The 66,447-nt window shown below is 46.6% G+C and overlaps 3 protein-coding genes across 5 annotated transcripts; all 3 read left to right on the top strand.

Moving 5' to 3' along the window:
- Positions 1–6,051: 6,051 nt before the first annotated feature.
- Positions 6,052–9,558, top strand: RPL14 (ribosomal protein L14). Its single transcript, XM_054595752.1, has 6 exons — positions 6,052–6,134; positions 6,645–6,746; positions 7,374–7,468; positions 8,757–8,856; positions 8,944–8,997; positions 9,218–9,558. Exons 1-6 carry the CDS (start codon positions 6,132–6,134, stop codon positions 9,500–9,502), a joined length of 639 nt encoding a protein of 212 aa, XP_054451727.1. The 5' UTR covers positions 6,052–6,131; the 3' UTR covers positions 9,503–9,558.
- Positions 9,559–11,548: 1,990 nt separating this feature from the next.
- On the top strand, positions 11,549–19,852 carry ZNF619 (zinc finger protein 619). The gene is made up of 6 exons (XM_054595880.1): positions 11,549–11,666; positions 13,011–13,108; positions 13,650–13,734; positions 15,394–15,570; positions 16,158–16,271; positions 18,416–19,852. Exons 1-6 carry the CDS (start codon positions 11,549–11,551, stop codon positions 19,846–19,848), a joined length of 2,025 nt encoding a protein of 674 aa, XP_054451855.1. The 3' UTR covers positions 19,849–19,852.
- Positions 19,853–29,804: 9,952 nt separating this feature from the next.
- On the top strand, positions 29,805–39,126 carry LOC129088434 (zinc finger protein 621-like). 3 transcript variants are annotated; one of them, XM_054595835.1, is made up of 6 exons: positions 29,805–30,083; positions 30,453–30,538; positions 32,331–32,557; positions 35,212–35,338; positions 35,887–35,994; positions 37,559–39,126. In XM_054595835.1, exons 3-6 carry the CDS (start codon positions 32,480–32,482, stop codon positions 38,596–38,598), a joined length of 1,353 nt encoding a protein of 450 aa, XP_054451810.1. In that variant the 5' UTR covers positions 29,805–30,083; positions 30,453–30,538; positions 32,331–32,479; the 3' UTR covers positions 38,599–39,126. The 3 variants fall into 3 exon arrangements, with proteins under 3 accessions (XP_054451810.1, XP_054451811.1, XP_054451809.1); XM_054595836.1 differs by having other exon boundaries at positions 29,805–30,169; positions 32,331–32,400; XM_054595834.1 differs by having other exon boundaries at positions 29,805–30,169.
- Positions 39,127–66,447: the final 27,321 nt, after the last annotated feature.

The following is a 66,447-nucleotide window of genomic DNA, read 5'->3' as shown; positions in this document are numbered from 1 at the left end:
CTGTGAGGTAATAAACCGAAGTGTCTGTAGGCCACCAGGTTTGTAGCAATTTGAAAGTTAATAGAAAGTTAATGCAACTGCAGAACCCCAAGCCCCAAGGCTCCAGCCAGAGCCAGGGCTTACGTTTGAAATACTTGGTGAAGGTAAAAGTGATTAGGTATCACAAACTGTGCCCGTGATTGGCAATATCCGTACAAGAAAGGCATGGACTCAGAGGTAAAATAAAACTCCAGCACCACCCAGCTAGTAAGCAGTTTTGGAGATAGAGATTGTGAGTTCAGATCCTGACCTGCTTGAGTCTAAAGCCCTTCCCATTTATCGTATATCCTGTTGCAGAGAAAGGCAGTATTGTGGCAGTTAGGAGTTCGGCCTTAGAATTTTCTAGTCCAAAATACCCAGTCATATATAGTCACTTGATTTATGACAGAGGTGTCACATCAGAGCAGTGAGAAAAAAGGGGGGCAACTGGATTTCCATAAGGGAACAAAAAAAGGAAATTCAATCCCTCCTATCACTTTCAAAACTATTTCCAGGTAGGTTAAAGACTTAAGTATGAATGATAAATCAGTAAAGGTTTGGAAATAAAATGTAGAGGAAACATTTTAAGATCTTGAGTAAGGAAAGCATTTCTTAAATACTGCAAACACAAAAGCCTTACCCTTAAGAGAGTAATTGATATGCTTGATTACATTAAAATTAACTTCAGTTCATCAAAAACCACCATTATAAGAGTGATAAGACAAGCTACAGAGTGGAAGAAGGTATGTACAACGTAAATGACCAACAAAGAACTAGTTTCTAAATTTTATGGAGAATTCCTAAAAATCATGAGGAAAAGGCAGGTGATCCATTTTTTTTCTAAATGGGCAAAAGACTTGAAAAGGCACTGAACAAAAGGAGGAACCTAAATGTTCAATAAATATGAAAATGTGCTCAATCTTATAAAATATGTCAGTGTAATGCATACTAAAACTGCAATGAGATAACAATGTAAATTAAAGCAGCCACTCTGGGAAACTGTGGTATGGTCTAAAAACTTGAGATATGCTTACCTAATGATCCGGAAATTCTGGTCCAACAAATATACCTTAGAGAATAAGTGTTCTAAGGTATACATGCATATATACACCAGGATACACACCTAAGAATATTCTACTAGCAACCAACATGCCAATCCCATAAAATGAAGGAATAAATAATGATACATCTGTACTAGAAAATACCACACAACATGAAAATAAAAGAACTACAAATGTCTGTTCAATATGGATGGCTCTTACAAACACAGGATAGTAAGTCATTATATATCTGTAATTCCATTTATATAAAGGTCAAAAACAGGCAAAACTAAATGCAGAAGATAAACTCTAAAGAAAAGCAAGAAAATTATTACTCTTAAATTTGGGGGGAAATAGAGGTTGTGTTTGGAAAGGGATAAACAGATGTCTTAGTCTGCTCAGGCTGCCATAACAAAATACCAGAGACCAGATAGCTTAAACAACAGAAATCTAATTTCTCATAGTTCTGGAAGCTGGGAAGTCCTAGATCAAGGTGCCAGCCGATTCAGCTCCTGGTGAGAGCTCTCTTTCTGGCTCGCAGACAGCTGCTTTCTCACTGAGTCCTCACATGGTCCTGCCTCTGTGCTTGTGCAGAGAGAGTGCACTCTCTGGCGTCCTTTTTATAAGGGTACTATTCCCATCGTGATTAGTGGGCACCACCTCATGAGCCCAGGTACCCCTAATTACCTCCAGAAAGCCCCGTATCCAAATACCATCACATTGGGGGTTAGGATTTTTAACAAATGAATACTGAAGGCATGCAAACATTCAGTTCATAGTAACAGGACTTCTGGGGTGATAGAGATATTTTATAACTAGTTAGTACTAGTTACAGGTGTTCCTTTTTTTTCAACCATTTATGCACTTCCTGTACAGCCTTTGAGACCTTTAAAAAATAAAATTATAGATCTGAGTTAACTCAAGAGTTTTCTGTTTGCTACCTCTGTGATCTCATGAAGCCTTTCAATCTCTTTGAGTCTTTATTTCTTCATGCATGCAATGGGAATACTATCTTATCTCATGGGATAGTGGAGAAAAGAGAAATTTAGTACTTAGCCAATTTCTGACATGGAGTATAGTCAATGAATAAAAGTTTTAAAAAGTATTCATTTCATCCATTTACTTATTCATTCATTCACTTATCAAACATTTGCCAAAAAGTGTATTGTTTGCTAAATAAGTGCTTGGCTGAGTTCAGACTGTGGTTGGAAAGGAGACAAGTATCTTTCTTCTTGAAACACATAAGACAAGAAGGCTCTCTGCTGGAACCACGGAGAAAATCTTTCCCAGGTTGGGTCCTTTTTTTTCTTCTTCTTCTTTCTTTTCTCCCTAATTAAAGATGATGGGGAAAAAAAATCATTAGTTCAAACATATTTTTAATATTATCAAATAATGAGTCAATTGGAAATCTCAACATTTGATGATATAAAGGATTGCTGTTCTTGTTTATGTGAGATAATGGTCTTACACTTTTTTTTTTTTTCAAGAATCCTTACCATTTAGATGCCAAACTATTTCCAGATGAAATGGTGCATCTGATATAGCAGTCAGGGTTTAACCAGAGAAATAGAACCAGTAGGAGATACACATAAAGATTTTTTTTTTTTTTTTTTTTGCCAGAAATCCCTTATGTGATTGTCGGGGCTGGGCAGGAAAGTCTGAAATCACTGGGCAGGCTGTCTGGAAGGGCAGGCTGGAACCCCAGGCTTGAGCTATAGCTACTGTCCACAGGTGGAACTTCTTTCTTGGGGAAGACTTGGTTGGCTCCACTCTGAAGATCTTTCAACTGATTTATTCAGGCTCACTAAGATTACCCAGGATAATTTCCCTTAAAAACAACCAGTTATGGGCTTTAATCATATCTACAAAATACCTTAACAACACCTAGATTAATGAATAATGGAATGTTGTAGTCTAGTTGTATTGACATATAATGTTGACCATCACATCTGTGAATTGATTCGAAATAACACAGAAAGGGAGATATGGATAGGATAACACTACCAGTCCTCCCGGTGGTTGGATCAGCAGTCTGGGTGTCCTGGAAGAGGCCTTACCCAAGCTCCGCATGTGCTTGGTCGGGGGTTTAGTTTTTGATGTCAGTAGCTGCTAATAATTAGCTTGCTCATTTCTGCATGTCTGTGACCTCTCAAGATGGACAAGGCTTACCTAGACAGTTACCTTGCCATTATCACAGAGCTTCAAAGAAATCTGAAAACAGCCTGGGGCTGCTTGGGAAGGAATCTCAAAATGCTTCTTCAAGGACCCATTCTCCATGGAGAATGAGGAGCACATCCTAAGAAGGGGGCGGCCAACTGCATGGAGTGATAGCAGGATATGGCTGAGGGTGAGGCGAGGTGGTTGAGCAGGGTCTTGAGTGCTAGGCTACGGAGTTTGGATTTTATTCTGTAGAAGAGGGGATTAAAATGACCACTTGGAGGACTTTAAATAGGGGTGACTCAATCAGACAATGAACTTCAGAAAAATAATTCGGTAACTGTGGAGAATCCAGAAGCATTTGCCAAAGTGTGTTCAGTGAACCACTGGGGAGCTTGTTTTTAAATGCAGATTCTTGCCCTTCCTCAGACCTGCAAATCAGGTTCTCTTGTAGAGTCAGGACACTCCATTTTGAAAGTTTACTTATTTTTTTTAAAGATTTATTTATTTTTAGAGAGGGGAAGGGAGGAAGAAAAGGAGAGGAACATGAGTGTGTGGTTGCCTCTCACGTGCCCCCTACTGGGGACCTGGCCTGCAAGTCAGACACGTACCCTAGACTGGGAATCAAATCCACGACCCTTTAGTTTGCAGGCTGGCACTCAATCCACTGAGCCACACCAGCCAGGGCTATTTATTTAATTTTTTTAAAGCTAACATATATTTGGGGGGAAGAAATGTACCAATCATAAAGGTAGAGCTTTGGATTTTCACAAGCTGAACACATGCATGTAACCCACACCCAGGTAAAATGGAACACCAGCAGCTCAGAAGCCTCTCTTCACCTAGTCATTGCTACCTCCACCAAGGGTACACATGTTCATTACTTTTAATACTCACAGATTAGTTTGCTTGTTTTGAACTTTATACAAGTGAAATCATACAGTATATACTTTGTGTCTGACTTATTTCACTGCTATGTGCGAATGTATCCATGTTCATGTAGATGCTGTTGACTCCATTGTAAAAACTTCAATTTATCCATTCTCTGGCTGGTGTGACTTCGGGTAGTTCCCAGTTCGGGGCTCTTAATCACAAACATACTGTTATGAATGTTCTTATTCATGTCTTTTGCTTCATAAATTATAAAGCAGGATACCATGGCCTAAAGACTAATTCATTCACTATCCACTAATTGAACCCCTTACGAGGCATTGTACTAAGAGAAGAGGATGGTCAAGGTGCTGCCCTCATAGAACTTATTCCAGTTGTTATGAAGTTACAATCTAAGTGGACAGAAAAATGAGTCGAACAATTGTGAGAACAGTTCTGAGGGGAGAAAGAAAAGCTGATCTAGTAAAGGGACACGGGGACTGATCTACACTTTTTATGTGGCAATCACACAATGAGTAAGTACAGAGGGAAGAGCATTCTTGGCAGGAGAGAAAACAGGCAAAAGTCATAGAACAGGAGAGAGCTCGTCCTGTTCAAGACCAGTGTGGCTGAAGCACAATGAAGAAAGGGGTAAGAGATGGCATAAGCTTTGCTTGGATATATAGGGGCATATGATGCAGGGCCTTGCAGGCCAGAGTAAGCACTTGCGATTTTATTCTAAATACTGTAGAAAGCCATTGAAATGTTAAACAGAAAGATGTGATGTGATTTTTTTTTTTTTAAAAGATCCCTTTGACTGATGAGCAGAGAATAGATTACATGATCAATGGAAAAAGCAGGTCACTTAGGATGTTGCTTAGAACAGTTCTGCAATATATGCTGGCATAGAACTAGAGGTAAAGATATAGATTCGGGAATCGTCAGCAAAATAGTCACCATCTGCATCAAGTTATGAAAGGTAACGCTGCTGTATTGGGACAAGCAGATATCTTGCGTGTGTCCTGATAGGATGTATCATGGGCACAGCATTTCTACCAAAAATGCATAATCTGAATGTAATCACGGGGAAAACGACAATATATCTATATTTAGAGGCATTCTACAAAACTAGCCTGCATTTTAAAGTGTCAGTATTATGAACTACAAGGCAAAGTTTAAGAACTGTTATGGCTTTAAAACAAAAAACAAACAAACAAAACTAGACCTAACTAAATGCAACTGGTAATCCTCCTTTAGACTGTGGGCCAGGAAAAAAAAAATGTATTTTTACTCTAAAAACTGTGAGACAATTGATAGCATTTAAATAAGAACTACAAGTTATACAGACTACTAGTATTTATTTCCTGATTTTGATCATCGTACTGAATATGTATGTTTTTGTTTTTAGGAAATAACACATTTAACAGTGTAGCTATAAAGAAACATGTCTGCAATTTCCTCCCAAATGGTTCAGAAAAAAATGACAGAATGATAGTGCAAACATAAAATGTTAACATTTGGGGAATCTAATAGAAACGTTTATGGGATTTGTATTAGTTCTGCAACTTTTCTGTAAGTCTGAATTACTTTAAAATTAAACGTTAATAGAATTACTGCGGTTACATAGGGAGAGAAAAAAAATCTAGTACTAAGCCATGACTAACATTTAGTCAAATATCAGGAAAGCGGGGAGTGGTGGAAGAGGGACACATGTTAAAAAAGAAGTCAAATAGAATGTGGACAGAGTTACACTGCAGTCATAACTTCTGTGCTCTTCTTCTCTCTATGGCACTAAGATAACCTTGCCGCACCTCGAGCTCCCGATCACCGAAAGCGATCTCGTTCTGAATAACGAAAAAGCAGGAAGGCTCAAGCGCCCGCTCCGCCACGTTTTCCCACTAAGCATGCGTGCGCATGCGCACGCAGCCTCAGCCATAACCAATCGGTGCCCACGTCGGCATCCCGTTTGGCGCAAGGGCGGGCACGGCCTTCTACACATGCGCAAGGTTGGGTAGGCCCTCTTCCTTCTCGCCGAACGCCGCCAACATGGTGAGTATGGCTGCCGGGGTTCTCTTGGTCCGGCCGCCCTCCAGCTCCACAACCGTCTGGGCGGGGGTCCCGAATGGCGCCCAGCGGGATCTACGTAACGCGTGGTGAAGGTCTCTGGGCGGGTGGAGCACGAAGCTTGGGAGCTTCCCGGGTGCGCGGTCCCTGAGCGCGTGGAGGGCCCTGCAGGCCTGCCGCGCTTGGGCCACGCGTGCGCGCCACCGCCGCCAAAGCTGGAGGGCCGATAGGCCCGTGGCTTTGCCTGGCCAGGCCGCCGGGGCCAAGCCGGGCGGGGGCACAGAGGCCTCGTTGGAGGCCGGCGAGACGGCAGCTTTTGCCGCCGCCCCCGCGGATTTCGTCCATCCAGGTCGACCCATGGCACTTGAGCGTGTTTCTCTCATCCTTCTTTTTCGCTGTACTGAGCCACGTTGTCTGTAAACTGCAAAAACCTTGTAAACTGGAGAATTTGTAGTGAGTTTCACTGTTCTCATTTCTCCACCCCGCTCATTTTAGGTGTTCAGGCGCTTCGTGGAGGTTGGCCGGGTGGCTTACGTCGCCTTTGGGCCCCACGCCGGGAAACTGGTCGCAATTGTAGATGTTATCGATCAGAACAGGGTAAGTGTGGGGGAAATGTCACGATTCCACGCGTTAGTGGATGGTATGCAGTATAGGATGGTAATGATCCCAGCAGCCCGCTGAGGTAGGAGTACTGTGGTTGATGGCTCTATTTTACTTTCGAGAAAAATAGGCAGTGCACACGGGTAGGGCTTTCAGGCACAGACTTGCTTTGGCCAGTACTATTGGGTTTGAGTATTACCTCTGCCGCTTAAACTAGCCAGCACTTCTAATAAGTGAAACATCGGTGGGGTTTAAATGAGTTCCTGTATATACAGGGAGTTGAAAACAAAGCTGAACACAGGGGAAGTCCTTGTTTGCTCTGGTCAGTCACTTACTTTGAAAACCACAAACTAAGGGATTGACCGAGGGCTGTGAATGAACATTAAGTTGTTTGTTAGGAATGGAAGGATTGAAGACTGAAAATTGTCAAGTAAGTTATATGTAGTTGGGTTATATGCGGTACTACTTCTAATAGTTTAATTTTCTAAAAAGCCGTTTAAATAGTAGGGATTAGATTCTGAAAGGACATAATAAACAGACTATCCATTTTGAGTGTTGTTAGGTTTTGCTCTGAGATTTTTATATATATATAATATATATATATATATTTTTAATGTATTCTAGGCTCTGGTTGATGGACCTTGCACTCAAGTAAGGAGACAGGCTATGCCTTTCAAATGCATGCAGCTCACTGACTTCATCCTCAAGTTCCCACACAGGTAGCTATCCACCAACCATATCCTCCTAGATTTAAAAAAAAAAATTATTTGTTTATTAGAGAAAGGGGAAGGGAGGGAGAAAGGGAGGGAGAAAGAGAGGGAGAGAAACACTGATGCAGGAAGAGAAACATGGATAGGCGTTGCCCTAACCAGGAATCGAACCAGCGATGTTTTGCTTTGCAGGAGGGTGCCCAGCCAACCGAGCTGCACTGGTCAGGGCTCAGCTTTGTTTATAGTAGAAAAAGTTTTCTTAGTTTAATTGAAATAACAGGGTTTTTTTTTTACTGTTTTTCCCTTGAGAATGTAGTAAACGTTGAAGTTGGGAGCAATTCAGAAAGGGATTTACAATGTAGTGAACAGGTGTTATTTCCTTTTTAAATATTCTGTGATCTGGTAGTTCCCTGGCTTTGTCTTTATCCGAGGTTTGCCGTTCCTCCCCCCTTTTTTTTTCCGTCAGTATATACACAGCAAAGACTTTCCTAAGGAATTCTGGTTTCCTGTTCGTATTATTCACTTTTAGTTTCAAAACAAAAATACTCTTGTCTCCTAATACTCGAGCCGTCCTTAGTTGAGTGTTTCGTAGCTGCTGTAACTATTTAACATACATCATCTCATAGCAGCTGCTGAAGTGGTTCTATTCCCAGCTACTTACGAGGAGTTGAGACGATCGGTCATTGTTCCTTGACATGATACAGGCTGGAGGTTAAAGCACTGTCACCATACAGTTATCTCACTGCAATGACAGTAGGATGCAGTGGGACATGTGCTGTGACTAGTTTATTTTTTAAGCATACTGGGTTTTAATGCTCAAAATATTTGGGAGGAATTTCAAAATGATTATAATTGGATTCTATGAGGTTTGGCCAAAAAGTTTTAAGCATTTTTGTACAAAATAAAAGTATTAAGCCTAAGGATTAAGTTTACTGTATTCTTTATGAAAGGAAATTGTTTTCTACATGTCTGCTACTTTGGAGTGATACTCTAGACACGCTAAGAGGTCATTTTTAAATCGTAAACATGGATTGCGTTTTTTATTGTGTGTTTGAGATTATAAGGTGTCCTGGCTTAGTGAACACCATCCAAATAAGTAAAAGACATGTGGTATGTGTTCTTTTGAGACACTAGAGCTGGAGGTATTAGAAATGAGAAGGGTACTTTTGGCATCCTTTTGCTTAGTTTTCTATGTTAATGGGGATATACATTCTGCTTTTCAGAGGGCACAAAGCTGTCCTTGAGTCTGTGTGGCTTCAAAGCTGACTTCTTAATCTCTGGTCTTGCCTCTTTCTAGTGCCCGCCAGAAGTATGTTCGACAAGCCTGGCAGAAGGCAGATATCAATACAAAATGGGCAGCAACGAGATGGGCTAAGAAGATTGAAGCCAGAGAAAAGGTAATAACTTGTGGTATTTGGGATTCTGATCTCTTCTTTTTTTGAGGGGTTGCAAGGTGATGAGGGTTTTGTTTTTTTTTTAAACAGAAAGCCAAGATGACAGATTTTGATCGTTACAAAGTCATGAAGGCAAAGAAAATGGTAAGTTTTTAAATTATTAAAAGATTGTTACAGTTTTAAATCTAAGCTTGTTTGGTAATTCTCTTTGCCCAAGCTTAGTAGACCAAAGTTGAGTTCGTAGGGGTCTAAGATATAAGGGTCGTCTTTTATGCATGATATACAACATATATCTATCTATATATATATGACAAAAAAGTTTCTGTACACATATATAATAAATACTGACTTTGAAATTTTTCAGAGGAACCGAATAATCAAGCTTGAAGTTAGGAAGCTTCAAAAGGCAGCTCTTCTGAAAGCTTCTCCCAAAAAAGCACTTGCTGCTAAAGGTGCAGCTGCAGCAGCAGCAGCCACAGCAAAGGTTCCAGCCAAAAAGGTGACCGCTGCAGGCAAGAAGGCCCCAGCCCAGAAGGTTCCCGCCCAGAAAGCCGCAGGCCAGAAGGCAGCGCCTCCAAAAGCTCAGAAGGGTCCGAAAGCTCCAGCCCAGAAAGCACCTGCTCCAAAGGCATCTGGCAAGAAAGCCTAAGAACATTAAGAGGCTATTTTAAAAGTAATAAAGGTTCTTTTTGACACGCTGGCAAATCTGCTTAGTTGTGGATTGAAGTCTGTTGGCTGGGACAGGGATTATGAAACAGAATGATAGTACGGTTGTTGATGTAGTCATGAGGGACTCAGTTCCTTTGTCTCTCTGCCCAGGACCAGGTGGCGTGAAGCCATCACACCAGGTGGTGGCCACTTAGATGTTTTCATTGGAAATCACGATGGTGAGCGCACCAGGTGATTTTTTTCTTGTACAAATATATTTCCTGTAAGTACATAAAGTTCTAGCAGCTAGTGATGCCTAAGGGTTTATATTTCTTATAAAAATACACTGGGAAAAGATAGAAGCAATATAAATTCTGGTTGCCTATCATTTCTAACTAAAGCTGGTTTCCTGAACCTGACTGTAGCAGACAAAATCATTTTTGGTTGGTTTTAATAAGCAAGTGGTAATAGCATAGCAACTTCTGTGATAGAGGAAGTACAGGCAATTTTGGGTTACCTGTCCTTGTGTGAGGGGTGAGTAACTGTCTGGAAAAATTGGGATCTTAAGCTACAACCTACAAGTTTGTGTGAGGGGAAGGATGGCCTGAGCCTCAGGAAGGGTGGCTGCAGCAGCAAGATAAGCAGATTAGATCGGACCATGGGGGACTGGAGGAGGCCATTGAGCATTTTTAAATGGAGTGACACCTCAGATGTAGGTCATTGTGCTGTTGGGTTGAATCTTGGGGAATGAGACTGGCAACAGGAAGGTTGGGGCTATCAAGCTTGGTGACATCCCTCACTGTCCCTCGCCTTGACAGTGTTCTAAACCACCTAAGTGGTGGTGGGCCATTTAGTAGGCTACATCAGTGATCTTACTGGTTTTGGGGTTTCACTGGTGCTACCTCTCCTACCTCTAATTGGATTTGTGTGTTGATTTTCACTTACTGCACCCTCTAGTGTTGTTAGCCCTCGTGAGTAACTAACTTTGCTTGCCTGAAAGTATTATTTCGGCCTTAAATGAACTATGTTTTACAGCGTTTCTGATAGTAAATGTATGGCGCCCTCCCCCACACCAGCCAGTACAATTCAGTTCTGACATTTGACTACCAGGAGTGAGCATCCAACCCCCACCTCAGATGCCGAAAGTTCCAGGCCTTTTGTATTTGACTGACGAGCTATAAATTGGACCAACTGCCTGTGGTTTGATTATTAGAACAGTTCATCATAGAACTCAGGAAAACGCTTTACTGCTACCAGTGCACTACAAAGCATAGCTCAGGAGCAGCCAGACGGAAGAAGATGCATTCAGGCTCAGGTGACAGGCAGGGGGCCTACAGAGCCTCTCCCCTTGCCGCCCTCGGTTCAGCCTCCATGTGTTTGCCAGCCTGGAAGGTCTTAGAAGATCTCCCTCTTTAGGGTCTTTTTGGAGGCTCATCTAAACATAATGGATTAAAGTCACTGGCCATGTGTGCTTAGCTCGATCTCTAGCCTCTCAGTGGGGTTGGGGTGAAAATTCAAGCCACATGGTTCCAACTCCACGGTTGGTTCCTCTGTTGACCCTGAAGCTATCTGGCAGGCACCAGTCATTAGCACACAAAAAGGTTATGAGGGTTTTAGAAGCCTCTGGTATCAGGAGCTGGACAAAGACCAAGTATTTGTCACAGTGTCACACCTTGTATCAGTGATTGATTAGCTTTTGAGTTCTGGTTTCAAAATGATTTTCCTTTAGAACTTGGAAGGACATCTAGTGCCCTGCTCTTACTCTGGAGCAGATACTGCTGGAAAGTGCAGTCAACCAAGCCATTCATCTGGATGAGTAAACTGGATGAGATTAGTCTGGAACATGAGCTGGGGTTCGCCCAGCAGAAATAAACAGGCAAGTTGACACAGGACTAGCTCCGCTACCTGCACAGTGCCTGGTCAGGAGGAAGCACCATTGCCATGGTTCTTCCCATGTCAACGAGAGAAAAGTAATGCAGTGTGTCATTAAAAAGGTGCTGTACACAGGAATACAATCACGAGGTACGGAGTAATGTTTTGGTCAACCATGGAGTGCGTATACGACTGGTCCCATATGACTGATGGGGCTGAAAAAGCCGTATCCCCTAGTGACAGCCCAGCTGTCCCACCGTTGTGGCTCAACTCGTGTTCCTGGTGGTGCTGGGGTAAACAAATCTGCTCAGCCAGTTGTGTGAAAGTGTAGCACATAAATTATGTACAGTACATAGTACTTGATAGTAAACTATGTACTATTTGTGTTTTTTACTATGTCTGTTTTACAACATTCTACTTATTAAAAAAGTTCGCCGTGAAACTCATGTGGGCAGCAGCCTTATGTATCTTGTGTGTCGCATCTCTTGATTGCATCATTCTTTCATGCTTGATTTTGTAAATTGAGCGCAGCCCAAGTGCAAAGTGTTCATAAAGTGTACAGTAGTGTTACAGTAATGTCCTAGGCCTTCGCACTCATTCACCACTCACACATCGTAAGCTCCAGTCATGGTGAGTGACCTGTGCAGGTGTACATTCTTCATCTTTTATACTGTATTTTTACCATATCTTTTCTGTTTAGATACATTTGTATACAGAAATACTAACTGGGTTACAATTGCCTACAGTATTGAGTACGGGAACATGTACAAGTTTGTAGCCTTGGAGCAGACTACCATGTGTAGCTTCAGTGCATAGTAGGCTATACCATCTAGGACAGTGTAGTAAGATGTTTGCACAACCACGAAATTACCTAACAATGCATTTCTCAGGAAGTATCCCAGTTAAGTGGCGAATGACTACACTCTGATGTCAGCAACGACAGAACTAGCAATTATTTTGACTTCCAGTACAGAACCAGAAGCTGTTACAACTGCTGTACACGAATAGACTGACTCACTTAATACTTTCCATTTATACATTTGAAACCATAAGCATTCTCAACTGAGAAATTGAAGCACAGAGTTAAGTAATTTGCGCAAGGCCATACCGTGATAAATGGTGGAGTTAGGGTTTGAACCTGGACAGTCAGACCCCAGGCTTAATAATCTCTGATCTTAGGTCACAGTCCAGTCAATCAGCCAATAAGCAGGAGACTGGGGCTATAAATTCATTAAAAGGTTAAGTTACTGCTAGTGATCCGCAGAGCCAGAATTCGGAGCATCACGGGAAGTAAAATGAGGAATACCTGTCCTTTGAACAGATAGGTCATCAGCTCGGGGTGATGCGGCGATAATCCATAGAGGAAATGACTGAGAAGGGCCAGTGCTGGAGTCGTCCTGGTTGGGCAGGAGGGTGCGGGCGGGGGGCGGGGTGGTGGGGGCGGGAGCGGGTAGGTCTGGCTTGAGGGAACCATTGAGAAGGGCCAGCCTCCAAGCTTCCTAGAGAGGCGCTGAGAGCGCCTGCTGGTCGTGCTTCCGTCTTGGCTAAGTTCCGCTGGGCTGCCCCGGCTCAGGGTGAGCGGCCCCGGATTCCACGAGCCCTGTTACCCGAGGGTAGCCCGGCTTCCCCGTCTCCAGGAGGCGCGGCCCCCGGAGCCCGGCCCTTGCCCTCTTCCGGCAGAGGCGCCATCGCCCTTCCTGCCTCGAAGAGCTGGTCCAGCATCTTCTGGCTCGCGGTACTCAGGGTGGGGGCCGGTGACTTTGCGGGTCGCCTGCTTCACGGGGTGTTGTGTTGAGATCACGGTCGCCCCTCGTCCACTGGACGTTGAGCATCTTACCCTTTCCTCCCTCCCCCCACCCCCCATCCATTCCGGGGCCAGAACATCGCTTGCATTTTGTCCTGCAGCCGGCGATTGGTCCAGAGTCTGGCTTCTCTCTCGAAGCTCCGCCAGGTCTTCGCTGTGATCACTAGAAGCATTCAGTGCAAGCTATTTAACAATGCGTTCATAGTGGGCCAGGAATTTTCTTAAAACTAAGAATCCACTGCAGTTCTTGACTCTTGCTTCACAGATATTCTTTTTAGGAATTTCCAGCCTCACCATGCAAATTTGTAGAGTGTACAAAGGAAGCACCTGCAGCACCCTATGTATGACTAGAAAGGATGCATTGAGAACATCCAGGCCGTCCTAAGAATATGTTCCCAATGGTTGAGGGAGGAAAAGGCCACAAGTGTGGGAAACAAGACGGTCAGTCTCACTGTGGTTCTCTCTCCCCTAGCTCTGCAGGCTCTTGCTTTTCCACACAGAGAGGGCAGTGCGGGAAGCCAGGGTCATCAGCCATGCTCCAGAGAGCGGGGTCCCAGGTGAGCTGACCTTCCTTCCAGCTTTCCACATCCCGACCGTATATGAAAGGTCACGAGGACCAGCAGCCTAACTTGGCCAGGCCCGTGCTTAGCTTGGCTTGGGATGGATCAGTAGAGTATGGCAAAGGCTCATGTTAGGGCAGTCGATGCGGGAGAATAGGTAAACTTGGGAGGATCAGATTGGTTGGGAAACAGGGAAGCACTGGTCAAGAAATTCTTCTAGAAAGTGAGACTATATTCTTGCCTACTGCAAGGATGGTGCACAGATGAGCAGCTTTGGCCTTACCGGTGGGCTTGTTAGAAAAGAACAAAGAGTGAGTTGGTAGTAAGAGAGGTGTCTCAGAGGTGTGGAGAGGCAGAAGCTGAAATGTGAGGAAGGAAGGTCAGGTCCATGTTGCCAGCTGTTGACACGAAAGGAAGTAAAGACAGAATATTAACATTTGGCATCAGGAAGGGTCAGTTGTCCACTGTTCACTAAGATAGGCACTAGCTGTGAGTTCCTCTTTACATTGAAATGAATTCCAATTAGAAATTCAGGTCCTCAGTCACACCAGACACATTGAAACTTCCGGGTCAAGGTGTTATATGACGTTCTAGATTTAGCATCCATTGATGATTCTTGTCTGAACCAGTCTTTGCAATGATGGCTGCAGATCCCCTAGCATTTCCGTAGTGATTTCTTCCACCTGTAAGAGACCAAGCACAGAACGAAGGTGACTGATATGACAGATGGGACAGTGGACAGTGTGAGTCAGGAAGACAAGTCACAGGGCGACCAAGTGAAGTAAGCGGTCAATTCATTTGAAATTTTTGCTTTCTTACCCAACCTTGTAATAAATAGTCAGATAAAGAGTACCCCCTTTTGTCTATTTGAAAGGGCTTATTATTACTGATTCCCATATAAACATGGGAATAATAATCCTTACTTCACAGATGTGCTCTAATGACTGAGTGAATACTTGGTATAAAAATAAATGACACAGGACAAGGCACAGAGGCCTGAAGCACCTTGCAAAGGTGGAAACGGCCCCAGCAGGCAGTGGAAAGAGACACCCCTGGTAAAGAGGGTGGCGTTGGCAGGCGGACAGCACTTAGGTGGTCAGGCTGCAGGTCCATGTTCAAGGTCAGAGACGGCCATGCTGTCCTGGAGTCAGGTCTGTTAGGAAAAGAGGAGGTGACTGCACATTCCTTTCAAGGGACAACCAGCTTTCTGATAAGGCCAGATGTCCAAAAGAGGGAGGAAGGTCCAGAGTGAAGAAATTCTATGCCCAGGGAATCGCCACTCCGTCTATGGTGAAAGGTGGGAGGAGGGAACTAGAGAGAAGCAGAGTGGGGGGCCCTGGGGGCTCCAGGAGGGGTGGAGGCAGCGTGAAAGGCAGGCACCTGCCTGCTGCGCTCACTTTGGAGAGCGTCAGCAAAGTAGACCTGGTCCGCAGAACCAGACATGGGGTTGATGTGGTCACCAGGTAGACGAGAGCAGGTGCGGGACTGTGTGCCTGGGACGACAGTGCGGCGCCCATGAAGTGTGCCCACTGATGGGAGAGCCCTGGCGGAGTGCTGCCTCTGCCTGCGCTGCTGCGTGACTCTCTGTTGGCACAAACCTCCCATGGGGCTCAGAGCCATGGACCCCAGTAGATTTGTCCTTTCTCTGGAGCGCAGGCCCCTCCTCCGTCCTTACAAAGGGCTTGAGCAGGAACCTGTCGTTTCAGGGGTCAGTGACCTTTGAGGACGTGGCCGTGTACTTCACCGAGGAGGAATGGGCCAGCCTGGCCCCTGCGCACAGGGCCCTGTACCGGGAGGTGATGCTGGAGACATACGCCAATGTGGCTGCCCTGGGTAAGCCCTCCTTCCTCTCTGAGACTCAGCACCTGCCTCCAGGGCTCATGGCTTCCTCCTCAGCCATTCTGAAACCTTTCAATACCAGCAGGGTTGATGCTCCTTGCGCTGAGCTCCCTGATCCCCAGTTGCAGGAGTAGCTGATAGAGAAAGGTCTAGGTTCACTTTGGTTTAAACAAAACTCCCCTCCTCCCAGTGTCCTGGTGGGGACTGTCCTGAAAAGGGGCTTTGCTCTGGGCACAGAGAGCTGAGAAGATTCCAGGTGGAACCGCCTTCATCTGCCACTCTTCTGGCTCCCGGAAGAGACCGTGGCCCTCTCTCCTCTGTGTAAGAGTCTCCGCGGCCCCCGTGTGTATGCCGCCGACAACAGTGGGAGCTTTCTGTCCTTCCAGGTGGAGCGGAAATAAGCTTCCCCCGGAGCAGAACAACCTGAACTTCCCTTCGATCCCTGACTCTCGCCACACTGCCCTCACTTAGTCTCCTGGGACATCCACTCCTTTGTCCACCTGGCAACGCAGAGGGCGGGCTTAGAGGGGTCAGCAGGGCCTCTCCTCAGCTTCCTTTTCCTTTACTTTTTCCTTTGGCAGCATTCCCATTTCCCAAACCAGACCTGATATTCCAGCTGGAGCGAGGGGAAGCACCTCAGGGCCCAGACCCCTGGGCAGCCACTGGGGGAAAGGCCCAGAGAGGCATCCGCGCAGGTAAGCAGAACCCACCGCCTTCCTTGCCAGCCTTGCCTTCTCCTGTCTTTTTATAACTTAACATGAAACAGGTTTTTCTTCCATCGTATGGCTGTTGTGGGGGTGAAAATGGCTGTTCTTATTCAGGAAAGTGTCCCTCACTAGAGCTTCAGTCCTGAACTAGAGAAGAGCAGTCCAAAGACTTCATTTTCTGTCCTTTTTCTTTGAAAAGCTGAAGGATGTCAAACATTTAGGTGAAACTAGGCTTCTGTGGGTCAGTGTAGGAACAGGAATACTGTACAGTAAGAACTTGTTTCTGTGAGAACATTTCATATATCTGTGTGTGTTTATATGTGAAACTGTATATAAGAATGGAATTTTTACCAATTCCTAAACACTAAGATATAAATTAGCTTTGGAAAGAACGGCTGCTTAATTATTGGGAATGAAGGGTTTCTTTGTTTTGAAAGATATTCAATGCAGGTACATGTAAAGAACCGTCCAGAGACTTGGCATATAGCCTTTCTCATTCCTGTGGCTCTGTTCTCATACTCCCTCAATGCCCGATGCCCTTCAGAGCCTCAGTAAACCTTCCTCATCACCACACACACACACACACTCTCTCTCTCTCTCTCTCATACACTCCGTCTTCTCCGTGCCTCTGTGTTGACCCCCGCACATGAGGTCACCTGGGTAAAAAGCCTTTCCCAGCCTCCTGCCTGCAGTTCGCAGTGTTCCCTCTGCCACAGCTGCGCATGGTCTGTTTAGCCCGCCAAAGGCTTTAGCCGGTGTCATCCACTAGAACTGCCCACAGTGACAAAAGCGGTATGCCACTGGGCTGCCCAGCATGGTAGCCCTTAGCCACATGAGCACTCGAAATGCAGCTGGTGCAACTCAGGAACGGAGTTTTTAATTTTGTTCCATTTTAATTGATTGAAATTTAAATCGCCGCAGCCACCTTATTGGACAGTGCAGCCTGGCGCAATGAAAAGAACAGCTCTACTGCCCTTTTTAGTTTCTAGATCCGAGCGTTTCAAACCCTAGCGTGCATCAGAGTCGCTTGTGAGGCTTGTGAAAACAGGTGGCGGGCACCGCCTCCAGGGATTCTAATTCACAGGACGGGTGTGGGGCCCGAGGATTTGCATTTCTGACGAGTTCCCAGGTGAGGACCGCCCCTCTTCCTGAGAATCTCAAACCCTGTTTTTCAAACTCTGGGCTGCAACTCGTCAATGAGTTGCGCTTGGCATTTAAAAATTAGACTGTACTTGACTTAAATAAAAGAGACCAAAAATAGTCCATTTTGTGTGCATCACTTTCATTACAGGTATTGTTTTGTGAAACTCTTGTTTCCATTTCAGTTTTGTGTATGTGTGAGGGTAAGCATGTGTGGGTGGGTCAGGATCTAAAACCTGGTCACAAAGCTTGAGAAACACTAAGTTGGAAGTCTCATTTGTCAGACCTCTGACGCTTGAAAAGGTTTCACTGTCATAGTGCCACCAGTGAGAACACAAGGTTCCCCTGTGCCCCACCAGTGGCCATTCCAACCCTGGAAGGCTCTTCACCAGGCATGTCTTTTCTCTTTTCAGAGATAAGTCTCTCTCCCAGAATACAGTTCATGGGTTTGAAATAGGGATCCTTCTGTGACCCCTCACAACCAGCAGAGGTACAGACTGTGCGCTCCCCAGCCGGGCTTGAGAGAGGGGACATCTCTGTAAAGATCACAGGCTATTGTAAAGCATGGGGACAGTTTCACGCCTTGATTGGGCGTTGGGACCCACTGCTGCAGACAGCATCTCTCGGCACTCTGGACATTGTGAGGTGCTAGAGCTGCTCACCCAGCAGCCTCTCCTCCGGTGCAGAGATCTCTTTCCTCTCCTCCTGCTTCCTCTACTTTCTGTTGGCGCTTCCTGTTCCTGCGATTGCTCCACCCCGTTCCCATTTTTCTTTATCCATTGGTCTCAATGAACAGCTGCTGCTGCCTGCACTGGTTTTGTTTCCTAACAGCACTGCCTGCCTTCTCCACCTCTAGTGCTTTTACTTTCCCTGCAGGGCACCTCCAGGTGGCTCTGTCTCCAAACCGTGTCAGGGCAAGCTAATAACGCGTAATCCCTTTCCCCTTCCAGTGCAAATAAGTGCCTCTAATATTTTCTTTTTTATCACACCAGGTGGTAAAACTGAGATTGACTATGAGGAGCAAACTCCAAAGCTGAACATCCCCAAAGAACCAGGGTCCCCCAGGCTGAGAGCAGAAATGCAGCTGGTGGATGCTTCCCAGCACCCTCACTTGAAGGACAGTTTAGAGAAGCCACTGCTGTGTGGCACGGGGAAGAAAACGAACTCAAAGAAAAGAGATTGCACAGACTTGACGGTCCAGGATCATAAATCCTTCACCGTCGAAAGCGAAGGGATAGCCAGGAAATCGGAAGGGAGCAATGGTGTCTGCACGCTTCTCACCGCACAGCAGGGCCTCCTGGGAGAACAGGTGTGTTATAACCGTGCTGCATGTGGCAGATATTTCTGTCAACATTCAGACCTTCACCGGCATCAGGGGACTCACAGCAATGAGAAGCCCTACAAATGCAAAGAATGCGGGAAAGCCTTCAGATATAACTCAAAACTGTCACGGCACCAGAAAATCCACACTGGGGAGAAACCGTACTCATGTCAGGAATGTGGCCAAGCCTTCAGCCAGAATTCCCACCTCCTTCAGCATCAGAAACTCCATGGTGGAGAGAAGCCCTATGAATGTAAGGACTGTGGGAAAACCTTCAGCTACAACTCAAAACTTATTCGGCACCAGCAAATCCACACTGGGGAGAAGCCCTTTAAGTGTAAGGACTGTGGGAAGGCTTTCAGGTGTAGCTACGACTGCATCATCCATGAGCGAGTTCACACTGGGGAGAAGCCCTACGAATGTCAGGAGTGTGGGAGAAGCTTCAGTTCAAATTCCGTCCTGATTCAGCATCAGAGAATCCACACTGGGGAGAAGCCCTATGAATGTAAGGAGTGTGGCAAGGCCTTCCGCCGGAGCGCAGTGTTTCTCCAGCACCAGAGGCTCCATACTGGGGAGAAGCTCTATAAATGCAGTGAATGTTGGAAAACTTTCAGTTGTAGCTCCCGCTTTACCGTACATCGGAGAATCCACTCTGGGGAGAAACCTTATGAATGCCAGGAGTGTGGGAAGGCCTTCAATCAGAAAATCACCCTGGTTCAGCATCAGCGAGTTCACACGGGGGAGAAACCTTATGAGTGTAAGGTGTGTGGGAAAACCTTCAAATGGAGCGCAAGTTTCATTCAGCATCAGAAATTGCATACCAGGAAGAAACCCACCCAAGCCATGGGGCCATCTGTAGTCACGCCCCCAGTCCCCTCTGCTCTGCCTTCCCCTGCTGCGTGCTCTGCCCTAGCCATGCCAGGAGCTCCCCCATCTTTCCCACACGCCGGGCTCCTTCCTTCCTCTGGGCCGCTCTTCATGCTGCTCCCCTCATCTGACATGGCTGGTTCTGCACCTGTCCAAATACTGCATTTCTTTCAGGATCTTGCTTCCCCTGGGAAGTCATCCTCTTGTAGCCTGAACCCTTTGTCTCACTCCCCGTGAGCTCCCGCATGTTCTCAACTCTCACAGTGCACCTGGGTTTTCAGTGTTTTCATGGCTCCTGATGACGTCTTTATTGATACTCTCTTGGTCTTAGGTAAGCCATTATTGTTTTCCCAACGCCGTCGTACATTCTCACATTTAAGGACCATGTTTGATTACTCTCTTCTATCCCCTGGGGAGGACATGGTAGTATTTCGTCTTTTACAATGGCCATTGTTGACCTATACCATCAGCCTGTGCCTGCCTTTTGGGGCTGCCGGAGTTTCAAGTTTGCAGAACATTCTGGGTTTTAGGAGTATGGCATTACAATGAGATGGGCCATTGTAATTTGAGAAATGAAGGGTGGGGAAGCTGCCAAGTCCATGTGAGGAAGTAATCAGGAAGTATCCAATGACGGCTTTCAGGATTTAAGGCGGGCCATTTGGTGGGCCAGTCGTGAGGCTCACTGTGGGGAATCTGAAACTTGGATTTTTTTACCTTGATAATGAACATCAGAAGGATCCTGTGTGATCAAGCAATAGACAAGGATATAATCAGTGGAAAGAATATGATTAGAAGGTGATCTGTTTTTTTTCTCTTGGGCTTCTTTGCTATTTCCACCCAAAGCTTTAATTTTAGTGCCCAGTTACGTAGCTATGAAAAATGGCTGGGAGCTTGTGCAGTTTTGGGCCGGTGCCTGGGTATAGGAATGTACAAACTATACATGGTGTGAACTTGGCCTCTTACACTGATGAGCACCAGAGGGAGGAAGAGAAACCCAACAATGACTTGCTGGAACTCCTGCCTCAGAAGAGTCAGTTCCTGATCAGTCACCGTGGGTGTGCACCTTGACATTCTCATGCCCACTCCACCTCCCCGAGACGAAATCTGAATTTGTGAGTGGTGGTACTTTTACATTAATTTTATAATGAACTACTTTGGTAATATCAAGAAGAGTTTAAAGGAGGCTAATTTTACCAGACGTTATGATCTCACTGGTCTGGCCATATTTTCCATCCCGTGGTTACAGACCCTCACCTTTCTCAGAATCACTGCTGCAGGACAGTAGCAACGTGGAAAAGTATTTAAAAAATTATGTGAGAATACAGTACTAAAAATAGTATTACAGTGTTATTATAACACCATAAAATTATGTCTGCAAGGGAAGGCATAGAAAGGCATTTTGATTTGGGCTTTGACCAGGTTTACTGACATATACTTTATAGACAGTAAAATTTACCGTGTTCAAGAACACAGTTTGGTGAGTTGTGACAAATGAATACAATTAGGTAACCAGATGCGGAAAATTTCCATTATCCCCAAAAGTTCTCTCAGCACAGGGAGAAATTTAAATCATTGGTGGGATGTTTGGGATTTTTCTTAAGATTTTATTTATTTTTAGAGAGGGGAAGGGAGGGAGAAAGAGAGGGAGAGGGACACCAATGTGTGGTTGCCTTTTGTATGCCCCCCACTGGGGACATGGCCCACAATCCAGGCATGTGCCCTAGACTGGGAATCGAACCAGTAACCCTTTGGTTTGCAGGCTGGCACTCAATCCACTGAGCCGCACCAGCCCGGGAGGGGTTTTTCTTTATTTTCATTCCTTGATAAGGTTTGCGCAATACATAAAATTCAAGAGACTAAAAGGCAATAACCAAACTTACCTACCTGTAGCCAGAGCTTCCGGAATATGCAAATATCCCTTATCCAGAATCCTGCTAAGAAAAGCAGTCAAAATGCGGAAAATGACAATGACTGTGGTTTCTTTGTCATATTTCTCACACACACATATAACAGAACATCTTCATTATCTGAGGGTTTGCTCCAGTGAAAGAAGGAAAAACGAGGAAGACATTGTGCCCAGAAAAATACGGGTCCATTGTGGGAAAACAGTGAAGATACAAAAGGGGCTCCCGTATGTGGCAGTTTGGGGAAAGAGCCATCAACAACCATTCACCTTTAGTCTTACGGCCTTTCCCACCCTGTGCCCGGCTGTGTGTTCCAGGCCCAGCCTGGAGACAGATTTCAATCAATGGCCCAGTAGCCTGTCCTGTGAATACTGGAATCTGAATCTTGTGTCCTCATACCAAGGAGAGAATAAAACGTTAAGGATACCATAAAGTCAGGTGGTGGGAAATAGAAGGGCAACTAGGAAATTTTTAAAAAGCTGTACAATAAAGGAAATGTAATCTTAGTACAGCATTTGGCTCTATAGTGAGTAGTATTTATACTGTAGAGAGAAGAGGTCTTTCCAGGCTGTTGGAAAAACTGGTGGTAGAGACATATTGTCAAGAAACATCTGGGCGCTGACTCTCCTTCCCCTGACACCCATCACCATGGCCACTACTGTCACCTAGCTGATTCTGGGTTTATTGCAGGGGTGAAAAGAGCCCAGAACTTACGAACATTCCTTTACATAGAAGTGCATACCTGTGTGTGTGTATGTATGTAAGTCCTTACTAGCTCACCTTGAGTATAAAAGCATGGCTCACAAAAGATGAGCTTCTCTTATACAGAGGGCCCCTTCAGTATGGGCAGCGTGTGCAGCAGCTGTGGGGGCGGGGAGGCTACTGGCAGCAATTAAAGCTCTGCTGAGATAGTGCCGCACCTGCTCCTGCTCTCTGTGGCTGCCAACGAGACTGAAACTTCACTACTTAAACCATACACAAGGGTTGCGTTACATTTTCTCAGGGCATTTGTCATTCATAGCAGTGGTAATTTTGCATTGTTTACATTTGTTTCATATTTCTTTTGCCTTTACTCCTTTTTTGCATAAAGGTTCAGATACATGGACTTTAAATGTGTATTGTGGTAGGGTCTTAAGTGTATTGTATATAACGTCTTCCTAAGAAGACACTGAATGAGGATTACTCAGGCACATTATAATTAAAGAACTGGCCTTGTTTTACAATTATTGTGAACTGTTGAAAGAACTGTGTTTATCTTAATGTAATTTATGTTCTGGCATAATTTGTAATTTCAGAGCTTGGAAATGCATACAATCTTTCCCATGGAAATGAATGGTATAATAGTTTAATTGACTTCCAATAAGTCAATTGGCCTTAGGTTTGTGTGTGTGTGTGTGTGTCTTTAAACATGTTGCCCCCACAATATAGGGATAATGTTACTGTTTACAAGTCCTTTAAAAGAGCAGGCTGATCTCCAAATCCTTTTCCTGGTTTCCATGTAGCCAAGAGGCTCTCCTTTCCCCACCCAGGCAGACGTCTGGACATGCAGTTTCTTAAGCTGGTGAACCATACATACTCTCTTGCTAAGAGAAGGGCAGGGATGAGGCACCCAGATCTTGTACACTGGCATTCTCAAATCCCTATAATCCCTAGTCCCCTTTCCCTGCTCAGCTTTTAGAATGTTCAAACCATTCTTCCTGGCCTGGGGGAGGAGGCGGAGCAGTTCTCTTAAACAGCACGGCAGTGCTCGGGTGAGCAGGGGCAGGGCTCCGAAGCTGTCTGCAGGAGCAGGAGAGCCCTCTGGGTAACACACAGGCTTCCCACACTGGCATTCTCCACGAGGAACTTCTGGGCAGGGTGGAGACATTTATTTGGATTGCAAATATGTAACAAAGGCGAATCATGGTGGCTGTCTCCTCGGCACTTCTAGCTAGGCAGTGGAGTGCCCTGATGAGTCTTTGAGGATGGAGTGGTTCTGAAGACTGGCACAGGAAGAGCCTGGAGAATGTTCATCACAAGGTCTGAAACATTTAACAATATCGAGGACCCAGTATTTAGCCGATAGGCCACTGGGCCATTGCCTGAGATCTCTCTCCAGGCCCGGCCTGGAAGACACTCGCAGGTATAAGCTGGGAAAGGGCTGTTAGGCTAAATGTTTATGGTTGTTGAGGGCTCTTTCCCTAAACTGCCACATAAGGGAGCTCCTTTTGTATCTTCAAAATCAAATAAGATTAGAAAAAAACAAACTCGCAAGCACTTACTATATGCCAGGCATTACTGTACATACTTTGCTAATCTATACATTTAAATATTAACCCTCAACAGCCCTTTGAGGTTGGTACCGCCGTCATACTCATTCAAACACACAAGGAAGAGGGCAACCTTGTGGTTGGTCACACTAGTAAGCGCACAGCCAGGTTTCTGGACCTCGGCAGCCGACGCTCTCCCCCGGTGCACATTCCGTCGTTGATGCGATGGGCCCCCTCTTCCCACTTCCAACCCTCCCACCGCGGGCGGGTGCAGCCACAGATCCCAGGCAGCAGTGGCCCCTCGGGACCAGGCAGGGCAGCTCGTAGTGGCAAACACCAGAGCACCCTGGGTAATTCCCAGGACTGGAACCATTCTATGGCCCGAGCTGGCCGGCCGACATCCCCCGGAAGAGTTACTGGGGGCAGGCACTGCAGGACCTGAGTCTGGAGCCGGCAGCTTTCTGTCCGCAAAAATATGGACAGGATCCTTGGTGGCTGGGAAAGGGAACCACAGAGACGAGCCGCTTCCCAGGTTCCTAGAGAGGAAACGGTGTACGCACTTCCGGCTGAGCCGGTTCCTGGCTTCCCAAACAAGACAGCTGATCGCGCTATTACGCTATCCCTGTGCCTCCGGCTCCCGGGGTTGACTTTCCCCTCGGGTCAGGTTTCGGTTTGCCGGCCTGGTAGCTGGTTCGTTTCCCCAAGGCGGAGTACCAGGTTGAGGAGGTGTTGGGACGGAGAGGCGCCCCAGGCGAACGGAGGGCACTTGCAGGGTTCGAGGCAGCTTAGTTTTACCTGTGCTTCCTTCTTTTCTCTTAAGTCTCACTTCTCAGAGCCTCGAGGGCCGCGTGGGAAGCGGGGGTGTCAGCCATGGCCCAGGCCACTTGGCGCCCGGTGAGCCAGCATCCTCTCAGCCTCTGTTGATCCCCATCCTTTCAGTGTCACGAGAGCAGGTGTCAGCTCCGCAACCAGATCCTGAGTTGCCTGGCCAGTGGCTTTCATGGGGAATCTGTCAGTACTAGGCCTGTTGGAGAAGAGGAGGAGTTGAGGGAGTGGAGAGATGAAAGATGCCCAAACTAATTCAGATGGGGGGAAAAAAAAAAAATCTGAATGGGACCGGGGATTGATTGGGATAGATTTGGCAATTCAGACCGAAAAGTGGAAATCTGCAACACCGCATGCAGTGAAGACGTTTTTCACTCCCTTCCACAAGATTGGAGACGTCTTTCCTGGGATAAAGCAATCTAGGAATTATTTTGTACAGCCCATTGAGTTTCCTGTATAGACTTGCCATCTATGAATAAAGAATTTCATTTCTTCCTTTCCAGTCTGGATGCCATTTATGTATGTATGTATGTATTTATTTATTTTGCCTAATTGCACTGACTAGAGCCTCCAGTTCAGGGTTGAGTGGAAGTGGTGAGAGCAGCTATCACTGTTGCTGCTCTTTTTGCGTTGCTTTTTTTCTCTGTGTTTTATTTTGTATTGCTTTGCCCTCATATTCACTATTTTTTTCCTGCATTGTCTAATTTGCTCTTAATTCCATGAAGAATTTTTCATTTCAGACATTGGAGTTTTCATATGCAGAAGTTTGGGTCTTTTTAAGAAATAGGTCTTTCTGGTCTGTTTTCACTTTTGAACATATGGTGTACAGTTACACTATTTTAATGTTCTCTGTTAATTCTAACACCTCTCAGTTCTGGGTTGGTTTTGACTAATTGATTGTCCTCACATGTATTCCTGCCTCGTTGAATGGATAATGATCTTTGATTGAATGCTAGGCATTGTTGGGTGCTATGTATTTTTATATTCCCCCAAATCTTCCTGAGTTCTTTCTGGGATAAAGTTCAGCTGCTTGGAAACAATTTGATCCTTTCTGGTCTTGATTTTTATGATTCATTATTAGGGTCTGGAGCAGGGCTTAGCCTAAGAATACTCATTGTCCACTACTGAGGCAAGAGTTTCCTGAGTGTTCTATCCAGTACCCCACAAATTATGAATTTTTTAAGTGTGACTAGTGGACTGAGGTGTCGTGTGAACGTCAGGCATTGTTCCCTTCAGTCCTTTCAAATGATCCTTTCTCTGGCTTTGGGTAGTTAACTTACTCCCACGCCTTGAGCAGTACTCTGTTGAATTTTCTGGGGGAACCATCTACAGATGCTCGTACCCCTTCCCTGTTCAGCGCTCTCCTCTCTGGTATTCTGTCCTATAAACGGTAGCTGTCTTGGTCTCCTCAGGCTCACCAGGGATCTGCCAGGCTCTGTCTCAGTTCCCCGGATTTCAGCCTGGGGTATCATGCGACTTACCTCTCTGTTTCCCTTGTCTCAGGGATTATTGCCCTTCATTGCCTGATATCCATTATCTTGAAAACTTGTTTTATGTAATTTTGTCTTATCTTGGTTCAGGCAGGAGGATAAATCTGATCATCGTTATTCCATGCAGACAGAAATGGAAGGTTTCCCTCAGCATTTTCAAAAACATTTTTTTTACTTTTGCCATGTAGTCCGTTGCCATCTTGACTCTCCCGTCTTCATATACGTGGTTTTCCTTCTCCAAAACCTTTAGGATATTTTTTATGTTCTCATTTTTCTGATACTTCTCAGTGCCGTGCCTTTGTATAGGTATTTTTCATCCATTGTCCTAAGTACTTTGTGTGCCCTCCCTTCTCCCCGGTGCTTTTAAACAGGTAGAATATTTTATCAGAATATCCTGAGCTCATCCTTGGTTCTTTGCTGTGAATTGACCTCCTATTGGTTTGCGGCCCCCCCTGCCAGTAGGCAAGATTCAGTTTGCTCTGCTCTTCTAATTCCATTACCATTCATCCTTTTCTTTCTGCCTTCTAAAGCATTGTTAACACCTCCTCTTGGGCCATTATGTTACTGTTAACTTTAGCGGGATCAGAGAAGGAGTGGAGATTACAAAAATGCTGTGGGCTGTGTTTATACAGAAGCCCACTTGAGATGCAGGCGGGGGAGAGGAGCCTAGGGCCGGTGGACACATGGGGCGGGTCATGGCGGGGTCAGGGCAGAGACTGCGGGAGAAGGACGGGCGGTTTGCAGGGGGAGGCTGCACAGGGCTGCCGTGAGGAGGGCAGTGCTGGTGGAGGGCTGGCCCTGGGGGGAGGGCAGGGAGGTCACTGGCCACCTGTCCTTGGCTATACCGCTGGTCCTTAGGCTCCCCTGCCCTCACACAGGCGTGAGCAGGAACCTGTCATTTCAGCAGCTGGTGATCTTTGAGGATGTGGCCATGAACTTCACCCAGAGTAAATGGGGACATCCTGGACCCTGCGCAGAGGGCCCTGTACAGGGAGGTGATGCTGGAAAATTATGCAAACATGGCTGCCCTGGGCAAGACCTTTCTCATCCCTGCTGGTGTCTGCCTCTGTCTTTTCAGCATCCTGGCTTCTCTCTTCGTTAGACTTTGTGGGTCTCTAATAACCCTCATGGGCAGTTGCTCTGAAGGCTGAGTTCTCCATAGGCTACTGCATGGGGAGAGGTTTTGACATCAGTTGTACCTTCAGTGCTGGGAGGGTTTCTGTCCTATGGAGGGAAATGAGTTTTTGGGAGCTCAGCAGAGCCCTTTGTGCCCCGTCTTCCAGTTCCCTGAAGATGTGGGACTCCCTCACAGGAGTGAGGGATTACTCCAGCGTTCTTCTCCCCGATAGGAATTGTCGGCCTTCTAAGGTGGCACAGGCTGAGGACTTCACTTGGGCCCTCCCTACCTTGCTAAGTGGAGCAAGATAAAGAGAGCTGGCAGGGGACCCTGTCTCATGAGTCCCTTTACCCTTTTATTCCTTTTTCTTTCTCGCTGGACAGCTTTTCCTTTGACCACACTTGTTCTGGTATTGCAGCGGGAGCGAGGGGAATTGCCTCTCGATGCCTGGGCATGTGTGGGCGTGAGGGCCCTCCCAGGTGTCTGTCCAGGTGAGCACCAGAGCCTGCCAGCTGCCGTTTCTACTTAGCCTGTGTTCTTGTTTTCACGTTTCACTATGTAAGAAGAGTGTCTTCGCTTGTGAGGCTGTTCTTGTCCCTGCAGAATCATTACATATCATTCTCTAAATTCACAGTGGTGGCCTCCCTCAAATAGGAAGGACCAGTCTCTTCCAAGAAAGGCATGACTGCAAGATTTCTTTGCGTGTTCTTTGCCTTTAGACCTCACCATCCACCAAGGGACACCATCTGACTGAGCAGCTCTTAAAGCATGGCAGCTATTTTCATGTGTGTCATGTAGAAAGTTTATTTTTCTACCAGTTTCTTTTTGCAGAGATGAAGTCGTCAACTACCTTATGAGGAAAATAGGCTACTAGAGGCCAATCTTGCTGTCCACATATTCACAGAATACATTATTTCTATGGAAACGAAATTATGAGTTTCTAAACATTGGTGCCACAAAAAAAATTATTTTTATAATGAAAATTTTCACACATATGCAGCCACCAGCACAACACACCCCATGCATCCCTCCTGCCAGCAGCCACCTGTGTCCTGCTGTTCTTGTTTCATCTTTCCCTCAGGGACCCTTAAAAAATATTTTTTAACAGGTGAATTTTTGAAGCAAAACTTGTAAGTGAAAGGCGAATGGCTTCCTCGTTTTCAAAGGTATTGAAATGAGACTTGAAAATAACAGCATTAATTCTTTTGTCTTTGGTCTTCTGCCTCACTCCTTCTCCACCTGGTAGAATTTTCTGTGCTCTTCAGTCGTTTCAGGGGATGTCCATTAATGATGCACCTGACTGGTGTGGCTCAATGTGTTGGGTATTGTCCTGCGGACCGAAAGGTCGCTGGGGAGCATTCCCTGGCAGCCCTCCCAGGGTCAGGAGAAGCGTGGTCAGTGCGGTGAGGCACTAGCTAATTGGCTGTTGTCTAGTGGGCGGGGCTATCATCGATTGGCTGACTTTCAAGGACGTTTGTCATTGATTGGCTCACATTCATAAATTTGAGTCTGCTATTGATTTGCTAACTTGCAGAAGCATGGGGGACGGGGTGTCACCGAAGTGAGGTTGTCATTTATTGGTTTTCAGAGCATATATACTGGCCCGAAGTTACGTGAACTAATAGCAGTTATTTGTCTGTGACTTGCAACTTTGATTAAAAAAGTCTTTTCCTTTCTTGAATAAAAAAAAAACTAAGTGCTTTTAATGTTTTCTCTTTTTCCCTGCTATCAGCTAAACTTCCAAGAGACACTGTAAGAAATTATCCAGATCTTTATTTGTGCAGGTATGATTTTTTTTCAGCCAGCGTTGACATTTAAGTTATTTTAGTGCCAGTGACCGATCCCCACCCGCTAAAGCTCTAAATTACAGAACATCTTTCGGGATTTATTGGAAAAAGCTAAACACAGGACATTTAGAGCATCCTGCCGAAGTCAATTTAGGACTAAACCATTTAACATAGGGCATGTTCTGTATATACAGGATGCTTGGGAACCTTAGTCACCATTATTTTGGTTGTTAAATGGACCTGCCCCAAAAGGTCCCTCACGCGTACAGGTCCTAAGAAAGAGGGGGCTTTATAAAGGCAGGTGGAGACCATGGTTTTCCTAAGGGCTGCCCCGCCTAGGACCCAAGCACCATCCTTAGCTTGGACACCTAAGAGACGACACAATAGGAGCCATTCTCCCCACACCTGCATAGCCCAGGTGACCCTCGGAGTAATGGTGGCTGACAGCTGATGGGGCAGTCCATCACCTGTGGCCCCACCTGTGCCTCGAGGTCGAGGTGTGGAGCGAGGCTGTATCAGCGCTGTAACACTCCAGTCCCGAGTCGGTTGGTTGTAGCTGGCAAAGGGACCCGGCCCCATCCAGTGACGGCTCAGGCGGGAACCCGCCCACCACCCCACCCCTTCCGCAGGGCCGGCCCCAGTCACGTGGCGTCAGGCAGCGGGGACCACTGAGGTGGGCAGCCTCCGAGCGGCCTAGAGAGGCGCTGGGCGCACGCGCACTTCCGTATTGGCTTTTTGGCTACTAGCTTTTCTGGGTCGGAGAGGAAGAGTAGGGATTCCAGAGAGTTCTGCGTGCCAGATCTGCTTGGTTCCGACAGCCTCGCTTTCCCTGGCGCTTCGTCAGCACCCCGGCCCCTGAACTTGGTCCCGGTGGTGGCTCGCCCCTCCCTGATCGGGGATTGTGGTGTCTGGGCCTCGTGGAAGCCGCCGGAGGTGGCAGCGCGGACTTACAGAGCCCTGGTCCAGCCCCCTGCCCACCGAAAACTGTGACCCTCTTTCCCACCCTGAAGAATTGGCCCAACAGTCTTCTGCGCCTGGTGCTGACGTTTCTGTGTTTGGCTTCTCCTGCTTCCCTGGGTGGAGATCCCGGGAGGGTCTCGGTCAGCATCACCCACCGGAACACTATTCTCTTAATCCGCAGCCAGCCGCCCACCCCTGTCCCTCCTCTCCGTGGGCATCTTTTTAGGTGGGGGTCTATGTCATGGTCCCTATAAGAACTTTTTTAGGTTTGTTTGGACACTGTAGGGGCAGGGCTTGCCTCCGTTGTCTCAGTCCACCCGGTGTGACTGGGCTCAGGAGCAGTCGCGCTGAGCGGGCGGATGGGGGATTGTCCTGAGGCCCAGGTAGAGCAGATCAGGAGGAGGCTTGCTAGAGTCTCCTACCAGTGCTGGAAATGAGGAGACTGGGAAGGCCCTAGGAAACTGGGTGATTCAGGACTGAACTCCTAGCACTCATGGCTCTTCTCTTAGCTTCTAAGGTTCTTGCGTTTTCAAATCCAGAAGACAGTGCACGAAGCCAGGGGACATCAGCCATGCTCGAAACAACTTGGCCTCAGGTGAGATGAGCTTCCTTTCCATCTTTTAAAAATCACATTAGCTATCGGATGATCAGGAAAGGACCGAGAAGGCCTCACGTGGCCAGGTTCTGGTTTTCTTTTCGTGTCTATCCCCAGGGCAATGGCTGTAAATACGTGGTGGAGGAATTTTGTGTATAAAGTGATGCATTTGGATATGTAGGTTTAAGCATAAAAAGTGGACCTAAGACAAGAAACTCCCCTTCCCCTGGAAATCTAGATCATGTATTACAAAGAAATGAAACCTGCTGAGATCAGAAAAATGCTTCATTGACGATATTGCCCCACCAACTGGGGACGTATCCCAGAGAGCGGCACTGGTCTTTCCATATGCTCCCTCTAAATGCTAGGTGCATAGTATTGAGTAATGCAGACAAGTTCCCTTTTCACATTAGAAAAATAGTCTACAAACAAATAGGCAAGTTAATATCATAATTACACGTTGCTAAAGTACAGTGCTTCTCAAGAGTGTGGTCCACAGGCAGCGGGGGCATCACCTGGGAGCTCATTAGAATCGCAAATTTGGGGGGCGTGCCCTAGACTCATTCAGACTAAGGAGGATGCCACCCCTGCATCAGGAAATCTGTTTTGAACGCTCTGCAGCTGATTCTTGTACACCTTCTCAAATTTGAGAAACGTCAGTGAAGCTCCCTCATTGGTAATGATCGGGGGAGGCCTCATGTGGAGGAGAGAAACAGTCTTGGGAGCTACTGAAGAGAGAACTTTCCAGAGGGAAGGACAGCAAGTGGAAAGGCTTTGAAGTGGGGGAGAAATCTGGGTGTTCTTTAGAAACAGGGAGAGGCCAGGGAAAGTTGTTCAGTGTGAGGTGGGAGAAGTAGGCACATCTTTTAGGTCACTGTGAAGACTTGGTTTCTACTCTTGGCTCATTGGGAACGCACTAAAGTATTTTAAGCAGGGGAGATGACATGGTTTGATTTATATATTAAAAAGGTTTTCCATCCCTTCATGGTGAATTGTTTGTGGAAGGGTATTAATCACTTAGGTACATATTGCAGACCAGGTAAGCGATTAAGTGTTGTCTTTTTTTTTTTTTTTAAAGTAGACTTCCTTTTTTTAGAGAAGTTATAGGTTCATAGCAAAGTTGAGCAGAAAAGCAGTTTCCTTGTGCTTCCTGTCTCTACACATGCAGAGCCTTCCCCATGGTACGTTAGTTACAACTGATGAACCTACATTGACACATCATTGTCACCCAGAGTCCATAGTTGCATGTTCTGTGGGTTACAAAGGTATGATGTCATGTATCCACCATGACAGCGTCGTACAGAGTAATATTGTAGTGTTATACAAAGTATTTTCACAACCCTGAAAATCCTCTGGGCTGTACCTATTCATCCCTCCCTTTCTGGCAACCATTGATTTTTTTTAAACTATATACAGTTTTGCCTTTTTTCAGAATGCCATATATTTGGAATTATATAGTGTAGCCTTTTCAGATTGGTTTCTTTCATTTAGTCATATTCATTTAAGGTTCCTCTATGACTTTTCATGTCTTGATAACTTGTTTGTTTATTTTTTAATTTATTTTTTTAATCCTCACCCAGGGATGTTTATTAATTTTAGATAGAGAGAGAAACATCGATTATTTGCCTCCCACATGGGACCATGTTCCAACCAACTGAGCAGGGCGATAGCTTATTTTTCAATGCCGAGTAATGTTCCATTGCCTGGATGTCCATTTACCTACTAAGGACATTGTGGTTGCTTCCAAGTTTTGGCAATTGTGAATAAAACTACTGTAAACATCTGTGTGCAGGTTTTTGTGTGGACATAAGTTTTCAACTCATTTGGGAAGATACCAAGGAGCGTGACTGCTGGATCATATGGTAAGAGTATGTTTAGTTCTGTGAGAAACTGCCAAACTGTCTTCTAAAGCGGCTGTACCAGTTTGCATTCCCACCAGCCATGAATGAGAGTCCCTCTTCCACATCCTCACCAGCATTTGGTTGTCCGTGTTCTGGATTTGGCTCTTCTGATAGATGTGTAAGTGGTATCTCTTTGTTTTAATTTGCATTTCCCAGATGACATGTGATGTTAAATCTTTTCATATACCAATTTGCCGTCTTTATTTCTTCTTTAATGAGGTATCTGGTCAGGTATTTTGCCCATTTTTTAACTAGGTGGTTTACTTTCTTACTGTTGAGTTCTAAGAGTTCTTTGTATACGTTGGATAACAGTCCTTTATCAAACCCTTTTTTCCCCAAATATTTTATCTCTGTGGCTTGTCTTTTCATTTCTCAAAGTATTGTCCTATTAAAGTAGGGTTTAGTCTCCCTTTGTCTTTTTTATTTCAAAAAAATTTTTTCAAAATATTTTCAGCGAGTCTTTCACACTTACTTTTTCAGTTGGCTTTTTTTTTTTTTTTTAATCCTCACCCAAGGACATGTTTATTGATTTGAGAGAGGGAGGAAGGGGAAGAGAGAGAGAGAGAGAGAGAAAGAGAAACATCGATTAGGGAGAGAAACATTGATCGATTGCCTCCTGTGTGCGTCCCAACTGGGGATCAAACCCGCAGCCTAGGAATCAAACCCATGACCTTTTGGTCTGCAGGATGATGCTCCCACCAACTGAGCAACCTGATGGTTCAGATGGCTTTAGATCAGGGGTGTCCAACCTGTGGCCCGCACGCGGCTCAGGATGGCTATGAATGTGGCGCCACACAAAATCGCAAATTTACTTAAAATATTATGGGTTTTTTTTCACTATTATGTGTAGCAGTGTACTTAATGGGTGGCCCAAGATAACTTTTTTTTTTCCCCAGTGTGGCCCAGAGACGCCAAAAGGTTGGACACTCCTGCTTTAAATGATCCCCTACCCCTGCATAAATCTCATTGATTCTTTTGGTGGGGGAGTGGATTTTATTGCATTCATAGGCAAAATTGAAGATAAGTTGACTTTTTACAAACTTGATTCTTCCCACTCAGAAACACTGTATGTTCCAATATATTTAATTTTTTATTTATTTTAATAAACATTCAGTTTTTTTCATCCCAGTCTTAAACATTTTTGTTAGGTATATTCTTAGCTATTTTTATATCAGTGGCATCTTATTTTCTCCGATTTTATCTCCTAATTATTGTGATGGTATTTAGGAAAGCAAATGATTTTGGTTTATTTATCCTCTGTCTAGCTAACCTAATTATTTTGTCTGTTTTAAATGTTTTCCTTGACTATCTTGGTTCTTGGATGTTTCAGACAGATACAGTTGGCCCTCTGTATCTGTGGGTTTCTTACCTGCGTATTCAGTCAACCATGGATCAAAAATATCTGAAAGGAAAGCTGTGCTGTTGCTGACGTGTACTGTGTGGTTAGGCTACGATGGTTGCATCTGTATGGAACATGCACAGACTTTTATTATCATTATTCCCTAACAGTACAGGAGAACCACTATTTCCATAGCACTTACATTGTATTAGGTGTTATAACTAGTATAGAGAGGGTTTAAAGTATATTGAAGGATATTTATAGTTATATGCAAACTATGCCACTTTGTGTAAGGGACTTGAGCATCCTGAGATTTTGGTGTCTATGGGGGGTCCCAGAACCAATCCCTGTGGTTACTGAGGGGGAACTGTAGTCATTGCATCCACAAAGCAAAAGCATGTATGATTATTCCTTTCCTGTGTGCTCCTTTTCCAGCCTTTTATAGAAAGTAGAACTCGGCTCATGGTAAACACTCTGCCGCCAACTTGAATGGATATGCTTTGGCATGTTCCTATTAAGGTGGTGTTTGCTGTTGTTTTCTGATCCTCTTCATAAATTTAGAAAGTCTTTATTTGTGGTCAAACCATTTTTGAAGTTCACTCTTTCACATATTTATATTAAACATCAAGTATCTTTTGTTAAGCAGTATACTGTGTGCCAGTAAACCAGTTATGAGCAGGACCGAATTCTTGCCTCGTGGGCTTAGATTCTGGTTGGGGGAGGTAGACAAGAACAAGTCCCCCTCGCTCTTGGGAAGACGGAGATGATCCCAGGGGGAGGCAGCGAGGGGCACAGACCTTGACAGGTGGGATGGATCTATGTCCAGAGACAGGGCACCGCCAAACTGATTGGAAGACAGGTGGTTCAGAGAAGAGGCTGGGACAGGTGGGCTGCAGGTTTTCTTTGATCAGAGTAGGCTTTCCGATACAGTAAGAAGGTATAAAAAACTGCAAAATGCCGGGGAGATTTCTGAGGGGTGCTTCTTTGCACACAGTGGGAGGTGTTGGGGAAGACCCACGGGAAGCCGGGCGCAGGGAACAGGGGCTGCGCGAGTGTACTTTAGGTGGGTGGAGGCGGGGTGAGTGTCAGCTGCCTGCAGGGGTTGGTGTACAGAAAAAAGGTGACCAGGTTATGGAGTACACGAGGCGGGAGGTGCCAGAGGGACGTGTGTTGATGCAGTCACCAGGCAGAGAGCCCCGATGCCAGGCTCTGAGACGAGGATGACAGTTGGGGCCCCGGCGCTGGGCAGAAGGGGGAGGTTGGGGCTCCGCGTTTGGAAGTGGGAACACTGGCCAAGGGCAGGCCGCTGGCTGGGTGCTGGGTGCGCTCCTTGGCAGAGCAGGCCTTCCCCAGCGCTCCAAGCTGGGGACCCTGCCGGTCAGGCTGCCTCCTCCTGCCCCTCAGGCGGTGTGAGCAGGAACCTGTCATTTCAGGAGCCAGTGGCCTTTGAGGACGTGGCCGTGCACTTCACCCAGAATCAGTGGGCCAGCCTGGCCCCTGCGCAGAGGGCCCTGTACCGGGAGGTGATGCTGGAGACGTACGCCAATCTGGCTGCCCTGGGTAAGCCCTATCAGTGGCTTTTGGTGAGAGTCTGACATCGTCCTCAGATCTTTTGGGGAGCTCTGCAGTCACCAGCCTCTGGAGATGCGGGTGGGGCGGTCACTGGTGCCCTTTGGCTTTGAAGCTGGACTTCCTTCCCTCTCAGGGGAGAATGTGAGAATGTGCTTTTGGGCCCTGTGAGGAAGGACTTCCCAGGGCCCTAGGTGACCCCTTCCCTCCTCCACCCTGCCACTGTCCTAGGGTTGTGGGCCGTCCCTCCGAAGAGGAGTCTCCCACGACATCCGTACACATAGCCCTTCCCAAGGGGACTTCCTTTATCCTGCATCAGGGTAGGGGTGTAATTTCCTCCTGCGGAGAGTGGCTGTCTCCCCGTCACACCCCTGGAGCAGTTCGGAGCCCTTCCTCAGAACCCCTGGCTGGCCCGCCTGGGCTCCTGGGTGGTCCATTTCTCTCCCCTCTACTAGCGCGTCATGGGATGGGCCAAGTGCGATCTCAGGAGCAGTTCTGGATGTCTCCCTCAACTTGCCGGTCTTTTTTCCTTGCTGTAGTCGCATTTCCAGTCCCCAAACCTGCTCTGATCTCCCGGCTGGAGAGAGGGGAAGCACCCTGGGGTGCCGATCCCTGGGCAGCAGAGGTTTTGAGCCGCGCCAGTCCAGGTGAGTCGGGGGATGCAGCAGTGTCTGGGGTTGCCTTCCCCCTTTACTGGAAGTTTCTGCCGCAGAAAACAAGGCTTCCTGTTGCCCAGAAGGTGGTTTTCAGGGCACTCCGGCCTCTCCTGACTTCCAGCCCCGAGCCCAGAAAGACCGGCCCCCGGGGTCGCTTGGCCTCGCACTTTCTGCGCACGAGTGCGGCTGTCCTCCCGCAGATAACCTTGACCCTGGAGCTCCTAAACCACTTCTTTTCTCACCAGTGGAAAAATTTAATTTTATGCCAATTTTTATGGCACAGAAGCAGGGCTTTGGTCACATTTTAGGGAAAATTTGATTCTGTTGGTCAAACTGATTTATTTATGCCACTGCTATGAGGTCCAGTTTAATTTGCCTTTTTGTGCATTTTAAAGTTTCCTACGCCATAATCTTGAGGTTTACGTTGTATCTGTTTCCTGTGGAGCTGCAGAGGAGAAGGCAAGGACTATCCGTGCCCACCCAACCTGCCCATGGCACCTGACACGTGCTCACAACCGAGTTTCTCCAAGACTGCTCCCCGGTCCGGGAGCTCTGGATTACTTGGTTTTCTTCCCTTTTGAAAGAAAGTTCCAGGCCTCACTTCTCACATGTGCTGTGATTTTGTAACAAATAATGGTTCGTTTAGCAGTAATACCGCTGCAGCCTGGAGCTCTCCATTCCACTTCTGTTCAGCTGACTTTCTGCAAGAAGCTTTTATCCCGGAGCGTTATGTGGAGCCTTCCAAAATGGAATTGTTAGGTCATTCGGTAGATTTTAGAATTCAGAGTGGTCTCCTGGACAGCAGGGGTTGGAGCGGGGGCATTGCGGTCCGTTGTTTGCGTGTTTGTGTTCCCCGCCTGCTCTGTCTCTTGCTGCACTAGATCCGACGTCTGTGCAGTCTCACTGGCCTTTTTCGTCTTCTAGGTCTCTCTCTCTTTAAAAATTTTTCCATTTCTGCTGATCCCTCTTATCTGTCCTCTTCTTTTCTCTCTTCCCCCCTCCTGCCTTCTTTCCCTTCCATTCTTGAAGTTCTCATCCTGCCCGTTTCACCTGCCTTAGTTTTTCCCCCTCGTCTTCCTTACAGGAGGGACTTCCTGCTCTGTTTCCAGTGTCATTACTTCTCCAGTTGTATGTTATTATTTTTCTTCTTTTCTCTCCTTTATGGATGCTTATAGGCATTTCATAGGTTTATTTCTTTATTTATGATTTTGAAAGTATGTTTATTAAAGCTGGGGACAGTGAAACAAGGAAGGGCTTAGAATAGAAGAAGCAACAGAGAGGGTCTTGGAGCCAGGTTCAGGGGGTGAGCCTAGGATGAGCTGCTGCTGCCCGCTGCTCCCCTGGTTGCAAGTCTCATGGGGTCCCTCGGAGCTTAGGAGACGTGTGCCTGAGAGGAGGACGGGGGAACGGAAAGGCACGGGTGTGCTTCCGGAACGAGGAGTGTGCTCTTGGGTATACTTTAAAAAAATCACATCCTACAAAAGAAAATTAGGACCCCTGGATCCTGTTTTCTGTGCAGCTCAGTCATTCAGACACTTGTGGTTTCTCTGGTCAGGTGGTGAGTCCCGGATCAAGGATGAAGAGCCAGCTGTAAAGCAGGAAGCCTCTGGAGACACAGAGTGGCCCAAGGTGCCGGGAGGTGGGCTCATTAGAGATATTTCTCAGCACCTCGGTTTTAAAAGCAAGGCCACGTGGCCAACTTTCAGCCTGAATCCGAATCTGATACTTCGAGGGGGAATGAAGTTCTACGAGTGCAAGGTGTGTGGGAAAATCTTCAGGTACAACTCCAAGCTTATTCGGCACCAGATGAGTCACACGGGGGAAAAACCCTTCAAATGTAAGGAATGTGGCAAAGCTTTCAAGTCCAGCTATGACTGTATTGTGCACGAGAAGAATCACGCGGGAGAAGGGCCCTATGAATGCAAGGAGTGTGGCAAAGGTTTGAGTTCCAACACCGCCCTGACCCAGCATCAGAGGATCCACACCGGGGAGAAACCCTATGAGTGCAAGGAGTGCGGCAAGGCCTTCCGGAGGAGTGCGGCCTACCTCCAGCACCAGAGGTTCCACACTGGGGACAAGCTCTACAAGTGCAAGGAGTGTTGGAAGGCCTTCGGTTGTAGGTCACTCTTCATCGTCCACCAGAGAATTCATACGGGGGAGAAGCCCTACCAGTGCAAGGAGTGTGGCAAGGCGTTCACGCAGAAGATAGCCTCCATTCAGCACCAGAGAGTGCACACCGGAGAGAAGCCGTACGAATGCAAGGTGTGTGGGAAAGCCTTCAAGTGGTACGGCAGTTTCGTTCAGCATCAGAAGTCGCACCCCGAGGAGAAAAAGCCGGTCCCCACGAGTCCCCAGTGCCCCTCTTCAGCCCCGTCGCCGGGTCCTCTCCAGAGTCCCGGCCTGGCTCCAGCGGCGGCCGTGCCGTCCCTGACCTTTCCGCAGGCCGTGCTCCTGCCTACCTCCGGGCCCTTGTTCATGCTGCTGCCCGCACCGGGCCTGCCTTCGCCGCCCGTCCAGATAGTACGAGTCCTCCAGGGCCTCGCTCCCATCGGAAAGCCTTTCCCAATCAGTCTCACCCCTGCCCTCCCCCCATGAGCTTTGTCTGGCCACCCCTGTGGCTCACACCCAGCACATCTCCAACCTGATTTGAGTTTCACTTGTATTTTTTTTCTCACGTTACATGTGTTTCCACTGTTTCAGCATACACTCCATTGTAATCTATGTATTCAGAGACTGTGTTTGTATATTTTCTTCTGGAAATGGAAGTACTTGACCTTGCCATTGGCCCCTTTCAGGCGTGAACACTAATGGCTATACCTACACAGTGGGGCGGAGGTGTCTCGTCTTAGAAGGAACGTTAGAGAAGTTTGGGAGGGAACACATAGGCCATTAGAGAGAAGAGCCTAAGGGGAAAGGAGTAGGCATTCTTTGCTCCTGTGGGAGTAGAGAATTAGAACAATTTTGCAATAACAGACTTTAGAAATTAATGCAGATTGTTTAGTGGACTGAGATGGTGTATGAATGCAGTTGAAGTTCATTGCCCCTGGCTCAGATCATTGAGGACCTCACACATCTCTGCAAAAGCTCATGTGAAATAACCAGTGAGAAATAATATGAATGCATTGTAGCAATCATCTTATGATCAACAGCGATCATCTCTTTAATCATGCAGGTTTTTTCTTTAGTTTTGCTCTTTATGGTCAGATTTTTTTTTTTAACTTTGGTTTTCTAAGTAAATAGACACCAAGGCATTCACCGTTGTTCCATTCGTTGTGTAAGTTTTTCCTGGCGAGCACTCTGGTTTTCTGTTGGCAAGCACTGCTGCTAAGTGTTATTTCCTCTAGAAAGCATGAGCTGTAAACACGAATCAGGCAGGTTGCTAGAGAAATAGGAACGACAGCGTGGAGCCACCTTGGGGGAAATCTGAATAAGTCTCTGAAATTGCTTTTAAGGAATAAAGGGGGCTATGAAGTGGGCCTGTGGCTACACCTGTGATAGGTCAGTGAACTGGAATTTTGCGTTGCTCTTGCTTTTGACCTTCATCCTTGGTAAGGATATTTTACAACTAGACAGGATTGTGTGAAGAAATTCCTTGGAAAAGAACTCAAATTGATTATCAGCATTAATGTAAAGTAAATCCTTAACCTTGCTGATAATCAGTTTGATGGGAAGGGCCATCTTTTGTTTTTTTGTTTTGTTTTTTTTGAAGTTTTTTGCTATCTAAATGTTTCTCCAAAAAAATTAACAGAAAAACCTTTAAATGAGAGGTTCTTAAACTTTATCATGTGTCTGAATAACGTGGTGCACTGCATACCCTGGTGTAAAATGCATAATTTTCTGGCCTAACTCAGAAATTCTGATCCTGGATGTCTGGTGATGCTCAGGCCTTTACCGTGGACCGTGCTTTGTGAGATGCTTTCAGGAGAAATCGCCGCCGGGCCGTTGGGAGGCGTACCCTGATGGAAGATGTGGACTGCCTTATACGCAGTGGATCTTCAGGAGAGAGACTTCTAAGTGTAGTTTGAGTGCTGTCATTTTAGAAGGAGAGAGAAAAGCAAGTGGAATGTGGCCTGCAGGGAATACGGAAGTGGCAGCAGGAGCTGGGGTGGCCTGCGAAGGGTTCCGAGGTCTCCACGGCCGGGTACGTGGGGTCGCCATTGGCTGCCTTTGCTGTTTGCCTGTTGGCTGAAGTAATGAGGAAATACTTTTTTCTTACATAAAGTTAATACTCTTCAAACTAGCTCTTGGGTTAGAGAGCACATGATGGGTGTTACAGATGACTTGGAACGGTGACAACACGACACGGCGGGGTCTGTGGGACGTGGCAAGAGGTACTCAGAGCAAGACAGTCTTGGATGCATTCTTTAGAAAACTAGTTTGAAGGCTTGCAATTCGAAGCTGGGTTGTAGGAAGCAAAAAATAAAAACGAGCCAACAACATTCAGAATAAACAGCACAAATTAAGGTATACAACAGTTTTTGATGAAGATGGTGGTTGAACACGTTAGCATTCACACCCTCCTCGAAGCTCACTAAAACAGTGAAGAGGTTCATTGAAAGGCATAAACTCACAAGGACAACAATGATAAGAATAATGATATTTTGGAAGCTCAATGGCAGGTGAAAGTTGTAACTCTGCAGACCTGAGAAATGTGAATCCTAAGCTTCCTTGGGGGAGGCTGAGCAGCTATCTGATGAGGCAGAGTTCCTAAGACGGCTTAGGAACTGAGGGTTCCAGTACTCCTGGAAGCAGGGATGCTGGTGAGGCTGAGAAGAGGAGAACCGGCTAAAAGTCTTGAAGAAGCACTCAGCTGCCTGGGCTGCCTGCCGTCCCTCTGTTTTTCTGGAGCAGTAGAACCGGAGTTTTGGAGATCAGGTACCACGCTGAAGGTTAGGTCCTGCTCCCTCACCCTTGAGCCGTCATGGGTGGAGAGAGCAATACCAGGTGTTTGCCAATGGATTTATAAACTCAATCCCGTCAAAATTCTCAAGGGTTTTTTTGTGTGTGTGTGTGACTTGACAAGCAGATTCTCAAATTTATATAGAAGAGCAAAGAATAAAGAATGGTTATGACAGTTTTGAAGAATGAGGTGGGAGATTTTGTGCTACCAGATACTAAATAGTGATCATCAAACATAGAACAAAGGGAAACCAAAAAGACCCAAGTTATTAAAAAAATAGTACTCTATGATACAATTTTTATAAATTAAAAATTATAGTTAATACTGTTTAGGAATATACATGCTGTATACCAAATTGTGAATATACAAAAAGCAAAATTACAGAGAAATCAAGCTTCAGTGGCATATGCTGAGAAAATAGATCCCTGTCCTTCTACCCCTTCTATTCTCTTAGTGGTTCCATTCCGTCCCAGACGCCAGGCATTCAGTCCCTCATACTGTCCACCAATTGCCAACACCCTCCAGCTTTGCCACCTATTGTCTGGAAACAAACAATAGTAGCTGGATATTTTGTTTAATAGTAGCTAAAATATCTTGAACTAATGATTCTCAAAGTACTTTACCGGCTGGTTTCATAACATCCCTGTAAATAAATCAATACTAATAATTACTGTTCAGAAAGAAATTATGTAACTTGCCTTAATCTAAAAATTACACCGGCCTAAATGCAGATGATTGACTATATTGCTTAAAGAAAATATTTTGAAGTTGTATCCCATGAAGTCCAATTGTAAGGCTAGCTCCTATCTTTCCCTCAAATGAACCAGTAATCAGTTATAATTTCATCTCAATGTATCCACTTACTAGTTACAATGGATTTGTGGTGCTATAGGATATTTTAATTGACCAAAAGTTTCAGTTTACTCCACTTTGCTACCTCCACAAGAACACCTTCAATTTTAATAATAAAAATAGATACTTCCCTGGTACTATTTACCATTTAACATTTAAGTGCAATGCATTGCAAGTTAGGTATTCTATCTCAGGCTTGTATAAAAAGAAACTCCAGAGATGGTAAATGACCTTGGTAAAGGTCACTGGTATTTTGATGCCCACTTTCAGCTCTGATGTGTAAGAAAAACAGCCTCAAACACAGCAGGAGTTTTCCGTGTATCATGTAATTACGTGGGGCAGATATTTTTTTTTCTTGCTGTTGATTTGCAGGCAGTCTTAGTGCAGAGCTGTAATTTAGTGTTCAGTGACTACTAGCAAATTGCTTGATTCTGGAAGGAGTGGTGTCCATGAGACTGTGAAGGTGCAGACGCCGTGAGTCTCCAGGAGATGATGCAGGCAGCAGGCGTCTGAAGCCGGGCCGTGCTATTCGGAGAGGGGAGGTTCTCGGCAGCTGCCCTCTGCTGGGGGCAGGGCCGTTGCCTTGTACGTTGCAAATATTTTATTTCTGATAAACAAGATGCCTAATTGTTTTACAAACAATTGAGATTTCAACATCATTTGAATATATTGTCTACTCGGATGTCTTGACTTTAGTGACTTTTAAATTTAAAAATTGTTTTTCTAGTTGTAAAAGAAATAGAGGCTTAGAGCAAAATTTTACTGAGAAGAGGATCGAGGCCTAAATTTGGCCACTTTGATACTATTTATATTTTTTGAGAAAGATTTTATTTATTTATTTTTAGAGAGAGGGAAAGGGAGGGAGAAAGGGGGAGAAAGATCAATCAGTTGCCTCTCATACACAGAGCCTTGACTGGAGACCAAACCCTCAACCCAGGCATGTGCCCTGACCAGGAATCAAACCGGTGACCTTTTGCTTTGTAGGATGACGCCCAACCAACTGAGCCATACTGGTTACTTTTGGAATTTGACCACTTTTAATACTTTGGCGTACACGCCAACATGCACATTATACAATTATGCACACACTTGCACACACATAATATGTATACTCTATCGTAGGCTCCTTTTTCAGCTAGCAGATTATTATGCACATATTCTAGTCAACAAGTAATGTATATTTTTAATAATATATTGCATGGATTTATATTTTTTTATATAACCAGTGTTTTATTGGATATTTAGGATATTTCCATTTTGGATCTCATACTTCGATGAACACCTAGTACATACATGATTGCTACAGTTTATTTCTACAGATATTTTGAAAACAAAAGAAATGGAATATTTCTGATAAAGTAGGGGTCTCTTGTTCTCCACCCCCCCAATTCCCTTTTTTATTACATTCCCAGGGTTAGTCCATAAAGAATAATTGGAAAGAGTTATGCTATGTGAACTCATGAATAGTGGTTCTCTGTTAGTTTGAGTTTACTCTCCTTCAGCAACTTGTCTTTTGTGCTTGAGAGAGCTTAGTAGGGGGTGTGTGGTTTAGTAAAATGTGAGAGTAAACCAAAAAGAGAAAGACCTAGAGTTCAGGAAGTGGAGGGTCCAATGATTGAAGAATTGGGAAGGGATGAGAAGACACTGGTACCCCAGTTCCAGGCAACACCCAGGGGTAGGGCGATGGAACAGTGTGGGACGTAGACCTTCAGGAAAAAAAGGACTAAATATTGTAATTCCAGGCACATCCTTATACAAAACACATCAAGGATAACAAAAAGATTCTAAGAGCTTCTGGGGTGGGCGAGGATGGGAAGCAGCTTATCAAGGAGCTGGAACCAGTGTGACATTGGACTTCCTAACAGCAACATGGGATGCGCCAAGAGAGCGGGACATCGCCTTCAAAATTCTGAAGAAAGTTCTTTTCAATGTAGAATTGCATTTTGAGCCAAACACTCCATGGAAACAAAACTGATGCAAGTAGAATGCCAAATGCAAATTGATAAATTAACCGGAGTGCTGGAGTGGAAAGCCGTCATTTACAACCGCTGTAAGAGCCGTGCAGGTGAGAGCCATCAGTGGGTGGGAGCTCATTATGGGAGGAAATTGGCGAGGATCGGAATATTTTAAGGTCTTGAAACATCTATCCCTGGAAGGCTGATTATTGGCAAGAGAAAAGACAGAACTTGACTGGCTGATCAAAACTACCACCACTAATGAGGCATAGATGGAGACTGTGTCCTCCGTAAGTCATGACCCAAGAAAGGCACGTCACTGCTGAATATTCTAGTGGGAGAGGAATACCCTGAATCTAACCGTGAGGAAGCACCAGACAAACCCCAAATCGAGTGCCTTCTATTGAAAAGAGACACGGCAAGTGGCCTTTCAGCACTGTCGTGTCTGGATGTGGTACTCGGAGCTCCGGCAGCCGTCACGTGAGCCGGGGGAGCCAGACCAGACGCCAGAAGGCAGAACCCAGAGAGTCCCTGAGAAGGGGCCTAGGTCATGCGACAGACCTATTTCCTTTGGGGGACATTTTTAAAAGTAAAAAGCAACACAAAATAATGTAAAATATTAAAAAAATAAGTGCACCTTCTGCCATCTCAATCCTTCAGACATTTCTGTGAACAGAATGTACATTATTTTGGCTTTTTTGCACATTCAGTGAGCGTGTATGTGATTTTTATTTGTACGTGTATGTATACACACACGCGCGATCTTTTAAAACCCCCAACAGGAAGCTCTATAAACGCGTGCTTTTCAAACTGGAATGTGCTTAAGAATTATCTGGAGGATTTTTTAGACCCAGGCTACTAGGGGCCACCCCAGGGACGGCCGCACTGCAGGCATGACCGCGCCTCCCCGCCGCCCCAGGCCCTCTGAGCAAGCGCGTCTCAGGGGCCTCTCGCCGCCCCCGCTTCTGCTCCCAGTCCTGGGGGAGCAACTGTCTCCTTTCTACATCCTCCTCCTCGAACCGGTAAGCCCGGGGCCTGCACCACTCTTTTCCACCGTCCAGGTAATCTCCTTGATGCACTTTTAATAGCAAATGCCTATTTTTACGGATGGTTTTCCTGGCAGTGGACACTCATGTGCAGTTTCTTTTCTTTTTTATTTTTCCTTTGCTTTGCTTTTCTATGCTTTTCTTTGCTTTCCTTTCCTTTCCCTTCTCTTTGCTCCTCCCTCCCTCCCCTCTCCGCTTCCCGCCCTCTCCCCTTTCCTTTCCTTTACCCTCCCCGCACCTGCTGCACCCTCCACACGCGGAAGCTCTGGTGAGTCTTCAGAGGAGCCTCTGCATGGTGCCTCCTGCCTTGTCCTTGGCTCATTTAACACATATCCCTGCTAAGTCACGGCCCGTGCATTCTGTTTGATTTTCCGCCTTCCCCCAAACCTGTGTCCACTACGGAGATACTGAGAAACGGGCTGGCCGAGACCCCCAGGGAACCTGAGCTGATGGGAATCTAAAATCACTGTTCCTTAGACACAAGCCTGTTCTAAGATCAAGTGGTGCTTCCCTAACACTGGTGAAATTCGTGACAGTTGATGGCACATTGACGCATCCATTAAATCCATTCATTCATTCTCTTAAAAACATCTGGTGCCTGCTATGTGCCAGGCGCTGTAGGAGGACCAGGGAACTGATGGTGGACAAGTCTTCACTCTCTTGAATCGTACAGTTATTGCGGAAGACAGTGGGACAGACACTTTAACAAATTATCATAATTTGGGTATGCACGTGAAGGACAGATGTGCGGTGTTGTGAGAGGACCCAGGGAGGAGGGGATCTAGAGGGGAAAAGCAAAGGCCCTGAGGTAAGAAGGCCGTGGCTCATCTCGAATGCTCCGGAATGCCCAGCAGGGCTGAGGTAGTAAGTGAGGGATGGGGAAAAGAGTATAACAGACTCATTTTACTCACGCAACTCACTTACTCATTACATAGAGATTCTTTAAGGTCTATCCTAAAGCAAATAAATGTGGTCCTTGGAATATTTTACCCAAACATTTCATTTTGATATTGTTAAATCTGTAGAAAACTTGAAAGAATGGAACAGCGAACATCTGTATACCTTCCATTGTTTCACATTTGCATATTTTCTATCTTCATACGTCTATCTATATGTATAGTTTCCCAATTCATTTGAAAATGGTACATTGCAGGCATCAGATGCCTCACCCCTGACTTCTTCAGCTGTATTTCCTGAGAATTTAAGGCAATTCTCCTACGTAATCACAATGCCATTCTCAAACTCAAGACGATGTGCCAATAGCTGAGTTGTATCATCTAATTTAGAGTCCATTAAAAAATCTCCCCTGGTTTCCTCCAAGTCTCTTCTTTAAAGCTGATTTAAAAAAAAAAAAATCCAAGATCTAATCAAGGTTTTCTGTGGATTTGGTTGTTATGTCTCTTCTACACCAGTCTCCCGATTAAAAACAAAGTGATACTAACTTTTTAAACGTTGTTTTGTTTATACTGAGGCATCTTTTATGTATATATGATTCATCCATTTCAAGTATACAATTTAATACTTTTTAGTAACTTTAAACAGGACCATAAATCAGTTTAACAATTTCTTCATCCAATAAGGTCCCTCTTGCCCAAGCAACCACTTAACTACTTTCTGCCTATATACACTTTCTTTTTATGAATCATTTCTATTTTTGAAAAAGCGTTTTTGTGTTTTCTAGCACAAGATGATGTCCGTGCTTAGCTGGTACTTCCCAGCCTTAGACCTGGAATCAACCATTTTCCCAAGGAGCCTTATCTGGGACATGATATTTAGAAACCAAGAGCTGGGAACCTGATGTCTTGATGTCTTGTGGTATCTTGACCATGGATGGCCCAGGGCTGGGATCTGACACATTTCAGCCTGTTCGGGTCTGTGGGGCTATAGGGCATTCATTCATCTGGCTTTCTGACTCTAGCTTCACGTAGAAACCCAAAGTGAACAATCAGATCTCTGTGAGCATGGTATCAAAATGCGATGATCAGGAGGCAATGATTCTTGGTTCTCATTTGAACTTGTAGCCATTATGGTCTTTTTTTCTTTTTCTTTTGGATAAGAAAAGAGTAAATAATCTATGATTGGCTGCCATGTCTAACTCATGCAGCTCTCTGATTTCCACATAACTAACAGAGTGCCTGACGTGTTGAAGGCTTTCAATAAGTGCTTTTTGAATAAATAAATTACTAAAGCATCTTTGTATAAATAGTTATTGCCTTCATCATAATTCAAGTTGTAACTTAATGTCACCAGAAGGCTAAGCAGTAAATATATAGAGATTCATGAGCTATAAATTGTAAAACAGGCCTCACTACATAGTAAAACACAGACATAATATCTGCAGACTCTAGTTTATAAATTGAAGAAACTATTCCCATAATTGTAGGATTGCTTTAAGGACATGCAGGAATAGTGATCTTAAAACAATAAGCAAGTATGTATTAGCAGATAAACATCACTAGCAAAGGGAAGTAACAATGTGGGAAGCAGTAAGTTTAACTTGTTAGCAGAGGACGGGCAAAATTAGGCATTGTTTATAATTTTGTTTTCCCTGTGCCTAGATTTTAAGCAAGTGCCACTTCTAAGGAAAAGTGATATTGTCACGTGAGAGAGCACAGCAAGCATTAGCCATGGAAACAAAGGGAAGAGACAAGGATGATTAGAGTTACTTCAGTTCATCTAGCTGAACACATATATACCCCAACCTCTGCGAAAAAAGAGTTCAGTTTGTTTCTACTGGGATCAACTGAAAGGCTTTCTGACCTTTCTGGGATGCTCATAATCCACATCTCCACCCTCATCTTCACCCCATTTGACAAAAGAGTCACATAGAGTCACCAACTGTTAAAAGTTTCCACAGTTGTTTCTTTCCTCTGCCTCCTCCACGCGCATGCGCATGCACACGCACACATTGCCATGGGTATATCCAAGGATGAGCGTCTTTTCTTATGTAACTTCAATATAGTTATCAGAGCCGTGAAATTGAACATTTAACAATGATCCAATACTATAGTCTATATTCAAATTTTACCAACTGCCCTATTGATGTTGTTTATAGCTATTTGTATTTCTAATCCAGAATCAGAGAGAACATTTACTTTGATGTCTTTCTAGGGTCCTTTAATTTGGAACACTTTCTCAGTCTGCCTTTGTCATGATTTTGACTTTGTCATTATTGAACTTGGGTTTGTCTAACATTTCCTCATTATTAGATTCAGATTATGTGTTTTGGCCAGAATATCCCAGAGGGGATACTGTGTCTTTCTCCATGTATCTTATCATGAGGCATACACTGTGTGTTGATTTTATTATTGATGATAAGAACAGTGACCATTTGGTTAAGATGATATTTATCAGATTTTCCACTGTTAAATTACTGTTTTCTCTTCTGTGGTTAATAAGTACTTTTGTGGGAGATATTTTGGGTTTATGTAAATATCTCATTCCTTAGCAAACTTTCATCTAGTCTTGCCTGAATCATACCCTAACTTTTAAAATAGAGATGATATATACTTATCAGCATAATCTGTGAAGCATGAGACAGAACCTGGATCGAGTTTCATAATTCTATTAAGTTACCCTTGGCAGGTAAAGTGGCTGCCGAGCATCAGCACACTCCGGACTATTTATTTGGTAGACGGATCACCAAGCCCCTCAGGAGAAAGCTGCCAGATACTTTTAAACAGAGTGATGAACAACCCCAGGGGAAGAAGGAGCATATTCAGGATGAAACTGGAGTGTCTGCGCCCTCAGGTCAGGGCTCTCCTGTTAGGTGACCCTTGGCTAGCATGACCTCTAGGTGATCGGCCATTATTCTTAGGACGGGAAGACCCTTCATCCTTTTGTTGAGTTACTGAATATTTATATTCAAATAATTCTATTCAGTTTCCAAGCCTGAGGTTCCTTCCTGATGAGAAGCTTCACCTCTTCATGAAGAATCCTTAGACTTGTGAGGGGCGTGTACCGGTCATATCCACTGGCCCCTCCATCGCCCTGGCTTCCCTAGGACAGCTGGGTCTCTGGCTCTCTGCATTCAGTGAACTTACTCCTCTCAAAAGAGAATCTTTGTTTTTTATTTGTTGGTCCTGTGTGGTACAGTTCTTTGACATACACCGTAATGAAAAATGGTGATTCCCAAGGAAGATCCCGAATTGGGTGATTTGTCAGTGACAAAGTCCTGCTGGGCTTTTCTAAGGAGCTGTGGCTCCAGATGGAATTATTCTCACAGCTAAATAACAGTACAGTTATTCATTTATTCACTGGCAAAGAGGATTAAGGCCTGTGGGCTTGTACGATGTAGCGTTCAAGGTGAGTCTTCGTTGCACTAGTCATCAAGAGAACAGGGGACTGGAACAAGTGTTTCTCAAGCTGAGGAAATAGCTACTTCTATGGTAAGAGATCAAACCTAGATTTTACTGAAGTATAATTAATATACAAGCAGATGCACATACCTTGAGCATTTGATGAGTTTTGACAGCTCTATACGCCCGCGTACCATCGCCAACACGAGACACAGAACATTTCAGTCATCCCAGAACATTCCCTGCTTTCTCTTTCCAATCACCACCCACTTCCCAGAGACAGGGACTATTCTGGTTTTCTGTTGCCATCTTTCCTTGCAAGATGTCCACTGTTCTAACTTGTAGCCCAAAAGGTTGGTTTTGTCTGTTTTCGATCTTCATGCAAAGGGAATCATAGAGTATGCACTTTTGGGGGGGGGGTCTAGTTTTTTGACGCAGTATTTTCAGTGAAGTTCATTCATGTAGTTGTCTGCTTTAAAATTTCTGTGCAACTTTCCCGAAAATCATCTTGAAGCAAGTTGCAGATATTCTATCATTCCAGCCACAAACATTCAGTAGGCAACTCTGAAAGATAAGTAGTCTAAACAGACTTTTTTTACATTGTCACATTGAAAAGAAATCAGCGCAAAGGCTCTCACATACGCGTCTTTCTGGTCATCTGCCTGGTGGGGGTGTTGGGGGTGGGGGTCCAGGCTGGGACAGGGGCACGAGGGACGGAGGGCCTGACTGTGGGGAGGGTTGTGGGGTAGGAGAAACGCGTTTCCCAACCCTCAGTGGGGGGGGGGGGGGAGCACGGTGACTGAAGGAGCGTGACAATAATGTCATCCTGAGGTCCAGGTTGAGAGAGGAACCCTGGGGACTTGGGGCTTGCTAAATGTATATGGAATAAATGAGGGACAACAGCAGGGACCATGGGTGGCAAAACACCATTTTCTATTCTTTCTGCTTTTTATTCTTGGGTTTCCAGCTGCTAAGCCATATACCTTAAGAAGTATTTGTTCTTAGGTGTGTTTGTTATGCCTAAATATTCATAACTCGTCTGCCTGAGGACAGATAGTATCTCTCAACCTTATATACCTTTTCTCTTCTTTAAAAGGAATTTTTATTCACATACCCACCCTTTCTTTTTGTTGGAATTTAATTTTGACTGGAAGAGATTGGTCTTATTCCCCAGGTTATTGGGAATCTGCCTGCATACTATCTTTTCTTGCTCATTAAAAAAAAAAAATTCTTTCATTTACATTTTCTCTTTCAGAAATGCTGTGTGTCGGCCCAATCCAGCATGCAAATCAGTAACAGCACATTTCATGTTCCTGAGATAGCTCCCTGCGCCGGCCTGTATTTCTGCGGCCCCCTGCTGCTTCCCCACCTGTGTGTCCTTTCATTCTGTTGATAGCTTTCATTTTGGTCTCCCCTCTGCATCTGGCCCTTCAAGCTGGCCTGCGGTTCTGCACTGTGGTTGGGCCGTTCAGCGACTGGACGCTTTTCACCCCTCGCCACATGCTGTCTCTTTCTGCAGCATGAAGATGAGCCTAGGACGTCTTTCTTATGGGACCTTGAACCATCTATTATGTTTTGGGTGCAAAAGCCCATGCCAACATGAAATGCTGTCTGTGCTCTGTATTTAACAACAACAACAACAACAACAACAACAACACTTTTAGCAGAGGCCTCTCCCTTGAAAATATATTATCTTTCAATAATACTCCAAAAGGTCTTTAGAGACATTGCAATGTTTTTGTGAGTGTTCTGTTCTAACACTTTTTTTCTTTACTACTATATATTGTATCATTTTCCCCTCTAAACAGAAGAGAATATTTAAAAATTAGAATTATTCTAGTTGATGGCCAGAACGGGTGTTCTTCAAGTGAAAAAAAAAAACCCACAAAAAACTACTATGACGGCCAGAGACTGACCCTTGTTTTTATTGGGATATAGTTCGCATACAATGAAATGCACAAAGCCCAGTCACTTGATGAGTTTTGATGATTGTATGCACCCATGCACCATCATCAAAACAAGATACAGGGTGTTTTTATCACTCTGGAATGTTCCTTCCTTTCCCCTTCCAGCCAACTCCCACCTCCCAGAGGCAGCCACTACTCTAATCTCTATCCCCATAGGTGAGTTTCACCTGCTTTTGAACATTGTATAAATACATTATGAATGCTGTGTGTCTGGCTGTATTTTATTTGTGCTTATTATTATGTCTGCAAGACCCATTCGTGTTGTGGGTATCTCTAGTCCCTTCCCTTTTATAGCTGAATGGTATTCCGTGTGTATTCACACAATTTGTCTGTCCATTCACCTGTTGATAGGCATTTGGGTTGTTGATAGCTTTGGACTGTTTTGACTAAGGCTGCTATGAACATTCATGTGCAAGTCTTTGCATGAGTGTGGCTGAGGCTGTAAGATGGTACCAATGACCCCCGCCTCCTGGTGTTCTTGCCCTTCTATAATCTCTTCCCCTTGAGTGTGGGCAGGACCCATGGCTTGCTTCTAACCCACAGAATGTAACTGAGGTAATGGGACATCGCTCCTGTGATTGTTATACCAGGCTGTGTCTTCTGTCTTGCTGGCAGACTCTGTTAGCTTTCTTGCTGGCTTACGGACAGTCCCGGGGGCAAGGAACGGAGGGCTGCCTCTGTCCAGTGGCTGTCAAATAACCAAGGCCTGAGATGAGACCCCAGACCCCAGCCCTAGCTGACACTTTGATGGCAGTCTTGTGAGAGGCGCTGAAGCAGGGGACCAGCTAAGCCATGCCCAGACTCTGGACCTACAGAAGCTGTGACGTAAGAAACGCGTTCTGTGGTAGTGCTACATAGCGGTAGAGAACTAACACAGTGGGCCTGTGCTTTTATTTCTCTTGGCTAACAAAGTGGAATGACTCGATGATATGGTAGATACACATTTAACTTTTGAAGAATCTGTGAAACAAATTTTCAGGCCATTGTATATTTTTACTTTCCTACGAGCAGTGCGTGAGGGTTCGCTGGCTCTCCATTCTTGGCAGCATTTTGTGTTGCTAGTCTTTTTGATTTTCCATTCTCATGGGCCTGAAATTATATCTCACTGTAGGGTTTAATTTGCATTTACTTTGCTAATAAACACACCTGTTTTAACCAGTTGTGAAACCTGTGCACATTTTGTTTTCCTTTTAGGAGAAATACATCTTGTTTGTTGGCTTAGTTTTTTGTTGTTGCTATTTGAGATATATAGTTGAAAAGACAGGATTCCTGTCTTTGGGAAACTCATACTAGGTGAAAATACCAACATATTATTGTAAAATATATAAGGAAAAATAGAAGACATGAGGTGTGTGGTATAGGTAGACACATGAGTAATTCAGTGTACTCGTGCTGGATGAGGTAACACGACTATTGCTCTCAGGTAGGTGCTTGTAAATTTCATTGAAGGTAAGGACTCTGAGCGGATTGCACAGACTGGTACAATAGCAGCCGAGATGGGCTGGGCTGTGGTACAGCAACAAGCAGTCCCTATTTTCAATGGCTTAAAACAATAGAGGTTTATTTCTTGCTCATGTACTTGTCCACAATGGCCGCTGTGGGACTCTGTTCTGCATCCTGTGTTCATCACGGAACTCCGGGTGATAGAGTACCTGCCACGTGGCATGTTGCTGAGGACCGTGTTGGAGGCAAAGGAAACATGGCAAAGCGTGTACAGGCTCTGGAGGGTTCACCTAGGGATAACATATTTACGTGTGCTCACTTCCATTGGCCAAAGCAATAGCACAGCAGGGCAGGGGGTATAATGCCATCGTCCAGAGGTTCCGCGATTCACCCACAGGGCGGAATCTGGACCTCAGCCAGGTCACAAGATTCTAAATCTTTTTGTTTCTTCCTACAACACAGTTGCCCCAAGTGATCCTTCAAATGGTATCATTTCATTTACTCTTTTCATAGTTTTCTGTTCTATTTCTAAGGCTGAATAGTCCCTTATTGGTATTTCATCAGTATGGGCTCAGGTACTTCAAGTAAAAAAAAATATTTATTTAGCATGCCTATTTATTTATACACAGATGTGTATTTTCAATTTCTTTCTTTCCAGTTCAGAAAGCTCTGTTGGTAATGAATTTTCATTAAAGTGGTACAAGAGTGGAAAATGAAATAAGCGTCAACACATTTTCCAAAATAATCAACGCAAACCTAATGTGAGAACCAAACAATTATTACCTTCAGAATTAGCCCCAGATTATTAAAATGCAATTATACTTGGAAAAGTAACCCAGCGGGGGGTCATGTTTATTTCTTCTCATTTTTGCTGTAAATTTTCTAAGTAGATAGGGGACACCCCCTTCGTACTTTCCTCCTAATATCTGAACAAAACCCAGAACTCAAGGGTAGACTCCTTTGTTTCTTTCTCTATTGACTTCAAAGATACCAATCAGATACTGTCAGATATGGCCTGTAGGTATATATGTTTTATGTGGCTCACTGTTTACAATTTTTCAACAACAAAAAAAATGAGCTGCCAACACTTAATATTTTTGCACACAGTGTTGGACTGGAGGCTCCTCTTGGAAGACTAGGTGAGTATACTGTATACTGTATACTGTATACTGTACACAGGCAGCAGGGACAGAGGGGCGGCGGATGTGGGGCGCTTGGATGACTTGTCCAAGCCCACCTCTCTCTCTGGTGGAGACGGTGGAATTAGAACTCAGGTCTTCGGGTGCCACTTTTTAATTCTTTCCACTATGCCAGGTGGCTGCCGGGTCAGCCCTGGCCCAGCTGTTTGGACATCGCAGAACCTCATGGGTTTTGAGGGTAAGAGGAAGGCCGCTTCAAGCAGCCTTGGGCCAGGTGTACAATCAGCAGGTTAGTGCCTTCGGGCTGCCCAGCATCGTAAAAGCGAAGGGACTGGCACAGGGCAGGTTATATTGACAGAGCCTCGGAGAACCAGGGTCACAGCTGTGCTGAGACCACAAGTGTCCAATTTACACTAAACGACTCGAAATGAGAGGAGGTGTCTCTGGAGGAAAACGCACACTTGGACACTATGCCCAACACTGGCCACTAGGTGGAGCTCAGATGCAGGCATACGTGGGCAGTGAAGCTTTTGCAGTGGCTGCGCCTGCACAGAGGGGTGGGTGAACGTGCTGCTGTCTCTAACAAAAATTGTGATGGAGGCAGGGAGACTTCATCCCCGGTCCCATTCAACATGACAATCTCCCCTTGTGAGGCTGCGAAGATCTGTCTTGGTCCAACCCCAAGCCCAGGGCTGGATGTCCTTTGCCTCGGGAGGCCTGCGGGCCCTGACCCTGGCAGGGAAACCGGAAGTAGGACGTGGGTTCTCACCCTTGCCCCGTCCGCATTTACCCACAGGCAGCTGACTCTGGACTCTGGAAACATCACCTCCCCCACACACGTAAGAACAACCTGAACTCACAAGCCCCCAGCGTGCACGGTGCAGCTCGGCAGGGAGTGTCTTTCTAAATTTTCTGATGGTGAAATTCCAGCGGCCTAGCAGACATAGCCTCCTTTCCTGACATTCCGTTTCGCTGAGCATTGAGCAATCCTGTGGGTGACAAGGAAGTCTCTCGGCACTTTAAAGTGTCCGTTTTCTTCCATTGGCAATGTGGAGATGATAATCCATCTCCTGCGCTAGCGTCCTGGGGTCGCGGTGAGCATCACACGAAAGGACAGGAAGACCAAGGGAGCTTTGCAAACTGTAAAGTGCTCTGTATGCTTACTGTCTCTCTACCTCTGGTGCCAAGTCTTGCCATGCTATTCGCTCCTCCTGGAGAGCATCGATCGTGGGCCAGGCACAGTCCTCAGGGCTTCGTCACCCAGAAACCTCCCCACACCCCGAAAGGCAGTGCGTCCGTAGCCACCCCCCCCAGGCCAGTGTGTGGCAGAGGGAAACTTCCCATGCAGGCCTGTGGCTCCAAACCTTACCCCCCACCACTACCCCTGATGGCCTCTCCCGATCAAAGTCAAATTGCTGTGATGGAAAAACCATGTGTCTCGTTTCCTGCATTTTCATTGACCCCCAGATGAAGGCTTGAAGGCAGTTTCCCCTGCAGCTCTCACTTCTGTTATACGCACCTGCGGCCTCAAGGCCCCTCCTTGGGCCCTGCTGCCCTTCACTCCCCCGGGATGGAGTGGAGAGAGGAGGGGGTGGAGGGCAGAGCCGCAAAGCAGGACCGGGGTGCCCAGCTCTCTGTGTGCCCTGCTGCGGGAATCCTCAAACAGGTAAGGGGGCCCCAGCCCCAGGCACCATTCGGCTTCTGTTAGAGATAATGACGTTTCCAGGGACCATTTGTCATTGACCTGTCCACGCCTTGTTGACTGGAGTCACACCAGACACACAGAATTAGGAAACATAAGACATATTTCCTCACGTCGGCAGCCTCTGCACCACCTCAGAGCTGTTACCTCCCATCTTGGGCCAGTGACGTGGCCTGAGATGTCCCCCTGTCCCCTGTTCTCTCCCGGAGGCCCATGGGCATCGGGAGAGCCTCCCAAGTCACGGGGCTTCATCAGGAGGTGAGGGAGGGCCTGTGCCAGATGGGCCTTGGGCCTGGTACCTTTTCCGGTGTTGTCATTTCAAGAGGGATGCCTGTTTTAACCGGGTTTGTGGTTAGCATTTGTATTTTGGATTCATTGAGAAAGACTGAGGGGTGTGAGGAGAGGAGGGTAGGAGATGTGTCTTGTGAAGATATCGAGCCGATACAGAACCGTCGCTGACTTGAAAGGAAGGAAGCCAGCTAGACAGACAGGGCGCTGGTGGTTAAGGCTCCTTTTGTCCTAAGATTCTGGGATTTGATGACCGACTTGTATTCATTTGTCTTCCTTGCAGCATCAATGACTGATGCGTTATGGAACTGTCCTTAGATTTTTTTCCCCAGGAACTGTAAACAAGGCTTCTCTAGGCCACATTCTCCAGACAGCAGTTCCGGGAGTGAACAGAAGGAGCTGAACGGCTGTGGGAAATTCTTCCTGCAGCTCCCAGCTGTAAACTCAAGTAACTCCAGCCAACTCTTCCGGGAGGGACAGGCTCTAGTGGGTCACAGTGGCCAGGAGTGGACCTGGCACCGGGGCTCAGGGACGGCTCCCTGGGTTGGCCACTCCCCCTTAGGCCCCTTGGGCACCTCTGGCCAGCTCACACTGAAATGACAAAGTTGGCTCCTCTCCCTGCTGCCCGGTGCCCTGGGGAAGGGCGTGGGGCCAGCAGGAAACCTCTTCTCCCAGGACAATCCCAAAGGCAGTCACTTTATCCTGTGGTCAGGCCCCAAGTCCCAGTTTCCCGTTCAGCGAGTGTCGGCCCTGGACACAGGGACAGTCAGTCATGTCCAGATGCGAAGAGATTAGGGAATCAACCAAATATTTGCTAAGTGCTTGCCAGCTGGACTCCATTCAGGAAGAGGGACCTGCGGTCAAGTGACTGGGTGGTGACGTTGCTGGCAGAGAAATGCGCGAGGATGGGGGGACATGGCGGGGCTCAGAGCAGGGGCACCCAGCCTGTGCGGAAAGGGGGCAGCAGTGGGAAGGGCTGTCTGTTCAGGAGTGACGCTTAGGGACACGTTGGAGCCAAGCCAGGGAGGAAGGTGCAGAAGGGCTTCCAGGAGAGGAGCGGCCTGTGTAAAAGCCCGGAGGGGACCAGAGGGGCCCTGCCTGGGGCTCGGCAGGCAGCTTGGCCTTGCGGGACAGAGCCCTGTGGAGAGATGGGGTTGGAGCAGTGCGTGGCAACTTCAGGAGGATTCTGAAGAGGGAGCCACGCCCAAGGGTGCACTCACTACAGAGTCTTAAGTCAACGGCACCAGCAGAAACACAACTGCTCCCTCCAGAGCAGCCTGGTCTTGTGCCCGTGACATCAGGGAGCGACAGGCCAAGCAGAAGACGCAGAGCAGGGCCAGGTCACCTGGAGTGGTGGGGACAGAGGTCCTCTCACACCAGATTACACATGCGTCACTCAGAAGGTCCCTGCCACGCCTGGCCCCTTCTGACGGTCACTCATCCCAAGTGTCAGGCATTAGGATTCGTAGCTGCCGTCAGTCAAGTGGGAAGCCTCTGGTCGAGGGTCATCTCAGTGTCATGTTTACAGAGTCAGTCCCTGTGTAAGGGGGTCACAGCCCAAGATGGCCGTGGCATGCAGGGGACGGGGGAGGATGGGGGACAGGCAGGGCTGTCAGGAGATCCCAGAAGCCAGAGGGTGGCCTGGACTCTCCTTGCTCCAAAGCCCTCCCTGAGCCCTGGCTGGGGTGTGGGAATCAAGGAACCCCTCTCTGGGCTCACAGCAGGCGTCACATCCCCGAATCCTGGGCCACTCTCAGTGTGAGGACACAGGAGCGTGAAGGCCAGGCGGGCCTCGTGGGCAGGACAGCCTCCGGCCGGTCTGGTCCAATTTGTGTAATGAAGCCCGTTTTATCTTCCCTGAAAAGGGAATCCTGGCCATCACCTGCAGGGTCATGGAACGGACGTTGGTGTCAAACGCCACTACTGAATAAACCAGTTGCATCCACTGGGCAAATCACTCAACTTGGGGCCCATGATTTCTTGTCTATAAAAAGGGTTAGCATCCCCTTGCAGGGTTAGATATTGAATGGGACTGGGTGACGCTGAGTTCCAGGCCCAGCTCAGTCCTTCCTGCCGGGATCTGGCACCTCGCAGGGCACCACACTCGTCTGTCTCCTTGGTCCAGATGGACAGAGGCCCGGCCGAGCCCAGCGACCCCAGCCTTGCCTGGCTTTCCAGCCGCTCTGCAGCTTGTGGCCTGCAGGGGGCAGCAACGGGACGTGTGGGCCAGGCTGTCTGCCTGCCTTCCAGTCTGGGATAGAAAGTTCTCTGCGTCAGTGAATGCAGCTCGGGTGGATTTGTTTTTAAATGGGTGATGTTTGAGATTCCTTTATGAAAGCCCTCCACATCTGGCATTCAAAGAAATCACCAGTCTAGACTCTCAGGCCGATAGCAGCTTGTATGAAATTCAGGCCTGTCTCTCCCATGCCTCACTGCTCCCGCCCCTCCCCCTCTTCTCCTTGTGACCTTTTATCTCAGCGGGAGCTCCGACTAGAAAGAGGGTTCTGGAAACGTGGTGTGTTTCTCATTAAGTTTCTGCGGCATAAAAGTCACGTGACAAGGCTCTTTCTCCCCCCCATCTTCTTTCTTTATCGTGAGTATCTACACTAACTCCTGCTGCATAGGTTTTATTTAATTTGAGATGATTGGAGACTGAAATCTTGTTGACACAAAGATTTTAAAAAATCTCTTTCTAGGGTGCTGATGGGTACGTTTGGTTCATTTTTCCTTGACATTGAGGTGGTCACGCAGAATTCCAAATAGAAGCGGCCTTCTGCCAGGGGCCAAAGGCCCCCTTTTCCTTCTCTTTCCAAAGCTGAAAATTTCCTTCTTTCAAACGTGAGGCTGGGACTTGGGAGAGTTTAAGAAGGGAGGCTGCTGAGGCCCTGAAGAGCCCCTGGCGGCTGCAGGCAGTCACAGGGCTCTAGAAGGTCATTGCTGTGAAGCGGCTGCTCCCTTCCCTGTGTGTGTGGAGAGACTGTCGCTGGGGCCCAGTGGTCTGTGGCAACAGAGGACGGGAGTGGGGGCGCGGGGGCGGGGGACACGCAGGCCCTGACTTCCGCCCCGTCTCGTTTCTCTTCTCCCGGGCACGTACACCGCCTCTGGGCCACGTAAAGCCACAGGTTGGCGTCTGTGCAGCTGGTGTCTCCAGACAGGCCCACACCTCCTGCCTGAAGCAGAGAGCGTGAATCAAGTCCCGCCTGCGCCGGGCGCACTGCAGGCGAGGAGGCTGTCACCGGACGCTGCTCGCGGCTCGCGGTGCTCCGCCACCGGGGCTCCCCTTCCCAGGTCCGTCCCCACCTTGGCCTTGGCCGTGGGAGTGGCAGGCCTTTCATCTTCTTTTGAGCAATAGGCCTGGATGAATTGGGGGCAGCCTCAGCCTGACCGCCTCGGGGCTGCCCTGGGGCCCTGCCCCTCACAGCGCCTGAGCCCACAGGCAGGAATGCTGATGGCTGTCTCCCTGCCTGGCTGTCTGCGGACTTTTGCCCTTCCCTTCTCCTGGTGCCAACATTCCCTTTATGGCCAACATTCTAGAAACCTTTAGGGTTCAGCTCCACCCTGAACAATGGAATAGAAACAAGGAGTGAGGTGTCCATGTCTCGTCTGACTTCCACTAACTCCTGTGGGACCTTGGGCAACTCCATTCCCCGCTCTGGGCTCGCCCTCATCTTTACAATCCAGGGTTGGAGCTGAGGTTTGCTGAACTGCCCGCTCCGAGAACTTGTGGCAAAGGCCAGCCAGCTATTGTCCACAGCGGCCTGTTTGTCTGCATAAAGTTTTACGGGCTCACAGCCCTGTTATCATGGACACACTGCCTGTGTACCTGCTTCTGCTTCTTCTTCTGCACCTGCAACAGCAGAATTGGGGCAGAGACCCAATTTGTAGGCCTGGCCTACAAAGCCTCTGAGGGAAGGAGAGAGAGAGAGAGAGAGAGGCACATCGATTTGTTGTTCCACTTATTGGTGCATTCATTGGTTGATTCTTGTATGTGCCCTGACCAGGGATCTAACCTGCCCTCTTGGCTCATTGGGGCTACCTGGCCAGGGCTGAAGCCTCAGATATTTACTATCTGGCTCTTTACAGAGTTTGCCAACCTCTGCTCTGTGGCTTCAATTTTATTTATTTTTCCCTGGACTGAGGCGGAGTTGCTCCCAGAGCCACTGTAATTTTGTTTTGCAGTGACGGGTCACTCGAATGAGGCAGAAGAGGCTGCTCCAGGACCCTGGCCAGCCAGCAGATGAAGGACGCTGTCTGTGCTCGTCTGTGCGGGCTGCCATAGCAAAGCACCACAGGCTGTGTGAACAACAGACCGCTATTTTCTCAGAGATGTGGAGGCCGGACGTCCATGATCAACATGCTAGCAAGTTCTGAGGCTGCTTTCTTGGTCCATAGGCAGCTGCCATTTCACTGTGTCTTCACACGGCCTTTTCTTGGTGTGTGTATGTGTGTGTGTGCGCGCGCGCGTGCACGTGTTGGGGGGGAGATTGTGTGCTGGCTTTCTGGTGTCTCTTCTTATAAGAACACTAATCCATTGGATCAGGGCCTCACCCTTATAACCTTGTTTAACCTTAATTACTTTTTTAAAGGTCCCCCCTCCAAATGTAGTCACATCAGAGTTAGGACTTCAACACATGAATGGGGGGTGGCACAATTCAGTCCATAACAGAATCCTACCCGTTTTCTTGGGAGACTAACATTCTTTTCTTTTTTTTAAAAAAGATTTTATTTATTAAAGATTTTATTTATTTTCAGAGAGAGAGAAAGGGAGGGAGAAATAAGGGAGAGAAACATTGATCAGGTGCCTCTCGCATGCACCCAACTGGGGGAACTTCCCGCAACCCAGGCATGAACCATGACTGGGAACTGAACTGGTGACTTGGTGACCCTTTGGTTCACAGGCTGGCGCTCAATCCACTGAGCCACGCCAGCCTCTCAAGAGATTTTCTAACGATGCCAACCTGACAGACAGGGAAACTAAGGTAGCTGGGGTCAGCTGCTTGCTCGGAGCCTTAGGTGGGCTTCCCCAGAAGCAAACCCTGAGCTGAGGACTTATGTGCAAGTGATGCATCAGAGCTGTCCTCCCTGGCGGGGGGGACTGTCAGGGAGTCAGGGAGAGGTGAGGCAAGGGCTCAGGCGAAGTCCCTGTGGGAGGGGGCGGGCTTCCTCCTGACCCTGCTGCAAGCCCTGGGGTGTGAGTTCCAGCTCAGAGCCTGAGTCACCTGCACCTGTCAGTCACTGGCTAAGGGCTGCTTGTGGGGGCAGTTAAGTCCCAGGCATTTCCAATCTCTGCAGGTGTGGGCAAAGCAGCTCTACGAGCCTGGGGACCGTCCTTCACCACGCATTGCAAGACCAGAAGCCCGCAGAGGGAGGGCCAGACAGCAACGGTAGAAGGGACAGGAGGGCATCCGGTAGCGCATTGACCGTGGAGGCTGCCTCCCACACAGGAAAGTCCGAGTCAGTGACACAATGTATGTGGAAGAGTGTGTACGATCCATCTGGCAGGATGAAGTTGGGCACATGGTCAAGAACAGTCTGTGCACGGAAGTCCTCTGAGGAAGGGGCTGCACCTTTTGTGTTCTTGCTTCCCCAGGCCAGACACACAGTAGGTGCTCAGGCTGGACTGAGGAATGCTTGGGGAGTGGCTGAGTGGGTGCCGGGGAGGGGATGGAGGGATGGACAAGAGGCTGGGGTCGGTCTCAGAGGGCCGCCTGCCCCAGCCTCTCCTCACAGTTAGGACGCCTGCGCTCTCCTGGCAGTCCGGGCCGGGGGATGTCCTGGAGCTTGACCCTTTGCCCCCCAAATGGATCTTTCTGAGTCTGAGTTTCAAAGACTTTCTTCACCACACAGGGCAGTGGTCTTTCGCGGGGGGGGGGGGGGGGGTGGTTGGGTAGCGGGAAAATGTTGGGGTGGGGTGCGGTGGGTGGGAGCTGATGACTTGAAAGTGGCTAGAGTGGAATTTTGACTCTATTTTTTCATATATCTCAGAACAAACAGAATGGTGGCTGGTTTCACCTGCTTTTTGTCAGTTTTGTCACATCGCCTGAAATTTTTTTTTCCTTTGGGAGAATTGAACTGAAAAACTATTAGAAATAATGAGGGTTTGGTAAGGCAGCCAGTCACAAAACAAAGGTACGAAAATCAATAGCTTTCCTATTTCCAACAGCAACCACTTAGAAGACATAATGGAAAAGAAAGATCTCGTGCACAATGGAAACAAAAGATATTTATCACCTGCCTGCAAAGTGCTGGGGGAAGACCCGGGGCCACACTCTCCTCCCTCTGTCCCAGGCACGCCCCCTACTCTGCTGGCCCCGCCCCGTGATAGAAGAGAGAACAATTGTGGCCACAGCTTGGATTCCTGGCCTCCACCCCTCAGGCCTTTGCGACGGGATGGGATGATGGGGGGCCAGTGTCCCCCGGCTCGCCAAGACTGTTGAAGGTATAAGCTCTTGACAGCTGCTCTGGGAAGCTGCCACGGGGCTGCTGGGCCTGTGGGCTGCCTGTCGTGGTTACTGTGGGTGGCCACCTGTGCCCAGGACAGGGCTGGGTTGCAGGCCTTTCACTGGAGCGGGGAGCCCCGCTGTCTCCTCGAGGCCTGGCAGACCCTGGAAGGCTACAGGGTTGACCGCTTTGACCACTCCAGGGTGTCCCGATGGACCAGCTGGCCAGGCTAGTAGGAGTGCAGGGCACCAAAGGTGTCATTGGTAAGCGTTTCTCCTGTGACCAGGATGGTTTCATGTCCGGGATGGGGTCAAGGAAGAAACCCAGGGCTCTATTAGAATTTCAGGAACATTCTAGGGTTACCCCTGACTTGGGTAGAGGTATCACATATGTTAAGATGTCTTTCCTTTGCAAATGGTAGAAAGCCTCGCCCAGACCCCCACTCAGCCGCCAACAAAATAAAATAAAAACTGCAAAACAGAACAGGAGCATCCCGCCCATTCCCCTTGGCACCGGGCACGCCAGCCTGACTGCCCGCTGCCGGTCCCCACGGCGGCCAAGGGGCCTGCTCCTCCCATTCCCACGGCAGGCCAGGGGTGAAGGGGTGCCCACTGCCCCCGGGGAGCAGGCTGACAGTGACAGGCGGGAGAGGTGGGTCAGTACCCTAGCCTCCCTGTCCCTCAGGCGGGATGGCTCTGCAATATGTGCTCCGAAAGGTCTCCCAGAGCCCCTGAGTGGGACTGAGCCCAGGGTGGCCTTTAGCTTTTAGCTGCTCAGTAATGCACCTTCTCTTCCTTGTCTCACTTCTTCTCCTACTGGGGTCTTCTGGCATCACTTTTCAAATAAACTCTTGCATATGGATCCTTTTACGGAGAGCCTCAGCTGAGGGGTGGGGCAGAGAGAGAGAGAGAGAGAGAAAGGGAATTTAACCTCATGTAATGGGAGTCCAGGCATAGATTTGGCTTCAGGTAGGGTTGGACCCAGCAGACTCAAGCAGTATCATTAGGACTTGATCTCTTTCTTCCCTTTACTTGGCCCTGTTTTCTTCCCAGTCAGAGGTTCTCGATGCAGTAGCTGCCAGCAGTTCCAGGTTTATGTTCTCCCAACTAAACTGCTGTAGCAGAAACCAGGGAACTTATTTTTGCCAGTAGTTCCAAGGAAATCACAGAGTGGCAAGTCACTGGATGCACTTACACAGCTCTGAGCCACCCCTGAGGCCAGGTGGATGGAGGCCTGACAGGCCAGTCCCAAGTCGTGTGCCTGTGGGTCCCTTTCAGGTCCTCTTTTGCACACTCCCATTCTACGTCCCCACCCACTCCACTGTGTACACCAGAGAGAATGGAAGCAGGGACAAGGGACTTGTGTTCTGGAGGGACAGGACGGCAGACATGTACCCGTGCGCATGCGCTGATGTCTATTTCAATTTTTTGTCCCTCTAGAATCTGATCATTTGCTGACCTTCAGACAACATTGGTGAACATTTTCAGAGAATCCGCGGGTAAACCAGACCACTCTTTTCCTCAACATTATGAAATAAAAAGAAAATGAACTTCCCAACTGAAGTACTGCATCCCTCTGCTCTTCAGACTAGTGATTTCTGTAGAAGAAAACACTCTTTGACAAGAAAATAGAAGGTGGGGAGGGAACTAATAGCTGGAGAGAGACCACTGGGTGCCAGACATCATCTTAGCGCCGTAGATTGTGGGTCATTTAACATCGACCCTGCGGCGCTCCTCTCTAGTTGGGACGCGGTAGGTCAGGTGTGGAAAAAAGCAAAACAGGGACTCTGAGCCTGGACTGTTTGGCCCCTCAGCCACTGTGTTTCCATAGTTCTAGATGCTTTGCCTCGGAAAATGGTGTTGGGAGAGGGAAGTCTCATCTGCGGGTTCTGTGGATAAAATAAACTCCCTTCTCACTAGACTGAGTCCTGTGAGGCTGGAAAGCAACAACTTGAAGCAATGTGGGGTGTAGTCATACATGGTGTTAAGAGTCCATAGCCCTGGCCGGTGTGGCTCAGTGGGTTGGGTGTCATCCTGCAAAGCAAAAAGTCACCAGTATGATTGAGATGCATATGAGAGGCGACCAATAGATGTTTCTCTCTCATCAATTATTTCTCTCTCCATCTTTCTCCCTCCCTTCCCCTCTCTCTAAATATAAATAAATAAAATCTTTAAAAAAAATTAGAAGCAACCCATCAATGCTTGTGAAATCAAGAAGAGTTTAATAGCAAAGGATAAGCAGTTTGCTCAGAGCCAGACTGGAGTATCTTCTCTACGTCATCCACATGCAGGTGGACGGAGCAGAGGCCGGCTTGGCTCCTGAGAGCAAGGACTCTGTCGGCGTTGTTATGGCTTCGTCCCCAGCACCCAGCACAGTGCCTGACACACAGTGGTGCTCAGCGTGAATGTGGTGCGTGAACGAACAAATGGACACACATTAGTAGCTTTAAAAAAAATGCTACTTTCCAAATGTCTTTTCACGACGACAAATAAATTATTTTTGTTAGTTGCAAATATTTCTTCATAGTTCATAGTTATTTAACACTTTTCTTTCTTAACAGTTCAATTTATGTAACAGTTCATAATTGATACATTAACTATTTAATGTTCTGTTTTTGAACAGTTGGGTAGTTAACATTTTAGGGGGCTATTAAAGGATGATATCAATGAATGCCCTGCACAAATTTTTCAAATAATTTTCCTAAGATATGTGCAGAAAATAATTGCCTGGTTAAATAGTGTGTGGATTTTGAGGCTTTCACTCTCTCTCTCTCTCTCTCTATTTTTTTGGGGGGGGGGGTTACACACAGCCAAATAGATATCCATGTATAATAAAGATATCCCTGTATAATAAGGAATGTAATTTATTTTTAAAATAAAGCAATGTTGGCCCTTGACACAGTCTCAGGCTAGACTTATCAGTTAAATCTTGGCACATATTAGCACTCCAAAGCTTACTCAATTTTTGTGGATTATTGTTTATGGTAAGATTTGAACATCTTTGCTTGCTTTCTATTCCCACAGTCGTGCTCTGTGTGTCTGCAGTGAATCTCTTGTCTTCGTGCCTGAGACGCCGGGTCTCGTGGAGCTCATATCCTGCTGTGCTTCCTTTCCACCCCGTCACCTCGTTAGTGCCTCACAGAGGGTCCAGGTTCCAAAAACACTTGTGGAATTAGTGTTGGCAAGAGCGTGGGAAACCTAGACCTGCACACACCGTGCGGGGGAGTATTAATTGGCACTGCCACGGGGAAGGCAATTGGCAGCATCTATTAAAAAGTAGAATGTACAGACCCTGTGAGTCAGCAGTTACACGGCTCTATGCCTTCTCGGGAGAAACTTTTGCACATGTGCAGACGTTCACTGCAGCACTGATTCTAACAGTGAAACTGGAAACAACTCAGACATCTATCGATGGGGAGGATTGGAACTGAAAAAATTCTCTCCTGTGCAGTAGTTAAGGAGAATGAATTAGACCAGGGACTAGACATTGGGTCCTGGCTGTCAGGACCTGTTTGACTTACATTGCACAGTATTTTTGCCCCATAGAAGCTACTGTTTTAGCACAGTTGGTTCTTGTTATTGGAGGTAGTTCACTGCAAATCCTGCACTAGCGAATGCTGAACCCTTACTCCCAGGCCTGGGCTCCTGCGAGGCTCTGGCCACATTTTCATCAACCAGTACATACATGACTGTGGTTTGTGTGTGTTTTTGTTTAAAGACACTTGAGTTAATGTACTTTACTGATTCCTTAACATTGAACTCACGGCCGCCTGAACAAAGCTTAGCTACGGGTGTATTTTTTCCATGAGGCACGGCACAGCCTCCTTGCTCTTAGCACCAGATAGCACTTCCACACTTAGTTTAGGGGCCGTTTTAAAACAGCAAAATTACCAACAGAAAGGACAAAACCGTGAAAAACGTTACATTAAATAGACCACAGAAAGGATCCTTGTTTATAGTCTGAGAGCTGAAACACTTATCTGGGAAGGACCACAAAAATGCTGAAAGTATTGATTTTGGGGTTACAAACAAGTTTTAGTGAGCACAGGAATTCACAAATATAGAACCCATGAGTCATAAGGATGGACTGTATATATCTCTAAAATATAAAGACTCTTTTACAAACATAATCCAAATTACCATGATTCCTCCTAGGTTCCTTAATATTATTGAATATCCAGTCAAAATCCACATTTTTAATTTCTTATTAAAATGATTATGAATCCATGAATTGAAACATATTTGACATGTTTTCATTCATTTGCAGTGATTATTATTTATTTTAAAGATTAGTATTACCGATGCTCCTATTGTCCCATCTTTAGCCAGTGGGAGCTTCTTCAAGTTGGCATTTGATAATTTGTTCATTGGCAGTTGTCTTTGGTAATTTTCTTGCTTTCTGATACAATTAGAT

Source organism: Pteronotus mesoamericanus, unplaced genomic scaffold, assembly GCF_021234165.1.
Source record: "Pteronotus mesoamericanus isolate MK-2021 breed Mesoamerican mustached bat unplaced genomic scaffold, CSHL_Meso_final scaffold_54, whole genome shotgun sequence".
Lineage (NCBI taxonomy): Eukaryota > Metazoa > Chordata > Mammalia > Chiroptera > Mormoopidae > Pteronotus > Pteronotus mesoamericanus.
Note: the sequence above shows the minus strand (reverse complement) of the source record. Positions and strands in the feature narration are given on the sequence as shown.

Bases quoted from the DNA above. Each gene is read 5' to 3' on its own strand.
- RPL14 (XM_054595752.1), top strand. The intron at 8,857-8,943 runs GTAATAACTTGT...TTTTTTAAACAG, and splicing joins AGATTGAAGCCAGAGAAAAG to AAAGCCAAGATGACAGATTT. The intron at 8,998-9,217 runs GTAAGTTTTTAA...GAAATTTTTCAG, and splicing joins TCATGAAGGCAAAGAAAATG to AGGAACCGAATAATCAAGCT.
- ZNF619 (XM_054595880.1), top strand. From the start codon at position 11,549: ATGGAGTGCGTATACGACTGGTCCCATATGACTGATGGGGCTGAAAAA. The intron at 13,735-15,393 runs GTGAGCTGACCT...TCTGGAGCGCAG, and splicing joins TCCAGAGAGCGGGGTCCCAG to GCCCCTCCTCCGTCCTTACA. The intron at 15,571-16,157 runs GTAAGCCCTCCT...TTCCTTTGGCAG, and splicing joins CGCCAATGTGGCTGCCCTGG to CATTCCCATTTCCCAAACCA.
- LOC129088434 (XM_054595835.1), top strand. From the start codon at position 32,480: ATGAATGAGAGTCCCTCTTCCACATCCTCACCAGCATTTGGTTGTCCG. The intron at 32,558-35,211 runs GTAAGTGGTATC...CTGTCATTTCAG, and splicing joins TTGGCTCTTCTGATAGATGT to GAGCCAGTGGCCTTTGAGGA. The intron at 35,995-37,558 runs GTGAGTCGGGGG...TTCTCTGGTCAG, and splicing joins TTTGAGCCGCGCCAGTCCAG to GTGGTGAGTCCCGGATCAAG.